This window comes from Malus sylvestris, chromosome 3 (genome assembly GCF_916048215.2).
Source record: "Malus sylvestris chromosome 3, drMalSylv7.2, whole genome shotgun sequence".
Classification (NCBI taxonomy): Eukaryota; Viridiplantae; Streptophyta; class Magnoliopsida; order Rosales; family Rosaceae; genus Malus; species Malus sylvestris.
In genome coordinates, this window is record NC_062262.1 from 8,454,298 (window position 1) to 8,526,386 (window position 72,089).

At 36.0% G+C, this 72,089-nt stretch overlaps 5 protein-coding genes, 1 long non-coding RNA gene and 2 pseudogenes across 11 annotated transcripts; 3 read left to right on the forward strand and 5 right to left on the reverse strand.

Annotated features, from left to right (window-relative positions):
- Positions 1-273, reverse strand: part of LOC126616931 (uncharacterized) — a 914-nt pseudogene extending 641 nt beyond the window's left edge.
- Positions 274-3,962: 3,689 nt separating this feature from the next.
- Positions 3,963-14,983, forward strand: LOC126616933 (heat shock cognate 70 kDa protein 2-like; annotated as a pseudogene).
- Positions 14,984-25,530: 10,547 nt separating this feature from the next.
- LOC126614685 (uncharacterized) lies at positions 25,531-27,542 on the reverse strand. Its single transcript, XM_050282331.1, has 3 exons — positions 27,375-27,542; positions 25,995-26,179; positions 25,531-25,878 (listed from the first exon to the last, which is right to left on the reverse strand). The coding sequence occupies exons 2-3, from the start codon at positions 26,163-26,165 to the stop codon at positions 25,807-25,809; spliced, it is 243 nt and encodes an 80-aa protein (XP_050138288.1). The 5' UTR covers positions 26,166-26,179; positions 27,375-27,542; the 3' UTR covers positions 25,531-25,806.
- Positions 27,543-37,439: 9,897 nt separating this feature from the next.
- Positions 37,440-39,036, reverse strand: LOC126614682 (uncharacterized). Its single transcript, XM_050282328.1, has 2 exons — positions 38,819-39,036; positions 37,440-38,570 (listed from the first exon to the last, which is right to left on the reverse strand). Exon 2 carries the CDS (start codon positions 38,512-38,514, stop codon positions 37,546-37,548), a length of 969 nt encoding a protein of 322 aa, XP_050138285.1. The 5' UTR covers positions 38,515-38,570; positions 38,819-39,036; the 3' UTR covers positions 37,440-37,545.
- Positions 39,037-46,248: 7,212 nt separating this feature from the next.
- Positions 46,249-48,225, forward strand: LOC126614681 (uncharacterized). The gene is made up of 2 exons (XM_050282327.1): positions 46,249-47,517; positions 47,677-48,225. The coding sequence occupies exons 1-2, from the start codon at positions 46,614-46,616 to the stop codon at positions 47,760-47,762; spliced, it is 990 nt and encodes a 329-aa protein (XP_050138284.1). The 5' UTR covers positions 46,249-46,613; the 3' UTR covers positions 47,763-48,225.
- Positions 48,226-48,664: 439 nt separating this feature from the next.
- Positions 48,665-49,467, reverse strand: LOC126614686 (uncharacterized). The gene is made up of 3 exons (XR_007620485.1): positions 49,245-49,467; positions 48,870-49,095; positions 48,665-48,749 (listed from the first exon to the last, which is right to left on the reverse strand). It is a non-coding gene; the product is annotated as an uncharacterized LOC126614686 (long non-coding RNA).
- Positions 49,468-52,311: 2,844 nt separating this feature from the next.
- LOC126614680 (inner membrane protein PPF-1, chloroplastic-like) lies at positions 52,312-58,538 on the forward strand. Of its 6 annotated transcripts, none has more exons than XR_007620483.1 (13): positions 52,312-52,732; positions 52,834-52,944; positions 53,060-53,134; positions 53,269-53,329; positions 53,693-53,766; positions 53,868-53,972; positions 54,426-54,533; positions 54,727-54,830; positions 55,433-55,582; positions 55,665-55,779; positions 56,703-56,844; positions 57,792-57,861; positions 57,946-58,538. XR_007620483.1 is itself a non-coding variant. In XM_050282326.1 (12 exons), the coding sequence occupies exons 1-11, from the start codon at positions 52,406-52,408 to the stop codon at positions 56,808-56,810; spliced, it is 1,338 nt and encodes a 445-aa protein (XP_050138283.1). In that variant the 5' UTR covers positions 52,312-52,405; the 3' UTR covers positions 56,811-56,844; positions 57,792-58,538. The 6 variants fall into 6 exon arrangements, 4 of the variants coding, with proteins under 4 accessions (XP_050138283.1, XP_050138281.1, XP_050138282.1 ...); XR_007620484.1 differs by having other exon boundaries at positions 58,172-58,538; XM_050282326.1 differs by having other exon boundaries at positions 57,792-58,538.
- LOC126614684 (uncharacterized) lies at positions 57,365-58,355 on the reverse strand. Its single transcript, XM_050282330.1, has 3 exons — positions 58,145-58,355; positions 57,727-57,809; positions 57,365-57,623 (listed from the first exon to the last, which is right to left on the reverse strand). Exons 1-3 carry the CDS (start codon positions 58,353-58,355, stop codon positions 57,546-57,548), a joined length of 372 nt encoding a protein of 123 aa, XP_050138287.1. The 3' UTR covers positions 57,365-57,545.
- Positions 58,539-72,089: the final 13,551 nt, after the last annotated feature.

The following is a 72,089-nucleotide window of genomic DNA, read 5'->3' on the forward strand; positions in this document are numbered from 1 at the left end:
TGATGAACCAGGGGTTGCCTTTAAGTATCTTTCTTGCCACAGCTTCATCCCCAACAGTGATGGCATACACATTTGCTTTGGCCCGTTGGACTCTGACCACTCCCATTTTGTTCCACGCTGAACGAAACACTTCTTCACCACCGTTTAGGATGATTCATTGTCAGCAATTAACCTTCCTACTAGGTGAATGTTGTTGTTAAATATTTCTTCCAAGTTGAGACTATCCTCAAATGTAATATTGAGATAGTCTAGCATCTCCTCCTCGTGATCCATTGGTATGGGTGATAAAAGAGGGTTTCACCTTAGCAAGAGAAAAGAGAAGCTCACAGCACTCGGTGCCAGAGCAGCAAGAGAACTCACAGCAGTGTTGTCGAAGCTAGTATTCTTAAGAGATGTGGGTTGTCTAATTTTGTTGAATGCCTTGCATATATGGACTTCTAAATCACCACTGTCTTACCACTCAGGACTACGATCTGGTGGTATTACTCTTCACCTCTTCACTTGGAAGTTAGAGGTCTTAGGTTTAAATCTCATGGATGACGAATTCAATACCAAATTAGGCTGCTCATTGTGTGGCTTAGCTGAACTCCCCCTCCCCTTAGTGTAAAAATATTGATGTACTAAAAAAAATCACCACTGTACTCTTTATCCCTTCTCCTCTCTCTGCCATGGCTGACACTGCAATTACCAAAATGGCCACCAAGTACCAGTCGAAGGGTAGTCAATGACAAATACGGATATGGACACGAAGCTAATATCCTTGCTGGAAAGGTCTAGGACGCTGCTTCGAACTCGATCTAAACACCATCGGGCGCCAACCTCGCAAAGGAGAACCTCAAAAGCCCTTTTTAGGCTATTGTCATGGGTTGTGCTAGTCGGCCCCGTAGTTATTGCTGATGTAGGAAAAAGACCAGTAAGACGAAATTGGAGGTGGAATTAGCAATCTCATGTTGACGAACGGACTGCTAGGCGTATGTTAGTGATGTCGTTAGTACACATGAGTCTCACCTAGTCTCATTTAAGTTAATCCTTAGTCATAAAAATAAGGGATTATAATCCTAGCAAGCTAATCTAATCCTAGCTAAAAGGTGAAACAAACGAGGCCTTGTTTTGGTTTAGGAAGTGGCATCATAGTAAGGCCCCGTTTGGTATTACTTTTTTTTTCACCAAAAGATCAGCAATAAAAAAGTATGGTAAAAATGACATATCATGTTTATTTACAAGCAATGACATCTAAACATCAACTTTTAAAAGCAGCTTGTATGTGCTTTTAAAAGTTGCTTTGATAAAAAGCAGAGTTAAGTCTTTAATGAATATTTTTAATTCTTGTAATACCCTCATTAGTTTTTAAAATGACATTATTTATCCTTCTAGACACATTTTATCCTTGAAGAACAAAGTAACCACCACCACGTATCACTACAAACCTTAATCTCTTGCACCATCATTGTTGTTACCACCACCATTGTTGCCACCACCACCACACCACAATCATGTCACCACCACTACCACTACAACCACCACCACCACAACCATACCCGCCACCACAACCACAACTACCACTACCATCGTTGTTGCCGCCATCACCACCACCATAAACACAACTACCACCACTATCACCACAAACACAACCACAACTACCACCATCGTTGTTGTTGCCGCCCCTACCATCATTGTTACCTATGCACCCATTTATTGGCTCCAACACCACCACCAACACAATCACTATCCTCGCCACCATTGTTTTCATATGTACAATTATATCACTTTTACATTAAAACTTACCAAACGCTTTTACACTGTTTTTCATACTCACAACACTTTTAAAAATACAGTTTATCAAGCTCAACTGCTTTATTTTCTGTTCAACTTTTGGTCTTTGATATGTTTGGTTCCTGTTAATATAATACTTTCCAAATAAACACATAATTTTGGTAATGTTTAGTTGAAATACAAATATACTTCATTGTAGTGAATAATGTAATTAAGTAAGAATTAATGAATATGCACCGCAAAGAATCATATGAGTTATAAGTGATAGACCTACACTAACAAGAAGAATTTTCCAACTCGCATGGTAGAGAAATCCCACATAAAGGGAAAGAAATTTTGCTGATTTTAAATTCTTATGATACAGTAAGTACGTATCGAAAAAATAAGGGTTGAAGGTGGATGTTATTTAATCTTGTGAACCATACGCTAACCTAGGTTATTATATGCTAAAGATACAGGACAAAAGGTGGGAATTCTATCCACTAATTGGGTTTTCCTTTTCTTGTGTAGCTTTGCTAAAAAATATAAACTATGGGTTCATAATTATTACGACGACATGGTAAATTACTGTGATAGGTAGGACTCTTTAAGTAGTCAATTACGGCAGATCAATAAAGAAAATATCTGTAACATGCCCCAAATTTTATCCACCTTTATGTCCCTTTTTAGCGTCACAAAATCTTCAACTTGTCTCCCAACTTTAGTGCCTAACTCATAATTCAAAAAACCAAGGAGAGAACATCAAAGTTGATATCATTAATTTGTCATTTATATATTATTTGAGCGAAGTAAGAACTAAGGATTAGCAAGCTAGAGTTTCGACCTTTATTTCTTTCTCCTGCTTCTCTTTTTCTGTTTAATCACCTTTTCTTTTTTCAGAAAGAGAGCCCATATGGTGTTGTAGGTCGAAAAATAGTATAGATTTTATCTTTTTCTGTGGGGCTGCACCACAATGGACGAGGGGACTCAGCATAAAAGCTTCAGCTTCGTCTATAAGGAATCTTCTTTACCGATCACAGGCGGTACGTAGTATATCTAAGTTTAATTCGAAAACCATACGCTGTTTAGGTAACATGGAAATAACGTACTCTCAATTTTCTACTGTCTGTATTTACGAATATGATCATGTAATAAGTATATCGTTAATCGTATATGGAAGTTTGCACTGTCAACGATATCAACTTTATTGACGAATATTGATAGCAAATATCCGTAAACTTTGGATACCCAATACCATATGGTCCATGTCCTGGTGTCTCTCTTTCCTCATTGTGATACAGCTTGCTGCCCTTTCCTTATGAAAGACATATTGCAACATACTTCAAACACATTTTTATAATGTTTTGTAAGGGATAATCCGCAAGTGAAAATTGAAAAGATGAATGTTTTCGATTATACAACTTATACAGTGAAAGTTTATTATTCGCAAGAATGAGTTTTGTGGTCTTCCACGAGAGATGCAAGTATTCTTCAAAGAGCAGAACGTCATACTAGCACCCACCTCCAAGTCCAACCTTACTCTTTTATTTTATTGTAAATATGTTATAACCAAGATGTTTTTAAATTTATTTAATATAAAAAAGTTACAAATTTAATATAAGAAAGTTTAACATTATTTGAAACGAACAATTATTTACAAAGAAGGATTGCAATGGCTGCATGCATAATAAAGTATGAAAAGATTGTAATTAAGTGATATTACGTCTATATAAGGATGAATTTCATTCAAGAGAAGATAGAGAGCTAATATCTGACTGAAGATGGTGAGAGAGCCAAAGTGATCCTTCCTCCATCGAAACCTCAATACTATACAACGCAATATGTAGTTAACTTATGGGGTACGTTATTACGAATTCTAGGAGCTAAATAAAATATAAAATAAATCAGACGCTAATTAATGCCTTCATATCATCAAGAATCCTCTGTGGCAAGAGGCCATGAAGTAGGAAATTGCTTCTTTACATGCTCAACATGCTTGGTTTTTAGTTCCTCTTCCATCACATAAGAATTTGATGGATCTGCTGTTAGGGATAAGGTAACATGAATGGTTAAGGGGTTTTCTCAAAGAAGCATGTAGTGACTACTCTGAGACTTTTAGTCCTCTTGTGAAATCTACAACTGCTTTAGATTGCCCATTATGGCTGGAAACTCCAACTCAAAAATGTCTTTTTACATGACATTAAGTGTACATGTCTCAACCACAAGGTATTATGCATAGTGCTCATCCAAATTTTGTTTGCAAATTGAATGAGTCTTAGAAACGATTCACAAATTTTTTGCCTCATTTAGGATTAAAATCATCCTATGCTGATTTTTCTCTGTTCGTGAAGTCTGATATAGATGGGTTTCTAGTTGTTCTGCTTCAGTATGTTGATGACATAATACTTAAAAGAGAATCATGAAAAATCAATTCAAGCTATTATGTCTCAACTTTCAACTGAATTTGATACGAAAGATTTAGGGTGTTGAGAGTGATGAATTCTATATTGGAGAAAGAAAGGATCTTGTATGTTCTTACAAGTGGTTGGGTTAAACTCCATATTGCCAATTGATTTTATGATGAAACATCAACTTTCTTCATGGCATCAGAGTAGGTTGTCCCATGTGTAAAGCCCAACGGTCACACGTGCTCCACGTCACCCGATTTGTGTTGTCAACGTATTAGGCTTGAAAATTCATCACACATGCGGTAGCGTGTTGAGATTGATTCCCACATCAAGAAAAGAAAGTTCCTTGCTATGCTTACAAATAGTTGGGCTACTCCCCCAAATACCAATTAGTTTTATTGTGGAACCTTAACTTTCTTCATAGGGGATCTGCACTATTTTTGGGGTCTTAAATTTGCCTATAGAAATCATGGTTATTTGCTCATCAATCTAAGTATGCTTTTGACATTCTTCATAAGGCTCAAATGTTTGATTATAAACCTTGTACTACTCCTTATCATCCTCATCAGAAACCCCTCAAGAATGGCAGTCCCTTATTCCCAGATCCTTCTTATTACTGAAGGATAGTGGGAGCTCTTCAATATTTGACTTTTACTCGACTTCACATAGCCTATTCAGTTAATCAAGTTTGTCAATTTATGAATGCTCCATTGGAATCACATTATCTTGCAGTTAAAAATATACATAGGGATCTTAAGGGCACTCTTGATTATGGTATCAGTTTTTACTCCTGGTACTTTAGATTTAAGAAATTTTTTAGATGCTGATTGGGTTGGGGATCCAAATGATACAAGACCAACTTTAGGTTGTGTTGTTTTGTTGGGTTCCAATCCTATCTCATGGAGCACAACGAAACAACATATTGTAGAAATTGTATGGATTACTCAATTGCTCATGACTTGCATATTTCATCACCTTATTCTCCTGTGTTACATTGTGGCAACGTCCTATGGCTTTGGAAACTAATCCAGTCTTGTATTCAAAGGCTAAACGCATTTAAATTGATTGTCACTTTGTGAGAGAATGTGCTCACAAGGTTCTTTATAGGTGCAGTTTGTTTCTTCTTCATATCAATATGTTGATATTCTTACAAAGGTCCCTGTTATCCTCAACTTTCTTTTCATTGTAACAATCTCATGTTTAGCTCATAAAATTGCTTAGTTCATAGATTGAAGATTGTTATCAGTTTTCATAACATTATAAAGTCAAAAGCAACTCTTTTGTTCTAGCTAGATTTTAATTAAATTTAGAATATTATTTATTATTTTAATTAGATACTAAGATATAAAGTATTTAGAAAACTAAAATAACTCCTATTTTGATTTTTCTTTATATACTGATTTTATGCGTTTTAAAGAAATGAACAATATATAGGCTATTCACCAAAGAATAGAATAGCTTTATCACCATAGGACTTATACGAGATTTTTTTTTTCTGAGCAAATCATTCTTCATTGCATAAGCCCATGACAAGTAATTTCCCGCTGGAAAGGTAGCTTTCATACCATAAAAGCCTGGAGGGAACCTAGCCACAAACAAGTTTTACAAACTCACTACTAAGATATATGTCGAACTTGCATCTATGCATTAAACCTTAAACATCTCATTGAACTTGCATCTATGCGTTAAATCTAGAACATGATCCAATCAAGTGTAAACAACTTTTACTCGATCAAAATTCTAGCCAAATAGGAGTTTACCTATAGGGTGGTGCTATCCATACACCAATTTTTACCTATCACACCTCTCTTAATTTCCGGCCGTCAGATCGAATGAATTAAAGAGAGGTCACACTTGGTGCGATGGCAAATGTCTTCGCCCATGAGCAGTAGGTCTCGGGTTCGAGACTTGGGAGCAACCTCTCCATAAATGGAGGTAAGGCTAGCCGACATTCACCTCTCCCAGATCTTGCGTAAAGCGGGAGCCTTGTGCACTGAGTACGACCTTTTAGATCGAATGAATTAAAGAAGATTAATAAACAAAAATTAACAAAAATGTGTGAGAAAAAAATTGGTGTGTGAATAACACTACCCACCTATATTGAACTTGCGTCCATGTGTTAAACTTACAACATGATCCAACCAAGTGAAAACAACCTCCACTTGATCAAAGTTCTAGCAGTGTACGGTTTCATTTGTCTATATATAATTTTGACCAAATCACAAAACAAATGAGAACTTTTTTTCAATGGAAAACCAATGCCATTGGGTTTTCCCAAGGGATACCAAAAGAGAAAAAAGGTTCAGATAAATGTTAAATCTTCAAAAGCATAGAAAATTTTAAGATGAGCCTCTCAAACTTGGTCCCATATGGCTCATAATAATGGACAAAAGTTGGGGAGTGGGGGGTTCTTCTTGTACATCTCCTGAAATTAAGAAAGCATGGGCTGGAAGCAACAGATAGGACGGTCGACGTCAATCTTTTTCAACAGATGCCTGTGGTCGGAAAGCCCTACTACCACCCCATCCACTGCTGGGTCCCAACTAGGAAAAACCGTCGTAACAATACCCTAGGGAATATATAGTTATATACGGACGGCGGAAGATATTAGTTCTTAACCTAACGCGTCTGAATATTCATTACGTGTTGCTTAAAAATTTATTTTATTCTTGTTTTTTATAGTTGTGTTAATGAACTTGATATACTGCATACCGATGTGATGTATCGAATATGCCTTGTGTATTTTGACTTCACCATTTAAGATTTAAGAGTATTTAGATGTTAAGCAGAGAATAACTTTCACATGGGAGAGGCATCTTTGAACCTTGCACTTTGATTCTTACACATGTATTATAATTAGATCTCACTTAGCAAGGACCATAAAATCAATGTCACTAATCATTTGAGTCAATGTTTAAAACATTCAAATTCCAATTAAAATTGATAATTGTTATTGACACTTCAAAAAAATCATCATATGTTCGTCTCTGGTGTGAGACCACTAACACCATTTTTATAATCATTCTTGACCATGTGATGAAAACTCAGCAATATATGTTTTCAACATCTTTCTTATTTCCCATCTTAATGTTTACAATAATTCTATTTGAACACATAAAATTGACAAATACATCTTTCTTATTTCCCATCTTAATGTTTACAATAATTCTATTTGAACACATAAAATTGACAAATTCGATGACACACTCTTAAATAAAGGTAGGTTCAACAATGATTATGTGTCTAAATAACAAAACTTGTTAGTTTATTCCTTGTATTTTTCCTTAACAAAGTTTTAATTTCAATTTTAATTACTTTAACTAACATTTATTAATTTGTACTTTATGCGAAGATCGACGTCTATGCATGGTTGGAGCTACCTCATAAATCATTTTGTTTGGACACCATTTAATAATATATGCAAATCATCGTGCTTCCTCCTGCTGATATTAATTTTTTAAATGATCAACGTGCAGGAAGATATTCTAGTTGTTTGTAAATCGATCCGAATCGAAAAGCCTGAAATATATATATGCATGGTTGGTTAGTGGTATTGGAATCTAATTCTCCATGCATTTTTCACAGAGTACGGCCTTTTCGCTCATTTCCATGGCAAAAGCTACAAACTCTACATGTGGAGAGATTATATTAGTTGGAAAAAGGAAGCAAAATTGCAGCCTTAACATATTCACTTGTCCATTTGATCACCCTCTATCATACAGACCCACAGGGGATAAGCTCTTTGCGCGTAAACAGATATGTGCGTGCCCCACAAGGACCAGTGCACTTTTGAGTTTGATATATGTAAATTATGAGTGAATGAGAAACGAATGGTTTCGTGGCTGGACCTAATTGCCAACTTTTTTGTTACAAACCCTGCATGGATCAAGCATTATAAGGGGGGGTCAACTACAAAAGCAAAGTTGTTCGAATCTCCATTCAATCTTAGCAAAACATGATATTCGTACCACTTCTCTATCAAGGCTATAGGGTGAAACAAGTGGTTGTGCATGCATTAATCATAGATGGCAACAAGGTGTCAAAAATAATAATTGCATAAGTTTGTAAAACAGGTGGAAAACATATAGGAGTAGGATTCTCTCCCCTCCTATTATTATCCCCTAGGAGGGGATGCAGTGGCGGATTCAGGAAATAATATTAGCGGGGTCAGTAAGAATAGCGCGTTTTTTTTTTACCAGAAATAGCATGCATATTTCCATTTCATCGAGTCTTGGTAGGCCTAAAGTCATTTGGAAAGACATATTGCACACCTGTTAATGTATGCAAGGGGCAGCAACCAAGGTATCCATGGACATTCACCGAAGTTCGGAGGGTCAGCACCCAAGGTATCTATGGACGTTCACCGAAGTTTGGGGGGTCAGCTGACCCCCCTACCCCTCAATGCATCCGCCACTAAGGGGATGGACGGGGAGAGAGATTAGGAGGTGAGAGAATCCTACTCCAAACATATATTTGTAAGGACAGTCATATAGCTCCTAGTAAAGTAATTGTTTATAGGGATATTTTGGATGTGGTCCCTAATCCTTAACATTCTTTGATTAAAACCTTAATAGTATTCAAAGTTTGATCAAGGTCCCTTGACTTTGTACACCTCATTATATTACTATTAATATTTATATTTTTATAGTTTTGACATTAATTGTTTAATATTTTATGAGATTTATAATCCCTCATTATAATACTATTAAAAATGGTTACAATAAAAATATTCAAACATTTTGATTGAATAAATGGATAAAAACTATGTAAAAATAAGAAATAAATAATGACAAAAGTGTTAAAAAAATTGGTACATTTCACATATAACAAAGTAGTACATTAATAAAGAAGAATGGGTACATTAAAATTAAATTAGGGTACAGATAAAAGATTAAAAATTATGAATACAAATGAATTTTTAAAAATATAGGCGCTAAAAGAAATTAATAAATGGGTACAAAATAAAACTAAAAAAGAAAATACTAAACAATTTTTAAAAAATGTTGCAAATTAAAAGTGGGTACAAACTAAAAATATAAATATATGATACAAAGTTTAGGCATAAAACATAAATATACCATATGTAATTTTTCTATCATTGATTAAATATACAATGTCACGTGATGGTATACAATATTCTATGGCATAACCAAAATTTTTAAATAATGGGATCATAAAATCAATTAAAAAGCTTTATTAGGCCACTTCGTCGAGTACCTAGTGAGTAGGCACCTGCCAATTCATGTCAACATATGTTGAAAGTTTATACCAACATATGTCAAAAACTACTAACACTTGTGGGCTTGTTAAGGGTGGATGCATGATACTGTGGAGTAATGTTGAAGACTGCCAAGGCTTTTCAACTAAAGTATTTCATACAAGAAGAGAGAGAAGGAAGACAAATATGATATAAGAAAATAGAAGAAGTAGGAAGATGAGGTTGTAATTTAGTTAACTTTAACTGTTTATAGGGGTCAAATACAATATACAAACAAATATGCATGGGGTTTTGAAGTTATTGGGGTTAAGGACAACAAATGACCCCATGCTAACTCCGCCACTATCGGTACTTTTTATTTGAATGATAATTATGTAGTACTACATTCACGCATAAGAACTTACCTTGAAGTGCAATAGGATGTCCATAACGCAAACACCCACTTTAATATGATTGTATGTTATTAACTATAACCTTACTATGAACTCACCCTTTTATGTAGCACTGCAAGAAAACATGCCTTAGGTGGCGACATACATTCTTCACATAAACATGTAAATTCGTCACATTTAATTATATGTGACAAAATTTTAGCGTCACCTATAGTCCATATGACGAATTTTACATTTGCCACATATTTTTAGTATATGTGGCGCCACTTGCGTCACTTACTACCAATATGTGTGACAGAGTATGAGTCACAACATATAACATTATGTGACCTATTTTTTCACCTCATATCAGATTTATAAGTGATGTTTTTGTCGTCACCCAATATGATCCCATAATGATGTTGTTGCACTTAGTCAACATGAAATTGTCACATATTCCTTTGATATGTGGCGCAACTTTACGTCACATATGTTTAAATCAAATACCTAGCTATTTAGGAATAATATTTTACGAATTAATTGTTTTTTCTTGTTTCACAGAGAAAATAATAATAATTGTTTTTTCTTGTTTCAAAGAAAAAAAAAAGAAAAAAAAAGCCAATTCATCACTGGCTCGTACCTTTGGCCTTGGGATCGATGGCAATCCATCTTTGTATCTTCCCTTTTTGTGCCTCCACCTTTTTCGCTATCTTCTAACTACCTTGGTCACTCTCACTTTGGTGAGGAGAATCTGCGCGGTTATGGTTACTCTCTTTGTCGAGACCTTTGTAGCATCTATGGCATACTGCTCAAACTTGAACCATTGAATGGCGACTGGCTGAGGTGGTGATTTTTGTGCTTCTTGTGGTTTTGTGTACATTGCAAAGGACTATGAAGAGGAATTAAACATTTTTTTAGGTAACTCATAGCAATACTTCTTTGTTGACGAATACAATATCATTAAAGGGTGGTGTGGTCTTTTCCTTGTGGTGCCTTTACGGTAGTTCTACAACTTGCAAGGTTGAATTAGTCTTCATGATTGTTAATATTCTTGTTGATTGTTTGTGGATCCTTTTGGCTAAGGAATTGTATCGTATTCTTGATGATTTTTAATTATGAAGTTGTGTTTCTTTTGTAGTATGTGACCTTTTGATTGACATATGGCATGTCTGCTCTATGTACGCTGTCGATCGTTCTTATTAAAATTTCACTTGATCTAAAAAAACAATAAATTTATCATTATTTTTATGTAACCTTGTATTTGTAAATTTTGACAATTATAATATAACCTTAATTACTTTTCGTTTTCCTATATTCGATCATGTCATTTTGTTGTACTAGATTTTGTGCGAAAAAATGATAAACTTTGTAGGTCATCAATATTATTCAAACTTAACCACATATTACTAGGTCTTAAGTTTTATTATAAAAGACCTTGGTGATATCAGGGGTAAAAACATTCCATATATTAATTGTATATATTATTTTATTTATGACCGATCCAATTTTGGAACATAAATATGGTTACTCCATAATTTATGCGAGTGTGAATATACAAATGTGACCGGAATAAAATTCTATTGACTAGGTCATATATATCTTAGTCCATCTTTAATGCACGATCAATACTCAAAATCTTACCTGCCATATAGTACTACGGTCTAGTGGTATTTCTCTTCACTTGTAAGTGAGAGATCTTAGGTTCAATTTTCGTCAAAGACAAATTTGGACCACATTATGGCTAGTCCATTGTGAGGCTTAACCTACTTCCCCACCTCTTAATGTAGAGAATAACGTTTGTTATATAAAAAAAAAAAAATTTAAAATAAAAAAAAAACTCAAAATCTGACCTTTATCTAAGATCCAAACATATACCCGCATGAGTTTGACTCAAAATTCAAATGGTGGACCTGCATGGAAGAAAGGAAAGAGAATCTACTTGAGTCCCACCATCCCTAAAATTTCTAAACATTTGAATCATGGCTTAGAGCAAAATTAAAAATAATTGCTACAAGTCTTATCCAGCATTATCTATAAACTCAAATTAAGAACTTGGAAATTAAAATTTAGGTTTAAGTTTAACACTGAAATATGCATGATGATTATATTCTTTGGAGATGATACAAGCCTGTAAACTATAACGAAGCCTTTTCATCACTACACATGCAGCTCTGACAGCAAATGGAGAGATGCGACTGCATAGTTAGCATCGTACCGATATTACTTAGCGGGTTTGCTTTATAGACTAGCTAGGAGCCTAGCTAGGAGGCGTGGCTATCCATACGAGAAAATAACTAGCACAAGCGCAAAGTTATAACTGAACTGACCGCTGCTGTGGGAGTGAGCAACTCTGCTACCAAAGATTAAAGCAGCTCTTTTTCGATCATGCATCAGCACAGCTTTAATCTGATCAAAAGAATGATCTGGACTGATCACCTACCACTGCTTCACAACACATGAGGATCGACCAAAAATATTCATCTCTAGATATAGATATACATATGTGTGTGTATCACTCTCTCTATCTCTCTCTCTATGCCGACAAAAAAAGTAATAAAATTTGAAACGAGGTTTAGTCTAGCCAAGACTGCATGCTGAGATTAGGATGAGAGAATTTAATTCACTTTAGTAACAGGCAGAAAACAACTACTGAACTGTTAAACCTGTAAAGAAATTTGTTCTAAAAGGAAAATGTACCGGTAGTTTTAAGCATTTACGTTTGTTTTTGCTTTACAATAAGCTTCTAACATTGGTTGCACCTCTGACGCGATTTTTTAACGGACAAGAATTCTAACTCTAGAGTTATTCAAACAACCAACAACCTTTTAGTGAAATTTTTCTTCATAAAATTAGCAAAAGTCCCGAATTTGAATCTACCATACTGCATAGTTAATGATCAAAATTAAGGGGTTAACAATTACTAGTGTGGTCGTGTGGTCGGTTCTTGGTAGGCTAAGATTGCAATGTTATAAGAATTGAACAACAAAGTTTAAGTGGTTCACTCCTCAAAACTGGGTTACGTCCACTGAGTCACTCATATTTTTTTACCGAAAACTTACCGATAGCGTTCGGCATAGACCAGTCTCCTTTTTCTATTTTTTTCTGACCCTTCTAAGGAGTACTCCTCCTCCTTATATAGGCCCTCAATGAGCCCCAAGTCCTTGGGCTAGAGTCTTCCACCACCTTTGCATGTAATGTGATGAATACGTAGACTTGACCTGCTAGCTTCCCCTTCGTCCTTTAGTCCACACATGGCGATGAAGTGACATTAGCTCAGGTCCACTTGCATGTTTTCTGAGGACAACGTGTACTGAGTGCCTTGCTCGGTCTTAGAATTTATGGGAAATCCACACATGAGTGCTTAATATATGTCAGCCCTTATGTCCCTTCATAAGCTCATGTTCTCTCTAGTGGCCACCACATGGCGTAAAGTTGGGGTCCAAGTAGGCATGTCCCGGTGTCCCTGGGACTTAGTGCTATAAAGTTGTCAGGATGTCAACTTGCTGTTAGCAGTCGAAAATTACTTTATGAGGAACACTCGACTTTATTGCTGCAAGAAAAACCAGACCGCATAGCGGTCGTTTATAGCGCTCAGGATCATCCTTTCAATTCCATTGGGTCTTGGTCTTCCCTTCTTCCCTTGGGCCTTTCTTCCTTCCTTCTTTTGGGCCTTTGTTTCTATGGCGCGGCCGTGCAAGCTGCCATTTTGAGCGGTGAGGGAAATGGGAAGGTGCAAGACTTGCTGTTGTTGGATGTCGCCCCACTTTCGCTTGGACTGGAGACTGCTGGTGGAGTTATAACTGTTCTCATTCCGTGAAACACTACTATTCCAACCAAGAAACAGCAGGTTTTCACAACCTATTCGAATTGTTGGAAATTTTGAGTAGAAATTTCATTGTCCCACATTGGCCATTCCCAAAAGGTTTTCTCACTTTATAAGGATTTGTCCCTTATAAATAGTGATTAGAGTGATAGACTATGGAGAATGAAATTGGGCTCAACCTTGGGATTGGGCTTTGGGGTATACTAATTAATTAATAATTAATATATAATTAATTAACAAAAGATGAGCATTGGCGCGGCCGTGCAAACATCCGTAGAACTACATGCACTAAGTAAGGACAAAATATCTACTTCAAGGACATTGCGGTACGCAAGCCTCGATCTTTAATTTGTCTGTTCAATATTATTGCGCATTGTACATACTTTGTTAAAATATTTATTCACATTTATTATTTATTAGCATATATAAGTTTATCACAGATTGTTAACTTATCTCCAACAATCTTGGAACAGATAGATAGATCAACAATCTGTGACTGTGAATGACGATGTGCCAAAATACTTTGTTAATATATTTATTAGCATTTATTATTTATTAGCATATATAAGTTTATCACAAATTGTTGACATATCTCCAACACGGATAACCAACCCGGGGTGTTGATCAAGTATATGAGGGACAAAGAACAAGAACCAGAGACAATAGCTTGTTGCGCAAGTTTGAGCTCTCTCAGGCATTCCTCCTGCTCCAAGAGGCGTGCCTCAGATCATCATTTGCTTTGATGTTGATGCGAATGTTATCTTAAATGTCGCTGCTGAGGACAAAACCACCGGGCATAAGAATAAAATCACTATCACCAACAACAAAGGTAGACTGTCAAAGGATCAAGAACATGGTTTAAGAGGCCGAGAAGTACAAGGCAGAGGACGCGGATCACAAGAAGAAAGTGGAGGCCAAGAATGCACTCGAAAACTATGCATACAACATGAGGAACACGATTAGGGATGAAAAATTGGTTCGAAGCTCAATCCGACAGACAAGAAGAGATCGAGGATGCTGTTGAATAGGCCATTCAGTGGCTTGATGGGAACCAGCTTGCAATATGACGAGTTTTAGGACAAGGTGAACTTGAGAACCTCTACAATGTTAAAGTCCCACATCGGTGGTAGGAAAGGAAACCAAGGGGTTTAAATATGATTACCCCACTCTAACTAATACCGGGTGGTAAAGGTGAGGATAGTATCAATGTCGTTAGAGTGAGGCGGGCCCGGCGATCCAAAAATTCCAACATGCAATCCCATCATTGCCAAGATGTATTAGGGTACGGGTGCTGATGCTGATATGGGTGGCAGAGCTCCTGATAGCTCCTCTAACGGCTTCAGGTAGCGCTGGCCGGACCGAATATCAAGGAAGTTGATTAAGATCAATTTCTTTAGTTCCATGAACTACTCTTTTTGGTTTAGTCACTGTATGTAGCTAGATATCTACCTTGGGAGTGTAGTTTTAGGAGAAATTAAGTTCACATCCTTCCTTTTGCTACTCCATTGATTAAAACCTTATTCTTTTTCAATTTTTGATCAAGATCCTTGGTATTAATAACATCATTAATTATTTCAATAATAAAATATTATTATTTCTAAATATATTCATTTAATGTTTGTTTATACCATATTTAGGGCCTCGTATTTAGATCTCGTACAAATACTCGAGGGACTTAAATGTAATTATGTGATAAAGGAAGCGGCAAATATGTAATAAGTGAGAAGTCCTTATTCTATAAAAGGACCCTTCACCCTCATAATTAGAGGAGGCCATTTCTGGAGCCTTCTCACCCCTCTCACAAACCCTCTCATTACAAAGGTTCTCTCCCTCACCTCTCAGATAAATACAATACAATCAGTGTGGACGTAGCCCAAACCTTGGGGTGAACCACGATACATCTTGTGTTATTTACATTATATGCAGATTCATGATTGGATTTACGTTGTTCCAAGACCTCCGGTTTTATGCATCGACATTTGGCGCCGTCTATAGGAATCGATACGAAAAGCTATGTCGGTTCTCTCTCAATTTTTCACCTCCGCCGTGAATCTGCACAACCCAGAAACCCAAGAACCAGGAAAACCTTCGCAGACTTTGTAGTTTTAAGAAACCATCCAAAAACCCATTTTCCATCTCTCTCAACAACACAGCTACCACCGCGTCTTTTCATGTCTCGGATAGTGGGAGACACATAAAGAGAGAGTGTGAGAGAGATGGAAATGGATGATCAAGTACTCCCAATTCTTGATTTTTCAGATGGTCTAGTGTTTAAGCAAGGGAGCGAATAGTGGAAAGCTGTGAGGATTATGGTTGCTTTCTTTGCTAGTGAGGGATGAGATCCTCATGAAGTTGCGTGAAGAAATGGTGACGGCCATGAAAGCTTTGTTTGATCTGCCTGAAGAGACCAAGCATAAGCACAAGATTTTCAAGCCTTATCAGAGCTACGAAGGCAGGAGCCCGGTCATTCCCTTGAACGAAAGCTTCGGCATCGATGACGCTTGCCGCCTCGATGCAGCTCAGGCCTTCACCAACCTCATGTGACCTCAAGGAAACCCTGCTTTTTGGTGAGCTACTGTAGTGTCGAAAACAACGGCGGAGGCGAAGACATTGCCAGAAGCCGAGAAGAAGAAAGAGCAGAAACTACCGTACTCAGTGAGTGAAAACGAGCTCTCTTCGATTCGAATCAAGTTCAATGATCCTCGCAGGGAAGAAGGAGCGAGGCCTAAATTTATGGGAGTTGCCGCCGGTGCTTACCACAGTTTTGCTCGTGGCGACAACGACGTTTCCGATCTGCTGGGCTCCGAACCGTCCTGCGTGGCGACTCTCGAGCCGCTGCTCCTCCAAGACGCTCATTTCCTCCTCTGCTGGACACGACGATGCTCGTGAGACGGCCATAGTTGAAAAAGCAAGTAAAAGGCTCAAACTCTTCCCAGCTTGGCAGCTTATCCAGCGTCCCAGCTCAGTTCAACTCAGATCTCAAACTGTTCTACATGATAATGGTAACTGCAGTTGCATCACCTACCTATCCAGGAAATGAAAAGTTTCCATCTTCCGAGCGTGTCAAGTCTGGAGTTATAGTTTTGGATCTTTATGCAATGATTCACAAACCTTCTCATGATTTTGGCTTAAAACTCAGTTCTCGTTGTTGTTTACTCTGCAGACCTCAAGTCTGTCGGTGGTGAGTCGGGACTGCCCGGCCCTCCGTGTCTTCCCCAAAGTAAAAGCAAAAGACAATTCCAAATCGTAGGAAAAATCTCCTACGGTCTTTCTCTCAGCCTCCCAAGGTCGCCGCCAAAAATGGCGGCCGGAAAGCAAAAAGCTCCGGCGCCGCCGAAGCGCAAAGAAAATAAACTTAAGGGTCTGGTTCTACTCCCTTCTACTCACACTCCAGTACGGAGCTCAATCTCTCATCTCCAAACGCTTCACCAGTAGAGAAGTGATCGTGACGTCATCGATCCTGACGTGAGAGATAGCTAAGATTATCTGTGCCCTAATTTTCATGGCTAGAGACGGCAGCTTGAATAAGGTGTACAGAGAGTGGACGTTGGTTGGTGCACTGACCGCCTCGGGGCTTCCCGCCACCATTTACGCATTGTAGAATAGTTTGCTGCAGATTTCTTACGAAAACCTTGATTCGCTCACCACCCTTTCTCTCACCACCAGCGTGCTCCGAATGCCCCAACTCCAGGAGCACCATGTTTTCCAAGGCAACAGTTGGCTGCTTCGACGCAGATATGTCCCACTCCACCTGTTCCAGGCTTTCCACCACATGCCATGTACAAAGTTGAACCTGCAGGCATTGCTGCCCCCACTCCTCCACTGTTTTTGTCGACAAAAGCAGAAAGGGAAACACAGAACTTGAGTGTCATCTGCACTCTGCAAAGAAAAAGCAAAAGTGCAGCAAAAAAAATTTAAAAAAAAAAGTGAAGAAGATAAAGAAAAAGCAGACGGGGTAATGGCATAATTATGGGCGTGACCCATTGAGCAGATCCTGCCCCCGGCAATTGCCAGCGGCACATGCTATCCAACCATCTGCCATACCCACCTTCAGTAGCTTTATTTTTGAAATGATGTAATCTATTTTTCTTATCTTTCGGAGACATTTGTATAAACCCCATTAGAGGGTAATATGTATAAACACCATCAGAGGGTAATAATACCAAAAAAAAAAAAGCCCAAAATAAATAGGCTGGCATGTTGTGGAGGGCAAAGGCCTATAAGCCCAAAATTACCACCAACCAGGTAATCAAAAGTACGCCCAGTACCCCAAAATTATTCGCCAACCCGCTGCTATTACCACCAACCAGGTGATGAAGTGTACAACCCGTACTCTAAATATCATTTGGCAACTAGCCATTCATGCCACCAACCAGGTGATGCAATGTACAACCCATACTCTCCTTCATGCCACCAACCAGGTGATCAAAAGTACGCCTAGTACTTCAAAATTATATATGAGCATTACTCATGTCAATCATACATAAACATACATGAGCACTACTCATGTCAATCATACATAAACATTCATGAACATCACTCATATCATACATAAACATTCATGAGCATCACTCATGTCAACATTCATGAGCATCACTCATGTCAACATTCATGAGCATCACTCATGTCAACATACATGAGCATCACTCATGTCAATAAACACAAACATTCATGAGCATCACTCATATCAATCAGCTTCAAAAGCTTTATTTACAAGAGCTCTAGCTTCAAAAGCTTCATTTACAAAAGCTCTAACTTCAAAAGACGAGTGATGAAAGCAACTCACCATTCATTTCACCTACCAAAAGACGAGTGGTACAACTTGTACATGTGAACTCTTAGCATTCACAAATAATCAAAAATCCTCAAGCTTGACAACTCAACTAGGGGAGCACTTATGCCCAACAAGAGTTATAGTCACCAATAAAGTCTTATTGCAAGCCAACAGCAACTTTAGTGCATGGCATATGAAGATCAAGTTATTCAGCTCTCTTGCATCTGCTTCAAACATTTCCCCTCTGTAACAATGCAAACACTACAACTCGTAGAAATCTTCACACACTCTTAATCAAGACAGTGTGAAGCAAAAGCAATTTGTAGTGCCAACAAGAGCTTCATCAAAGGAGTTCAACCACAATTCTCAAAAACTTCACACACTCTTGATTAAGACAGTGTGAAGCAAAACCAATTTATGGTGCCAACAAAAGCTTCATCAATGGAGGGCAACCACAATTCTCAAAGGCTGAACACGCTCTTGATCAAGACAGTGTGAAGCAAAACCAATTTATGGTGCCAACAAGAACTTCATCAAAGGAGTTCAACCACAATTCTCAAAAGATTCACACACTCTTGATCAAGACAGTGTGAAGCAAAACCAATTTATGGTGCCAACAAGAGCTTCATCAATGGAGGGCAACCACAATTCTCAAAAGCTTCACACATTCTTGATCAAGACAGTGTGAAGCAAAACCAATTTATGGTGCCAACAAGAGCTTCATCAAAGGAGTTCAACCACAATTCTCAAAAGCTTCACACACTCTTGATCAAGACAGTGTGAAGCAAAACCAATTTATGGTGCCAACAAGAGCTTCATCAATGGAGGGCAACCACAATTCTCAAAGGCTTCACACACTCTTGATCAAGATAGTGTGAAGCAAAATCAATTCATGGTGCCCAACAAAGCTTCAACCTCAAAGCTTCAACACCAAAGCTTCATCTACAAAGCTTTAAAATATATATATATATATTTATTTATTTTTTCGGAATTTCGAAAATTCAAAAATTCGAAAAATTGAAAAATCGAAAAACAAATTTTCAAAAAAAAAATAAAAAAAAATATTTGCCTAGGCCTCCGCTTCTTTGGGCCTAACAACTTTCATAACAAATATATATGAAAAATGAGTTTTGGGCTACCACTTAGAAAGGAAATGCCTCATTTGTCAACTCCTTCGACCGGAGACTTGGGGGACTCTTACCATATGCTACTGCACCTTGATACTCAGAAGTCTCACGACCACTCAGTGACTTGGATTTTTCAAGTCTCCAAACGAGAAGTTTTCCTCACTCGAGAAATTAAGGGAACACTACCTCAACCTACATGCTTCACTCACAAAGCTTCAACATACAAGCTTCAACAAAAGGAAAAATTCAAAGAATTTAGTGAAGAAAGCTTTGGTGTATTTAACACAATACGTTGAAATGAAGGAAAGCTTGTTTATTGATATCTCCGATAAGTTACAAATATGTACATATACATGAATCGAAATAAACAAACACAAGGGAGCCTTCACAAAGGTTGCTCAAGAGAAGTATTAGCAGTCGGCAGAGCCCCAGAAAGATGAGGCACCAGAGGGTGATTATTCGGAGCCTTAGTACTAGACAAAACCCCAGAATGAGGAGGCACCGAAGGTTGATCATTTGAAGCTTTATTACACAGTACAGCCCCAGAAGACGAAGGCAATAAATGCCTTTGGAACAAACCCACAAACCTCTGATGATCAAGTAAAATCTAACCATCAGATTCCTGCAACTAATCGAGCTTCCTCTTCATGTTTGTAGCATAGTCATGTGCGAGCCTGTGCAACTGTTTATTCTCATGCTTGAGCCCTCTGATCTCCTATTTGAGACTTATCACTTCAGTCGCCAATGATTCAACTTGGCGGGTTCGAGCAAATAGGCGTTATGCCATATTAGACACAGAACCTGCGCACTGAACACTGAGAGCCAGAGAATCCTTAACAGCCAACTCATCAGACCGTTTGGAAAGTGGTTTGTTATCTTTGGGAGTGAGAAGGTTTATGGCCACCACTGCAGCGGTCATATCATTCTTCATCACAGAGTTCCCAACGGTAAGAGGACCAGTAGAGGATAAGAAGGATGGGCGTCATATGTTGTCTTGAGAAGGCATGGCTGCCTCTGCACCAAAGTTCAAGTCAAAATGACGGTCGGATAGGCCAGACATTCTAAAAAATGATGAAGGAGAAATGAGGTGCAATAAATCTCTGAAGTAAGGGGAAAATTCCTACAAGCAATAACTATCTGAATGTACTCCTTGCACACAATTGGTGCCCTTATAAAAGAAAGGGCAACAGAGTCGTTGGTTCAAAAATTGAATAGGCATCACTCTCCGGATTTCGAAGAGGCACCACTTTCCACACGCAACATCAACTCCTCGGGTACCATAGATAACTTTGCCAAAGATCTCTGATAAAGTTTAGACACATAAATTTTGAAGGTCTAGCTACCCTACTATTACCTACAAGGATAAAGAAACAGCACCACTGCTTGATAACTAGAAAGTCCCAATGTGTGTCAACCTCCGTGCTCCGTGGCAAGGTAGACTGGAAAAAATGCCCAACCTTTACTCACATTCGAGAAAACACTCCCAACAAGATTGCTTGCTCAAAAATCGAAGAGGAACCACTTTTCAAATCTCGAAAGCCAGACTCCCAACAGGATTACTTTCTCAAAAATCGAAGAGACACTGCTCTCCAAATCTCAAAAGTCAAACTCCCAACAGGATTGCTTTCTCAAAAATCGAAAATGCACCGTTCTCTGAATCTCGAGAGCCATATCCCCGACAGGATTGCTTGTTCGAAAACCGAAGAGGCATCGCTCTCCGAACTTCGAGAGCCAGATTTCCTTGGATAAAGCTTGTCTGCAATCTTCACACGCAACATTAGCTTTCCATATACCACAGACCACTTTTTCAAAACGCTCTGACAAAGTTAAAACATGTGAAGCTTGCAGCTCCCACTACATTGTTATGACCAAGAAGTGTAAAGGAATAGCATTATTACTTGCTAAAAAATCGAAGAGGCACCGCCCTTGAATCTCAAGAGCCAGACTCCCAACAGGATAACTTTCTAAAAAATCGAAGAGACATCGCTCTCTGAATTTCAAGAGCCAGACTCCCAACAGGCTTTCTCAAAAATCGAAGAGGAACCGCTCTCCGAATCTCGAGAGCCAGGTCCCCGACAAGATTGCTTGTTCGAAAACCGAAGAGGCATCGCTCTCCGAACTTCGAGAGCCAGATTTCCTTGGATAAAGCTTGTCTGCAATCTTCACACGCAACATCAGCTTTCCAGATACCACATAACACTTTTTCAAAGTGCTTTGACAAAGTTAAAACGCATGAAGCTTGCAGCTCCCACTACATTGCTATGACCAAGAAGGGTAAAGGAATAATATTACTACTTGTTGTTAGGGAGACTCCTATATATGTCGACCTCCATCCTCCATGGACAGGCAGACCTGCAAAAATGCTCAACCCTTCCTCATATCTGATAGGGCACTCCCAACAAAGCCTCTCGAAATACTCAACTTTCTTCCCCCCTAATAATACTTATGCAAACCAGCCACATTAGAGCAAGAGTATCTCATATCATCAGGGTCAAAAGCAAGAGTATCCCATATCATGCTTTTTCCCTGTCTTTTCCTTTGGCATTGTTCTTACCTGCAAAACAAGGAGAAAGAGAGCAATCAGTCAACACTTGGAATCAAGCTTCCAGTCAGGAACTGACTACCTGGAACCCCTTGCCCGATTACTTACCTGGCATTGCTCTCGAGTACTCATCTTCAACATCTTATGCTTCCAGAAAAGATACCATATCTGCTTGAGGAACAGATAGAGCAAGTGAGAAGGATACAAGAAAGCATGTGGAGACAAGCGCAACAGAACACATGCCGATTCATCTATTACTTCATCAACAGCAAAAGTATCTCATATCATCAAGGTTGAACGCACTCTTGATTTGATGGACTTGTTTTGACCCTCAAATTCTTAAGTCGGCTTTATACTCTGGAGGAAACCAGAAAACCCTTCAGCCCAGTTCAAGAATAAGCCTGTGGAAAGTTACTTCTTCAAAAGCAAAAGTATCTCATATCATCTCTTCTCCATTTGCTTCTCCTTATCCTTGTTGCTGTTTACGACACAAGGAGAAGGAGAACAATCAATCGGAAGCCGAAGTCGAACCTCCGATCCAGGTTGCTTGCTTGGAAGTCTGATTGTTTACCATGTCTGTTACCTCTTTCGGCAAATCTCCTAGCTCGGCGACTTGGGAGACTCCTACTATAGGGTTTTGTATCGCACTTGACCAAGCCCGAAACTACAAGTAAGTTTCAAGTGAAATTGATACATTACCTTGTGCATCTTCATCGGTTAAAGATACCACCCTTGGATGGAGGAAAAGTACTTCCAGAGAAGATGCCACATCTACGTATGAGACAGATAAGGCAAATGGAAATGATACTACACTTCAGTACTTAGAAGTTTCGTGATTACTCAATGGCTTGGATCTTGCAAGTCCCCAACTGAGGAGTTTCCCTTACTCGAGAACTTAGGGAAGCACTGTTTGTACCATACTTGACCAATCCCGAAACTACTGAGCACCGGTCAACGTTATACCTTCAAGGACCCAGAAGAGTTTCCATACAACCAGGAGGTCAATCACAGCGTGACACATGTCAACATTAGAAGCTAATCATAGCGCGACACATGTTAACATCAGAAGCCAATCACAACACGACACGTGTTAATGTCAGAATGAAACTAGAAACTCTCTTCTATAAATAGAGATCATTCTCTCACAATATTTCCTAATGTCATTTGTACTAAATCATTCACTAGTACTCACTAAAGGAGAGCTTGAACCTATGTACTTGTGTAAACCCTTCACAATTAATGAGAACTCCTCGACTCCGTGGACGTAGCCAATCTGGGTGAACCACGTACATCTTGTGTTTGCTTCCCTGTCCCTATCCATTTACATACTTATCCACACTAGTGACCGAAGCAATCTAGCGAAGGTCACAAACTTAACATTTTCTATTGTACCAAAGTCCTCACTGATTTTGTGCATCAACAATGTTAAAAATGTTACAATTAGTATATTTATATTTATGGCTAAATTTTTTATCATATATTTTTATTTTTAGTTTGAACCCATTTTTAATTTGCAACTTTTTTTTTTAATTTGTACCAATTTTCTTTTCAATTTTAATTTGTACCAATTTTCTTTTCAGTTTTAATTTGTACCCATATATTAATTTCTTTTTGTGCCCATATTTTATAAAGTTTTATTTGTATTTGTACCCATATTTTTTTATTTATATGTACCCATTTTTAATTTTGCTAAATGTACCCATGCTAATTATATGAACCATTCATGTAATTTTTTTTCAAATTTTTAATCTTAAAATGTACTCATTCTTAAATATACCAATTTGTTATATGTAAAATGTACCCTTTTTTTTATTTAAAATCTATTCAATTTTTTTTTTCTAATCCATTTTTAAACTAATATGGGTACATTCCTTTGTCTTTGATTTGAGAATGTACCCATATTTTGATACAATAATTTTTTGGTTAATTTTGATGAATGTACCCATGTTTATACACACACACACACACACACACACAATAGTATATTTATATTTTAATATTTTTAATCCCACAAATTATGGTTTTTTATTTAAAATCTCATTCATATAAACAACTATAAATTTCAATTTTTAATTTAAAAAATATAGTAATGTACATAGAAATAAACTATCACATTAATTTCAGGGACTTGGATCGAAAATTGAAAACCAATAAGGTTTCAGTTTTAATCTTAAAATGTACTCATTCTTAAATATATCAATTTGTTATATGTAAAATGTACCAATTTTTTTATATAAAATCTATTCAATTTTTTTTTCTAATCCATTTTTAAACTTATATGGGTACATTCTTTTTTCTTTGATTTGAGAATGTATTCATGTTAAGTTTAATCGAAGAAATTTACTAATTTTATTAAGCCTAATATCTTTTTCTTTATTTTTGTGATTTTGAAGAATGTACCCATGTTTTGATACAATAATTTTTTGGTTAATTTTGATGACTGTATCCATGTTTATACACACACACACACACACAATCGTATATTTATATTTTAATATTTTTAAAATCTCACAAATTATGGTTTTTTATTTAAAATCTCATTAATATAAACAACTATAAATTTCAATTTTTAATTTAAAAAATATAGTAACGTACATAAAAATAAATTATCACATTAATTTCAGGGACTTAGATCAGAAATTGAAAACCAACAAGATTTCAGTCAAAGAATATTCATAGCTAGAGACCGCCACATCCAAAATCTCCTTTTTTTTTTTTTTTTAATTTGTGCTTTTGATTTTCGGTACATACGTTTCATTTCCCTTCCTACTTTTTGTGACCTTTGATAAATAATCTTTTCAATTATATGTCCTAAAATTTGCTTTTGCTACCAATCTTGCTTTATTCTTTTAATATAGGTGGGTACAACTTTGGCTAAGGAAACTCATGTCCGCCATTAGTTGTTTCCAACACAAAATGGTATTGTTTCGTTTGGAACTTTGGATTATGTCATCGTTCTCACCAAACTATTAGGTCTGCAGTGGTACGTTGTTCATCTAAATTTACTTTAGCGTGACTGATTGATTTTGAGTTCGATACTCACAGCTAACACTTCAATATCAGATTGGGAGGATGGCCCCTAGGGGTGAGACGTGATCTTCTCGGACACGAATAAAAGCTTGAACGTTAAGAGAAACACTTCAGTTTGGATGTTACGTCAATAGGAATAAAAAATGTAGTTTGAGTGCCTCGAGTAAAGCTTCAAGTGTTCAAGCTTTGATTTAGAGAGAGTGCTCTCGAGTTTTGACAATTTCGCTAAAGCATAGTGATTAAGCCAAAATGAACCACTTTTAACCCATATCTAAACTACCGTCACACCGGAAAATTACTCATCTCGCTCTCTCATCCGGCAACCAATTCCATTACCAATTCTCTCTGTTTCTGATAACTAGAAGAACACACAACAAGAACAGAAGAAAACATCACACCACAGCAGGAACACAACCACGTACCAAATTGGCTCAGGTGGGTGTTCACAATGCACCCATGAGACTGTTGAGCCAATTCAGCTCATGTTGGTAAGAGCATTTATTAAAAATTAAAAAACAAAGATAAATTAAGCCTTCGTTCTACCGACGGAAAGACTTAGGTTTACAGATTAATGGAAATTTTCCTTTAAACCGAATTAAGCTGCAACAGGAATTTTCAAAAATAATATGTCCAGAACTTCACATACCTGTTGAATCAAGCAGGGAAATTATACGTGAACATTCTCTCCAAGCTAAGCCTCTGTTACTGATGACTCCAAATAATCATACATCAATTTAAACGACGTTTCCTACAAAACCAAACTACTTCCTTCCCCTGCTCAGCCTCTGCAAGTGATAATTGATGCTTCCCATTGACTTTCTGTTTTTGTTGCTCTGTTACGAGAGAGTCAGGTGAGTTAGGATAGACTTCGAGCAATGAAAGAATAGATGCAAAAGACGGAAAACAAAATGAAGATGCATAATCCAAAGGAGAACAACTGAAGACCTACCTGAGCCTCCATACAAGTACCCAAAAGTTCCTTCTGCTTTACACACTTATCATCACAGAGCTGGTTTGGAGCCATGCAGTTGAGAAATGCTATCATTTCCTTCATGCAAGGTTTGTGAAAAGTGCCAAATTTCTTTGGATTTATATACACCGTACCAACTTTCCGACCCATTCTATAACTAACACCTGTCCAAGCAAGAAACTGTTAGGTTCGCCCAAATCTTGGAAGAAGAATCAGAAAATTCCAGTAGCAACAAAATCGAATAAATCATGAGGAAAGCTGCCGTGAACATGACCAGAACCATTGCTTTTATTTAAGTTACACGACTACTTTCACCTAGGTGGAAGGCACATGTAAGGTCTTATCCAAGAGAAAACCTGAAAATCTGGGTTCACAAACTTACATAAAACATTTTACATAAAGTGGCAAATGCTGCAACCTTTTGCCGTTCAACTACTCACCCAAAAATGCCCCATAAACCCCAATTTGTTGCTCAGAATTCCAGTCTGCAGTTCAAACAACAGTCTCATCCAAAGACAGTTGTTGTAATCGGATTCGGGGCCCTGTGACCTAGCTGTTTTAGTTCTATAGGTAAAGACTAAGGACCAAATAATGATGGTCCTGAAGGTCCTTTTAGAATTACTTACTGGTTTACAAGTAAGCACATTCATCATATGCTTTTTCCCACTGCACCTTACGAAAGATTCGAATTAAAAATAGTAAAATAAAATTAAAACAGCGAAGCCCCGAAAGAACTCGTATTCAATGAATGAAACACACCCATCATTGTAAAATTCTTTCGGCGTCCACAAACTTTGACAGAGCAAAATTATAAAGCTTGAAACCAATAATATACACTCTCTCTCAAACTATCAAAACAATTGCAATTCAATGTTACAAAGCTCAAAAATCAAGAGCGCGGCACAATCAAATCTTCTTTCGATCGTCAGCAAGCCCAAAAATGGTATAGGATTCAAAACAGTAATGAACAAAAACCCAGTTCGCACAGTAAATGAGCAAGAACATATTAACCCAATTGCAGCATAAATCAGCGAGGGTAAACTAACCCACTTGCAGCGTAAACCAGCTAATAACAAATTATCCCAGCAAGAACAAATTAATCTAGTCCAAGTGTTAATCAGCATCACAAAATTGACCCAGTTGCAGTGTAAACAAAAGAATGAGCACTCGATGCAAAATGCTAATTACATTCAATTAAATTAACAAACTTTACATTTTCCCCCAATTTTCACGACCTAGAACACTCTTTGGATCAAAATCAAGTAAAAAGTAAATAACAAACCCAATTCTACAAACACAGAAATGAAAGCATGACAAGTAGAGAAGAAGAAGAAATGCAGGAAGGAAAAAGTAAATTACCGAATTGGTGGCTTTAACCGCTGAGAATGGCCACTCTAGGGCTTGCTGTTTCTTCGAATTTTTCTTTAATTTTCTCCTGGTGATTGATTTCCAGAGAGAACGCCGAAGTTGTTCGCAAATGGGACGGAGAGCAAAAGGTCCTACATTGATTTGGGCCAGGCTTAATAACAATCTCAAGATTGTGGACTGACTCAAATTGACTAGCCGGCTTTGGGCTGGCCTTATTAAAATAGACAGATGAAATTAACAAAAATATATATGAATATATTTATATAGATAGATATATATATATATAAGGAAAATTGGATTTCTATGAGTCTCGTTCTCTCGGTCTCCAAACAAAAATTTTATTGTCACCCGGTATAGGTCTGTTGCCTCAATTGTCTTTGTGGCAGATATGTACTCGTGTGGTGCTTGTGTCAGTCGTGGTCGTGGAAGGGTTTTACTCTATGTTTGTTTGTGCAAATTCTCTCCATACCAATGTATTAGTCACTGGAGAATACGTATCCATGTGAAAACTAATGTAACTGGTAATGCTCATCAATTGCTATAACTTCTTGTAAAATAACCATTTTAATCTCAATCCTTTATATCAAATCTAAGAGTGAGTGATCATGTTTTACCTGATCACTTGGTGCATGAGACCATTCTCATCTTCTCACTTTCATTTGAACCATTTTCATTAGGTAGAAAATAAAACGGATTTTAACAAAAGTTCTTTGGAGAAGTAATAGTTCGTGTAGCCGTTGAACGTAATATGTGAATAACGGACTTTAATACTATGTTATAATTGAGTTTAAAGGCTCTTCGTACATCCACCACAATTAATTATGCCCATCTAAAATTGACAACCAAGAAACAATAAGAACATTACGTGTGGACATGCGATGATTTTTTAATTTCTCCGATAAAACTCTTGAAGTGTTTTCTTTTTATAAAAAAATTATAGTTGTGGACTTTTTTTTGAATTTCCTATTAAACTTTTTTATGTGTATTCTCAGTACACCACACGCAAGAGTTCCTCTAAGAGCTGCTGCATGTGTTCTGAAAAGTCAAAAGGGGAGAATTGAAATCCTCTCCATTGTATGGAACAAAGGCAACAACTTACCGTTAGCAATCAAAGCCAACATTGCAAAAGCGAAGGAAGCTAAAAATCATGTCAGACACTAAAAATCAATGTCCTTCTACTATTACTGCGGGCAGTGCACAGTGCATACGCAATTAGGCACACGAAAATTCCTAGGATCCGTTGCAGTGGCGGAGCCAATGTGGTGTCATGATCGTCGATGACCTTAATAATTTTAAAAAATTTATTTATATTTATACGTATATTGTATTTGATCCTATAAACAGTTAGGGTAAACTAAATTACAATCTTCTCTCATCTTGTATGAAACTCTATTGTGCGCGCACCAAATGCTCGATGAATTCCTAAGTTGACTAGTCTTGACAATTTTCAATATTACACCATAGTTTCCTATAGACATCCTCTACAAGCCTATACCGATCATTAGTATTGGCAAGAATCGTTAAGTTCCTACCAGGTGCTCGATGAAATGGTCCAATAATTTTTTTTTTTTTGGTCAAAATTATGACCCCATTAGTTGAAAACCCTTGATACTTTTTTTTTAATTCCTAAGTATTCAACACTCAATCAAGTTGATGGATGATGAGTGAGGGAAACAAAAAAGAAAAGTTGGTGGGTATATGGACCCTTCTCGATATCCAAAGTTCCAACAGCACTCCACTAATTTGCACCAAACAAGCAAGTAATCAAGTTGTTTTCTTCATCCCTCTTGATTGCCAATTGTCCATAATTAAAATTGCTTTAGCTTGAAGGCGTCTCATGGTTAGAAATCAGTCATTTCATCAGCAATTATTGATTATCTAATCTCTCAAGGTATCTCCAATGTTGTCCTTAAAATTATTCCTACCACCGTATAAACCCTACATATACGTTCAGGCATCCTCCAATGGGTCAAAAATGGAGTCCCTATAGCATAGGGACTCGCCAAAGTACTAAAAAAAATCTCAAGTATAGGGGTGTTGTAGGAAGGATTTGGATCCTCTTCGGATCCCCTCCTTGGGGATCCTAGGGATCAACCCATGTGGACTGTTAATCAAAAATCGTGCGGCCTCAATTAAATATTTTTTTATATTATTAAAGTAAAGCAACCTCATTTTGCTTGAAAAATATAAAAAAAAAAAAATTATGATCACACGATTTTTTATCAACAATATGTGTTCGTTGATCCTTAGGATCCCCAGGAAGGGAATCCGGCGAGGATCCAAATCCTTGTAGGAACTCTCAATGGGGAGGGGTCCATAATCCTTTTGAGTTGGGTGATGTCCCACCACGTGAATAAGGTGTGAAGCTGTTGTGCAACTACAAGGAACGCACCCAACACGCGCGAATAATACTTACTCGCATGAGTTAGGGGCGGGCCTCGCTGCTTTGTTCTTTTGCTTATTGATATGAAGTCAACGGTCATGATAGGTGTTTAGATCAACGAATGCGAAATCAACAATGGTTTTTATTTTTTAAGTCCCTACATTTAAGAATTCTACTATAACAACCTCTTATTGGAAACAATATTCCTCTAAGCACCTAAGGCCATCTCCAATCGAAGGGTCCAGAGGGCCGAAAATAGCCCTAAAATCGTCTCCAACCGAGGGCTAGGCCAGAGGGCTCGGGAATCTGGGAGGGCCCCACGGAATTCAAAGGGCCATAGGGCCAAAAGGCTGGCTATTTTTTTTTTTTTATAGTTTTCCTATTGTTGTCGATTATAACCGACAGCATTAAAGAATGATTTTTTAATATTGTCGGGTATAACCAACAGTAATAGGTAACCATAGGCAAAAAAAAAATTATTCACTATTAGTGTCAGTTATAACCGACACTAATAGTTTGAAATTGTTTTTAATATAACGGCTAGCTGAGTCAGCTAGCCGTTGGGTTTTTTTTTTTTTTTAATTTAAACATTTCTTTTCTTCTATAAATATGGTGAAGTTCTTTCAATTCTTCACTTCATTTGCAATATTTCCTTCTTCAATATTTTTCAATATTTCCTTCATCTATAATATTTGTTTCAATTTTTCAATAATTTCCTTCAATATTTTTTCAATAATTTCCTCAATAATTTCCTTCATTTTTTTCCTATAACTTATATTTCACAAAATTTGTTTCATATTTTTTTTAAATTCCATTTTTTTCCTATAACTTCTATTTCACAAAATTTGTTTCATATTTTTTTTAAATTCCATTTTTTTCTATAACTTCTATTTCACAAAATTTGTTTCATATTTTTTTTAAATTCTTTTTTTTTCCTATAACTTCCTAAGCCATTATACAACATTAAATTAAATTAAGTAACATGAAACAACATTGAACAATATGAAACAACATTAAATAACATTAACCAACATAAAAATTAGACAACATGAATTCAAAGTTGTGTGAATTATATCCCAATATCCACCCTATTTATAGCAAAAAAAAATTCAAATCCAACGGCTAGCTGAAGTCAGCATGATGTCAGCTACCAACGGCTAGCTAACGTCACTTAGCCGTTGGATTTGAATTTAAGTTGTAGTTTTTAAATAATAAATTATGTTTGGCCCTCGATTGGAGACGGTTTTTTGTGAAAGGGCTAAAACGAGCCCTTTGGCCCTTTGGCCCTTGGTTGGAGACAGAGGCAAATATGGTCATGTACTGTTCATTAAAATATTAATATCTTGGAGAATCTTAGAGGGCCAGATGGCTAAAACGAGTCATCTGGCCAGCCATCGGTTAGAGAGAGTCCTCAAGAGTGGTGGTAGAGACCCTAAATTAGGGTCTACCATTGGAGATACTCTTAAGGATTGGGGGTTGAAAGAATTAGAATATCTAATTTAAAATCAACTGGCAATGCTCAAAATGTTATAAAAAAAAGTTTATTTTTATGCATTACTATGTTTTCGACGTGATATCCTCTCACTACATGTAATTTTTTGATAATATGTTTACTTACAATAAACGAGAATTGAAATCCTATTGAATCATTTGTGTTTACTTAAATGATGAGTGCTAGAGAAAGTGTGAGTTTCTCCGTAAAATCCCCAATCCAATACTTGAATATCATGAACCAAATCAACTAGGGCGTACAGTTGATTTGATTCATTTTCCTTGATGTCCTACCGCATGTTATCGGATTCCTTACTTCTCCAATTCCTTTATATATTAAGTAAACAATCCTTAACATTAAGTCATCTCATCATTCAACTTATTGACATATCTCAAAGTAAATCCATATTCACATGTAACAGGTATAATCGTTTAACCATTGCATGTCTCTTCTATAGTATTCGTCAAGTGAGTAACACAAGATCTACTGTGAGAGGATTAGTGCATGCACTCGTTACGTGTAAGTTTTTCTGTTGTATCGTATGTACAATGTGATAGTAATCTCATTCTCAAACATGCTTTGTTTCAAGCCAAGTAACTCCAATCATCTTACCAAATAATTATGTCTTCAGATTTTTGCACTGCTGAAACGACTTCAGAAATTACAGCATGCATGTGTGAGTGATAAAAGAAAATTCGCAGCAACTGATCTCCATATATTTGCTTGTCATGGGCCATGGCTGGTGTGTCACATCCAGAACAAAACTACAAAGTAGGTATAATATTATTCTAAATTTCATTTATGTATGCAAAACCAACAGCTTTTGAATATTTCGTGGAACAATTCGATCTGCTTTTGTTTGTCTCTTTATATATCCAGCAGGGCGCCATGACAGCCAAACCTTCGATCTATAGAACCCTAGAAGGAGGATAGGCCAAGAAATTCTGGCCAAGCTCAAAACTGAGGCCCCACCTTATTTTCTGCAAAATTCTTTTGATTAAATTATGATTATTTGCTTCTAATAAGATAGATAATGTTGGATTTTGGGATTCTCTTGATGATATATTTCAACTTTCAAGAGTAATGTTTAAGATATGTATATTTCAAAGAGTAATGTTGAAGAAACTTTTTTTTTTTTTTTGTTAATACTACGATATATTTGTATTAAGAGGCGAATAGGCTATATGTAAGTCGTAACATGTTAGCGCGCATACTCTTTCTCTATCTATAGGCAAGATTCTATCCAAATTTATGAATCTTCCCAGCATCAAATTTTGAGATAAACCCCATAATGGGACAATCATTACAATTTAGTATATGAAGCTTGTAATTTTTATGAGTCGAACTTAAGACTTTTACGTACAAGTATAGAAACTAGCTTTTGATATATGTATTAATACAAGCATGTTTAATTCATCTTTAGTAGCAGCTCACTTTGGAATTTTTTTTTTTTTTGGGGAAAATTAGGTTCACATCCTTCTTTTTGTTACTCCATTGATTAAAATCCTATTCATTTTCAATTTTTTATCAAGGTCCTTGGGTATTAATAACATCATTAATTATTTGAATAATAAAATATTTTTTTTTAAATATATTCATTTAGTGTTAAAAATGTTACAATTAGTATATTTATATTTATGGCTAAATTTTTTATCATATATTTTTATCTTTAGTTTGTACCTATTTTTAATTTGCAAATATTTTTTTATTTGTACCAATTTTCTTTTCATTTTTAATTTGTACCCATATATTAGTTTCTTTTTGTGCCCAATTTTTTAAAGTTTTATTTGTGTTTGTACCCATGTGTATACCGTTACGTGACATTGTATATTTAATCAATGATAGAAAAATTACATATTTATATTTTTAGTTTGTACCCACTTTTAATTTGCAACATTTTTTTGTTATAATGTACCCATTCTTCTTTATTAATTTTCTTTTTAGTTTTATAATGTACCCATTCCTCTTTATTTATGTACCACTTTGTTATATGTGAAATGTACCTATTTTTTTGTAAAATGTACCAATTTTTTTAACACTATGGATACATTCTTTTGCCATTTATTATTTCTTATTTTTACATAGTTTTTATCCATTTATTAAATCAAAATGTTTGAATTTTTTTATTGTAACTATTTCTAATAGTATTATAATGAGGGATTTTAAATTTATAGGATTATAAAGCTCATAAAATATCAAACAATTAATGTCAAAACTATAAAAATATTAATATTAATAATAATATAATGAGGTGTACAAAGTCTTAGTCAATGGACTTTGATCAAATTTTGAATACTATATTAAGGTTTTAATCAAAGAATGTTAAGTATTAGGGATTGTATCCAAAGTATCCCAAGATAAATTAGGTTCATATCCTTCATTTTGCTACTCCATTGATTAAAATCCTATTCATTTCAATTTTTGATCATGGTCCTTGGATATTAATAACATCATTAATTATTTGAATAATAAAATATTTTTATTTTTAAATATATTCCTTTAGTGTTAAAAATGTTACAATTAGTATATTTATATTTATGGCTAAATTTTTTATCATATATTTTTATTTTTAGTTTGTACCTATTTTTAATTTGTACCAATATTTTTTTTCATTTTTAATTTGTCCACATATATTAGTTTCTTTTTGTGCCCATATTTTTTAAAGTTTGATTTGTGTTTGTACTCATATGTATACCGTCACGTGACATTGTATATTTAATCAATGATAGAAAAATTACATATGGTATATTTATGTTTTATACCTAAACTTTGTATCATATATTTATATTTTTAGTTTGTACCCACTTTTAATTTGCAACATTTTTTTAAATTTGTAGTATTTTCTTTTTAGTTTTATTTTGTACCCATGAATTAATTTCTTTTAGTGCCTATATATTTTTTTTAAATTCATTTGTACTCATAATTTTTTAATCTTTTATTTGTATCCTAATTTATTTATAATGTACCAATTCTTCTTTATTAATGTACCACTTTGTTATATGTGAAATGTACCAATTTTTTTAACACTATGGATACATTCTTTTGCCATTTATTATTTCTCATTTTTACATAGTTTTTATCCATTTATTCAATCCAAATGTTTGAATTTTTTTATTGTAACTGTTTCTAATAGTATTATAATGAGGGATTTTAAATTTATAGGATTATAAATCTCATAAAATATCAAACAATTAATGTCAAAATTATAAAAACTATAAATATAAATTATAATATAATGAGGTGTACAAAGTCAAGGGACTTTGATCAAACTTTGAATGACATTAAGGTTTTAGTCAAAGAATGTTAAGGATTAGGGACCGCATCTAAAGTATCATTTTTTTTTACTAACATAAAACATAAGGGGTAATTTACATGAGGTTACAAAATATTTACATTAAGATTATTGGATCAATCAACATTTTATGCGTTTAAGGAGATGTCAATGAAGAGAAAGTTCAATAAGTGATATTGATCTTAGTTTGGATGAAAAATTGTTTATACTAGCTTTAGTTGAAGGGCAAAATTGTTTCTGTTGACCTACGTTAGGAAATAAAATGTCTATCAACCGATGCCAAAATATGAAATACCTACTAATTATACATGTTTGGACGAGAAACTTTCAAAACACCAAAAAACTTTTAACTCAATTGCTAGAAATGCACTACAAGGCCAATGAACAAAGAACTTTCGAGGTATCAACGAACTATTCAAGAACTAGAAACCTATTACTAAAACACTACAAATGCACCACAAAGATAACGGACTTCCAATTCATTTAGTCATTTTTCAAGTCCTATTTAATTTGTGTAGCGCAATCCTAACACATTTGACCTAAATTTCATGAAGCCTTAAAGTCCAGGAAAACTAAATGACTATATCAGTTCGTATTAGATCCTAATGTAATGAGTTGGTGTCTCTGGCATGCTGATATTTCAATCAAAATTTTAGGCTTAAACTTGAAATTTTAGGATTAAACTTGAAATTTTAGGATTAAACTTGAATACAAATTAAGTGTAACGGAACGAGGATATTGTCATGACTAATTGACTTATTGTATGTTTGTTGCTTAGTAATATGGAAATAAAGTGTCTAATAAGATTTTTGAAGTGTTAATAACAGTTCCCTTGAATAAATAAATAGAAGTTGAAAAGTATTAAAATTTAGTTGGGCCCACCGACCCAAGGTTTTAATGGGATGGGGCCATGAAATTGACAGCAGCTTTGGGATTTTTTGGACCACAACCCACATGGAATGGACTATGTTTGTTTCCCAGCTCTAAAATATTATCATTTGGATAAACTGACGATTGACTCTCGAAATTATTATCCTTAGTTGAAAATTGAACCGTTGAATTATTTTTTTGTTACATTAACTCTTAGAATTATTGATATCAGCTAATTAATCTCTTACCATCAGATTTAATGAAATTTTATCAATTTTATCATTAAATATTGGCACAACTTTACCCTCAAAAGTGAACCATATACTAGTCAGGTACCAGTATTTGACGATAAAATTGAAAAAATTACCAAAAAAAAAGGTTTAAGTCAATTTCAATTAGAATAATAATTCAGGGGCTCAAACGACAACTTACTCCTTTTTTGTGCATTAGCCAAACACACAACAATGCTTTCTTAATTCAAAACTTCATGAGGAAGGATGTTATCGTTTTCCAAGTTTCCAAGTAGTAGTGTGTCTTTAGGAATTCAAATTTTGAAAATTTGTATTATTGCAGATTAGAATGGAGGAATTGATACTTGAAGAATGGGCAACTTTTGGCCAAGTCGCGTGATAACAGCGACATTACTTCTTGTTCAGGTAAAAAGTCTAACCTCTCACAAGCAGCACAATTTCGGCCGAGTCGAGTACAAAGTCTTCCTCTAAAGGCAAACCAATCATGACACCTGTCCTTTTGAGCTTTAGATTGGTCACTTCAAAGATTTTATGTTCGAGCTTGAAATGAGAAGACAAATATCACGAGATCAAGAACTAGTTAGTCTCTGTATCAAGATTCAATAATGCGGATATACTTGATGAGATGATTGCGAAAGGATAGCGTATATGAAACCTGATGTGCTCAAAATCCTTAACTAGTTAGTCTCTGTATCAAGATTCAATATTGCGGATGTACTTGATGGAATGATTGCGAGAGGAAAGCATATATGAAACTTGATGTGCCCAAAATCTTCTACTAGTTAGTCTCTGTATCAAGCTTCAATAATGCAAATACACTTGATGGGATGATTGCGAGATGAGAGCGTATATGAAACCTAATGGGCCCAAAATCCTTTTCGGGAAAATGGAATTTATTGTTGAACGGAGTTTGTTTTGTTAATAAATGTGACATTTGAAAGAGAAAATATGTTATGCACGATTGCAGGGCAAATTCACTCCCTTCCTTTGAAGACGAAAAATAGAATAAGTCCATAAAGTTAGCTCAAGCGGTGAGAGATAATAAAGTAATGTGTTAGAATAAGCATCGCTAATCACCTCCAATAAGACCCCAAAAATTGTTAAATAAGACCCACAAAGCAGATTACCTGTGGATCATTTTTTATTAATTGCATTAGCTGAACAAATTTCAACAAAATGCAGTACCCACTTCTGCCCAACATGGCTTAAGATGAATACGACTGCACTATGTGGAAGCCACCTAAGAACATTAAGAAATCTACGTGCATCGGTAATGTTACTACGGCGGGATTCCAAGTCAATCACACACTAACACGTTACAGTATGTGACTGATAAGAATATCCTTACAGTGGCATTTCCGTTGTAGTTCTTCTCGAACCGAGTCTTCAGACAAAGGATTCTAAAACCCTTTTCTAGCAAACATGACTTAAATTGGTAATTATACCAATATAAAGGTGAAGAAAAACAATGGTAAAGAAAGAACAAGATTAACCTAACCACATGATAGTGAATGATTACTGGTCAAAGAGAAAAATGATTGGACCGCAAGTTCCCCACTGGAACTAACCAACACCTTAATCACTCCGCACAATTTGCCAATTCTGTCTGGTATCCTTCATGAAGGCTCAGACAAAAATGTTGCAGACCATTCATGGTTTTTTTACCCTACCTCCCCCAAAAGCCCGAGAAAACAGTATCTCAAACTAATAAAGCATGCACCTCTAAACAAACCCGCAAGCTAAAAAAATATAAGTAATGGCAGTGTAATGAAGAAGATAAAAAACCCTTTCAACCTCTAAGATTAATACAGAAGTAAAATCCTCTTTCAAAACTAATTAACAGAAGAAAAGAATTAACAGATATCTCTTGGTAATTAACAGAGATCTAATTGCCCCATCTTGTCAAGTTGGGTTGAACATGCAGGAGAAGAAACCAGTGGAAGTACCTTGGAAGAGCTTGGAGGATTCTGATGATTCTCCTTGTTGTTGCCAACAATGAGTCTTATAAAAGACCCCTCTCTCTCTTCTGCTGTCATTGTTGAATTTGTTGAAGCTTTAGCCCCACAATCTTGAGCTGCAGAAGCTCCAGTACCGCCATTTTTAGCTGCCCTTTTCTCAGCTTCCTCCATCAATCTCCTCAGCAGCTTCTCCTCTGCATCTCTCAAGAACTTGAACTTTGGAGGGGGTGAAGATTTCAGCCTGTTCATCTCAGCCTCCGTGGAGGATTCAAAGAGGGGGTTGAATCCATGGTGTTTGTAGGCCTCCAAATTGCTCAAAGGTGAAGGTTTTACTGATGGGGAGGGCATAGGGGAGAGAAAAGGTGTGTCCACAGCCAAAATTATATCACTCAAGCTTCTAGTTCTTGACCCTTTTCTGCTACTTTTAGATTTCCCATCTTCTGATTCCAAATCCTCCTTTTCTTCCTCCTTGATTGTGAACAAAAACCTTGGTGGGCCAGCCAGATTGTGCAGCCTCATCAGCTCTGAGATTTCCACATTTTCTTCCCCATTGAGCTTCAACAGCAAATCCTTTCTAGAACCCTGTTCCAAATCCGGCTCGCTACTTCCATTGACATTCACATCTGGCTCTCTCAAATTCTCATGGGAATTTGAATTTCGATTGCTGCTGGTGTGAAGAGAATTGGGTTTTTTGAAGCAATTAAATTGGAAGATTTCCTTTGCATGGTTGCTGCTGATGTAGTCATCATCTTCTTCCTCCTCAATCTCTCTGTTGGTGACTCTCTTCTTCCACCATAGCAGGTAGTAAAGCTCTGCAACAAGTGCCAACAGCAGGCACCCAAAAACCACGCTCAACCCAATTCCCAATCCACTCAAAGACGTCATATTTCTCTCTGGAATTTCATAGCCTCGTAGCTTCCAAAATCTCTCAGTTTTCTCCACTATATACAAAACCCACAAGCAAAAAATAAGAACCCAGAAATTTAAGCCACTGAATAACAGAATAAGTACAAATTCTCTAAAAAGCTAAGAACCCACAAAGTACACTTTTGAAACTTCTGAATTTTTCACACGAATTTTACATACTATAAAAATTTCCACGCAAGTTGCCTCGGACGCACGCAACGAAGAAAAAGAAATCAGGGACTGTGAAATTCGGCGGAAAAGGAAAAGCAAAATATGAACTTACCTTTAAAGTCCAAGATTCAACCACCCAGAAGGGCCACAGCCACCACCACAATTTGTGTAGAAGTAGAAGAACCAACGGAGGGTAAAAGCTCAAAGCTTTGTTTGCAACAGAAAGTCAAATGAAATTTTTATTTTTTGCGAAGCATTCAGTGAAAGTATGAGGCTTTTTTTCTTTTGAAATTTTTTTTCGACTTTGGTGGTTTTGGTTTTGATAATTGGAAAGCAACCCACATGGAATTGGAAAAGCGTGTATGCCAATTTAATCATTTTTAAAAAAGGAAGTTAAAAAAATGGAAAGGAAGACTTGACAGTTTCTTGTAATATTATCTAAATTAAATACCTCCGTAATAAAGATGTGTTAATCGCACTCTAATGTCTTATCTTTCAACTTAAATAATCGATAAGGATCTTAAAAGATACATAATGATAATAGGTTCGGCGCTAAAAGGTAACAACAGTTCTAGACTTACATTGAATTGTGGAAGGAATGAATAAGTTGAATTCGCAAAAAAAAAAAAAAAAAAAAAAAACATCAAGGATGATGATATAAGGAATTCTGGAACGAAAAAGTTTAGATAAGCTTTCTACTTAAAGGGTAAGAAGCTAGCAACTAATGATGACTGAATATTCATGGTAGTTATTGGAGTGCATAATCACACAGCAGCAGAGCATTTAGATGATCATTTATTTGTTGATAGATTATCGTTAGGGGAGACTTAGTTGTTAAAGAAATATCGTTTCTGTTTTTTTGAAATATCGGTGGGAAAATAGCATATTAAAAGTTATTGTAGGAATCATAGTGGATTTTAATTTTTTTTAGCTTTTAAATTGAGTGAAATTATAATGTAGTTAAGAAAATAACACACTAAGGTGGATCTAGCAACTCTCCTGCAATACTATTGTTGAAACAAATAACTTCTCTTGTTCAATATATTTCATACATGTAGTATGTAGTTATTAGTTATATGATGAAGAAGAAAAATCACGTGTGGAGTGCATCTGACAAATTATTTATTCATTTTTCTAAACAAAACTTATTATTTTCTATTCATTGTTCCATATTTCATGCAATGTGGGAATTAATACCCTCGCACCAAGTATTGTATATCTATTTAATAAGGTACAGATCTTTAGCATTATTATTTTTTACTACACATCTTTTAACATATGTTTTTGTGAAGTTCACTTCATAATATATTTCAACAATTTAAGCTATTTATTTTTTAGATCTTCTTTCAAATATCATGTTTATCAAATTTGAAACCATATGACGATTAAATAGGTTTTAGAATTTTTCTGTAGAACTATATTCGTCAATTTTTTTTTCAGACAACTGTCTTAATGATTTTAAATTTGACTAATTTTTTACAAAAAATAATTTATGAATAATATTCTAAAAGATAAAGTTCAGAAAAAAAATTTTTTTATCAAAAAGTGTGTAAAAAGAGTAATGCCCGAACTCGTCCCTTATATTTTTTTGTTCAATGTTTTCAAAATTAATAATCAGATTAAACAAAGACTAGTGGTAGTGCATCAGCCAAGCTGGCCATCCACGTAATACAGCGTGATTTAGAGGGACACTGCCAAACAATACACTTGTCACCCATCATCATCGACCTGGCCTTATTTCCTGGTGACCTTCAACCTCCTGCAAAAGCTTCTTCGGCCAACAGATATAAAATCCTTACTTTCTGCAGACCCAAAAAAAAGCAGGAAAAAAGGTTTAGTTTCTTTTTGTTTTTTTTTTTCTGGTTTCTTGTTGTGGTTGGTTTCTTAGCTTTGGCACAATGAAAATACGTGCTCTGTTATGATTGATGTGATCAAAGGGTCATGATTTTGAGTCTCTATTTGCAAAGCAAAAGTAAGTACGATAGATGTTCTCTCGCTTCTCTCCAAGCGAAGAGTCTTGTTGACTTGACGTCGCTCCAGTGGTTGGTTTTTCTGGTTTCACACAACCTTCACTTATATGTCACTCTAAGGAAAAAGCTTAGAGAGGTGACCTTCCTTAATGCTAGCTCTGGTATCCTTACTAGTGGACAAAGAGAAAATTACAACAGAATCTTGAGCAAATGTATTTTGTTTTGTCTTTTAAGTTAAGTAATTAATTTACCTCTTTTCCACACATATTCCTCTTTTATCTTTTGTTTCCTTGCAACTTTTAAAGACATTCAGACCTACAATTACAAACCACTAAACTCCAATGGGGAGATAATATGTTGGTGGGAAAAACTATATTTCATACAAGTTAAACAAAACCATGTGAGTATGTTTTCTTGTTCAACACTTTAACTTTGGGTTAACGAGAAAGATTATAATAACTGAGGCAATCTGCCATTTTGTTCAACAGTGTTATTTATAAGGGAGACTTTAGATGTGATCCTTAGTCATGAATATTCTTTGATTGAAACCTTGTTAGTTTTTAATTTTTGATTGAGATCCCTGAAATTAATGTGATCATTTATTTCTATGTACGTTACTATTTTTTTTAAATTAAAAATTAGAAATTTTAGTTGTTTATATAAATGAGATTTTAAATAAAAAACCATAATTTGTGGGATTAAAAATATTAAAATATAATATACTATTGTGTGTGTGTGTGTGTGTGTAAACATGGGTACATTCTTCAAAATCACAAAAAAAAAAAAAAGATATTAGGCTTAATAACATTAGTAAATTTCTTCGGTTAAACTTGACATAGATACATTTTAAAATCAAAGAAAAAAGAATGTACCCATATAAGTTTAAAAATGGATTAGAAAAAAATTGAATAGATTTTATATTAAAAAAATGGTACATTTTACATATAACAATTTTGTATATTTAAGAATGAGTACATTTTAAGATTAAAAAGTTTTACATGAATGGGTACATATAATTAGCATGGGTACATTTAGCAAAATAAAAAAAAATATGGGTACAAATACAAATAAACTTTAAAAAATATGGGCACAAAAAGAAATTAATATATGGGTACAAATTAAAATTGAAAAGAAAATTGGTACAAATTAAAAAAAATTACATATAAAAAATGGATACAAACTAAAACTAAAAATATATGATAAAAAATTTAGTCATAAATATAAATATACTAATTGTAACATTTTTAACATTAAATGAATATATTTAGAAATAAAAAATATTTAATTATTGAAATAATTAATTATTTAATAATACCAAGGACCTTGATCAAAAATTAAAAATGAATAAGATTTTAATCAATAGAGTAGTAAAAGGAAGGATGAGAACCTAATTTTTCATATTTATAAATACTGTTTCAAGTAGCGCTTTTTTTTCTTCTTCATAAAATACTCCTAACAAAAACACTTATGAATCTTAAATCATTTTAGATCGACATTCTAATTTATAAATCTTCGTCTCATCTCTCCTATGAGTTTGGTAAAAAGTATGTGACCGTATTTTTTGAATTCCTAATATTTCAAATAGTTATTATGTGATTTTTTTTTCTTAATGAACTAAATAAAGGAGGCAAACACAGGGTGACCCAGTGGTTAGAGACGAATTCTAGGCTCGTATTCCACACAGTACGTCTTAGGTTCGATTTCTGATGCTGGTAAATTACACGATGGTGGTCAAAGAGAGGCTGAAATGCTTCTGTGCATCTTTCTAACCTTTGAAAAGTAGACTAACGAAACCATTAGCTAATCTCTTTAAAATAAAAAATAAAAATAAAAACTAAATAAAGGTGACAAGATTTAGGTTTTTGTATATTTATATTGGCAAGAATAAATAAACTCCTCTAAGCCAAATTAACCCTTGGGCTTTTGTCACGTATCGTTGAGACGTTATTTCAAAACATCTGCATGGCAGGTCAATTAAAGCTTGGGCTGGCGGATGGAATTCAATTCACTGAAAATTGGTGGAGGCCCGAATCAGTACGGGCTTGTGCAAGGCATGTGCCCCTCTAGTTGTCAAATTGGACCTAGGGTGTGCCCATTTTTTGAGTCATTGATGATCAATGAGATGTCAAATCGGAAATATTTGTGATTTGCCCCATCATCAAATCAAAAGTTGATTATTGTAAGACCATGATTTTCCAAGACCGGAGTAAAGAGGATCGGAATACACGTACTTTAGAAGTTTGTCATGAACTCGACAGCCTTATTATAGAGCTGACTAAGCAGATTAGCAATCCTGCCATCATCCTATTCCAAAATTAGTGGGGCGAAGTCCACCGACTTCGCTGAGATAGAACATGCTTGTTTCGCAATATTCGGGAACCTAATCCAACAAGGAATCAACAAGCTTTCTATAATCTTAGAGTCTTTATAATTGGCATGCGCAGCAAGTAATCACACTCTTAAGAGAATACAATATCTACTTCCTAGATATCTTGTGAGATTTCTTGGTTTAATAAGGATTTTACTATCCTAGAAAGCCATCTCCTCGAATGGTGTAAATACACCTTTTTAGGATTCATCTATGGTAGTTCAATCTTTGCATACTTATTTCTTGCCTACTGCTTGAGTCTTAATATTACTTACTAACTTGACCGTCGAAGGGCATTTGACCGACACACCCCGATCCTTGGCTGTTTGTTCTTTTACAGGTTAACAAGTTTGGGCATCTCCACCACACACAGCGGTGCACAAATTTATATCCAAACATCTATCATTTTTATCCAAATCTGAACCGATCCACATTAGCCATCTAGGCAATTTTGGAGACAATGATATTTAGGCGTGTTTGCTAACACATTTTAATACAGATGAGTCTTACATACATTAGTAGATTTTACTTTTATTAAAAAACATATTAATAAATGTGTCAATTTTATATGTACAAATCTTATTATTGAGTGTTGGGATGTCTTTTAAATATAGGAGCCTTCATCGTATGGTTCGTGAGCAAGGGGGATTGGAGTGGATTTTCCTTTCCACTACTATCCCGACCTTTTTATGATAAACCAAAAAACACCCTTTTGAAAAGCTGTATCACAAAACTCTACCTACACACTTTTGAATAAGGACATTTTAGTAATCAACATGAGTGTCTCACTTCCACTCAAGCATACTCCTCTCGTTACTAAACAGCTGAGTAGGAATTGCATCACTCCCACCCCTGCTCACTCACTCAAAGTACGTAAACATGCGTCAAAGTTATTGGCTAAACATTTGTTACTACTACTCCATACGTGCAAATTAAAGTGTTAAGGACTCTGTTAAAAATGGTCATAGCCACATAAAACTATTAATAAACGAGAATAAAAGTTATATCTTATATAACCGTATCTACAAAAATAGTTAATTTATGTGAGTTCAAACTATAAATCATAAAACCTATACAACACGACACAAAACGACATCTATTCTGATTCGAATGGAATGAGCCTCAATCCTCAATCCTCATCAACATCAACTCTAACACGTACGTAGTCTGTGGGTGGACACGTGATACAAACCCCTTGGACTAGAGAAAAGGTGACGGATCAAAGGAACGATATAAATCATAGGTCGGTGGGTGAACGACTGTTGTATCATATATATTATTAATTTACTAGTACAAGTCTTCCTGGAGAAGATATCAAGATATCATTTAATTACCATTATAATTATTAATTAATGTTAACCCCAGGTTGGGGTTGGCTGCTTGAAGAAATCATAAATTAATTAATTAATGTTAATGAGGAGGAAAAGTGTGGTCAGCGTGATGGTGAAATGGTTGGGACTAATCTTTGACCGTTTAAGGTGAGTGGTGTGTTGTGTTGGGGTTCGGAGGCACTGCCACCTGTTTGGGATGGATTTTATTTTTTAAAACAATAACGCGGACAGCTGGCTCGTCCTTCTTAAAAACGCGGTTTACATTTTATTTTATTTATAAAAAAATGATATTATTTGCTCCTTAATATTAAGTATTCTTTTTTTATTTGTAAGAAATATATGTTATGTTTGATTTTCGTCAAATACAAATTTGAATTATATTATTGCTAGTCTATTATAAGACTTAGCTTACTCTCGACCTCCAATTAATATAAATAATATATCACGTATCACGTGTATATATCGGTATTGGAGGCTTTTGCGGGATGATATTTCCATTTTTTAAAAATGGGAATTAGTTGTAAGGTTCACACATCGAATTTCAACGATCTGAACCGTCTATTTTTTAAGTTGCACTTCATAGATTATCATCCCAAAATAGTAGCAAACAAATATTAGCCAAATCGGAAATATTTGAGACATCTGATTTAGTTCAAAGCAATTGACGAACGCTTTGTTCTATAAGAAACAATAAAATTTCATCGTGATAATTAAATAAGCAAATAGTTTTGAATTGAATTGAATTGTTTCAAAGGTGATTTATGAATTGAGACTTACAAAAAAGACGGTTCAGATCATTAGAGTTCGATTTAGAGTAGGTCCCAAAACCAAGCCCCATTTTAAAAAAAATGTGAATCTTTTCTCTCTTAAAGCCTTTATTTGTACTAATGTTTGAGAGAGGATCCTAATGTGAAGATCCCGGGGGTCCTCAAATCACATTCGTTCATCGTGCATCGTGCGGTCATAAATCATTGTAATTTTTTTATATTTAAAATTGAATATAAACAGTATCTGACGAAAACTAGCCGCACAATGCACAATAAAGATGTGATTAGAGGATCCCCTCTCTTAATGTTTAATCAACAATTCTGGCATGCACGGTGAGCATAGATTGGTCTCTCTCAATCTTGTTTTGCCTCCATATTTGCTCCTTGTCCTCATCAACATGTATAATATAAGAGTAATGCTAAGTAAACTAAATTTATAGATTAAATTTGCAAACTAAATGATGTGTCACCAATAAGAACAAACATGTTAATCAACACATAAGTAATAATTCAATCATCAATTTTCATGTAATTTAGTTTATAGAATTTAGTTTACAACATTTAGTCTACACATTTAGTCTCTCTAGTATTACCCATAATATAATATAGAAAATATTAGAGAGGCCAAATTTTAAAACCAAATAATGTATCACCAATAGAAAATAAATATGTTAATCAATACTTAAATAACAATCCAATAATTAATATCCATATCATTTAGTTTACAAAATTTAGTTTAAAATTTTGATTTCCTTAGCATTACTTATATAATATATAAAAATACTAAGGGGAATCTATCACTTGTAAACTTTATGTCACTTCATATTTTTTATAATATTTTATAATATTAGCATAAAAATTAAGTTAAACTGTGAGGTAACAAATTATTCATAAAAAGTCTCAGGAGAATTCCTTATCATTTCCTTTATAATATTACCACAACCCTACCCCACCCCCCACACCAACCCAAACCGTGTGCAAAACTCGTACATCCAACGGTCCACAGAGTAGAATCCGGATGGCACGCATTATTATATATATTACCATGACTTTTCTTTTACTTACTCTACTTATATATCTATTTTCACTGTGAAGTGTTGAACCTGCGAGGAAATACAAAAAGCAGGAGGCCGGAGGGTATTTGAGGAAGAACGGCATGAAATTGCGTCATATACATACATACATACATACATATACATATACATATACATATATATATATATATATGAGTCCTATCCATAAATGTCATCACTAACTTTACCTTATCATCAACTGAGCAAACGAATGATTCTCAAAAGCCCAAACGCCACACTCATCTTAATTAGCACTTCCGCTTCCCCTTCCACTTGGATCGTTGCTTAAGTAACAGGCACAGCCGCAGAGGCACCCCAATTGACTTGGGCAGTGTGTGGCAGCGGGACTAGGAGGAGCCCCACTGAGTAGTGTACACAGAGCTTATTGTACGACAGTCATGGCGTCAGACGATAGTATGACCATCCGGTCTTGTATCTCCATGCAGGAAGACGAGTACTATGAGGATACCGATGATTGGTTTGATCAACTGCCCCATCCCCATAACTTGTCTAGGCTATCCATGTGTTCCGTATGTGGTACCGATCGTGAGGATGTTATGGATTATGATAGTAATCATCATGATCATGGTAACTACTACTACCATGGCCAAGATAAATCCCCAGAAGACACTACCGCTGGCATGAATATGTTCATGTCACTCTTGTCCATGGAAAGCTTTGACCGGGACGTACTGGAAGTTGGGCTGTCATCCGACTCCGACAAGGAACCCAGCTCTTACTCACTTCCGGCAACGCCCCCAAGACGAAGGGCTCCAGGTGGAATGTCCCATTACAAGCATCCCAATTCCATGCTGCTTAAAGAGTACGCCAGCGAGAATGAAGCTCAAACAGTCATGGGCAACATTTCCAGGAAGAGCAGGAGGAGAACAAGAAGGACGCGAATCATCAACAATCGACACTCATGGCTATCGGCATCACCAGACAGAAGAAACATAGCTAAAAAGAAAGATGATGATGATGATGATGACACGAAGGACGCCAATAATACGATGATGGCGCGGACGGATAGTAGTCAGCTTGGCCATTGCCATAGCTTTAGCGGGGAGAGTGAGGGTGGGAGTGTGGTAGTGATAACGAGGCCCAAGGGAGGGAGGAGGTCCTTGTGCATGGACATGGAGGAAGTCAAGGCTTGCAGAGATCTTGGGTTTGAGTTGGAGCACCAGCATATGCTGCACGAGATGCCCCATCATCTTTCTCGCTCTGCCTCCACCCTTGACACCAACACTACCTGCAGTAGCGGCGGCAATTCCCCCATCGCCAACTGGCGCATCTCCAGCCCCGGTACATATGCCTATGCCTGCCTAGCTTCCATCTTATATATGCCTTTGCTTTTATTCCTTCTCAATTCTCAAACTGACCAGCCAAAGGTCATTTTTCATTGCATTGATCTCACAATTACCGGCATCATCTAAATTCGGGTCTAAATTATCTCTACTCCAGGTGACGACCCACGGGAAGTGAAGGCTCGAATCAAGGTCTGGGCGCAGGCTGTGGCATTGGCATCCACATCACGACAAGGCATCTGAGCTCACTAATCCACAAAAATGATCGCTTATTCTCCCAGCATGTGGTTTTTCAGTTTACCTATTTTGCTTCCTACACTTATGTTTGGGTAGTCCGTCACTCAGCACATTTTTTGTTCTTCTGGGTTTTGGATAGATTGCATCGTTTCAGTTTCCCTAGAAGGATTGAGGTTTCTGGTTGACGTTCCTTGATCTTCATCTGAGTTCACCGTATTTCAGCGCTACCTCTGCAGCGCAGCTGCTCCACATTGTAAATATAGTAGTATGCTGTAACTGATCATTCTTTTTCGTGATGACAGATTACAGACATACTTGATTATGTTCATTGTGTGTAAAGATTTTCAAGATTCAGTTTCATGTATCCATTTTGTGTGGCGTTTCCCATTGGATATTGGCATTGGGAACGATCGATATTGATATTGTATTGGTTATGAAACATATATACAAAAGTTCATGTTCCTACATAGTCCTAATGTTATCCGATATCCGCTGCCAAAAATCATCGGAATATCGCTAACAAAATACTAAAGCAGAGACAAAGGAAGAAACAATGCCATGTTTTACTTGGACGAAACTCAGTGCAGGAGCCAAGTCACTGGCCGCTTTTAACCCTAATTCGCCTCTCAAAAGTAAACTGTGTTAACGATGATGGAGAAAAGTTAGCAAGTCTATATGTTGTGGACACAAAAGTCAGGAAACAAGATCCAACAAAATAAGGCCTTTGATCACAAAGTCAAGAGGTCTATTGTATAGACACTTAGCGTTGTATAGGCTAGCTTTTATTGCATATGGTTGAGTGTAGTTGGGGCAGCTGCTGCCTTTATTGTTTAGAACTCCAGCACTGTTATATATGGAGGCGACAAATTCCAAAATCTCTGCAAAACTCACTGAACAGATTAAAACCACATGCAATGGACAACAACAAGGCACTTAGCAGATCGATTTAGCATGGCAAAAGACTGGGAATAAGTCATGGGAGATATATCCTCACTGCAGATAGAAGATTCATTTTAGTCCCTCGCAATTGAAATGGAGAGAAGAAATTGGGAAAGGGTATCGAAAGCTGAGAAAAACAAAGGCATCTTCTAATAATTTGAATGCTCAACTTACTCATTGGTTGCTAACAAGTTGAAAACTTGTGATTGAATCAACACACCAAGGAACCTTATTCAAACCAACAATTCTCCCAAGCCAACGATGGACACCCAAGTTTCACGAGTGACACCGGAGGCTCAACTAGCATGCTAAAAATGAAATTACCTTGGAGAAACTGGATGAGGGAATTCATTCCTATACCATTAGGATTGGCAGATGGAGGGTCTAAACTTGCTTGGAGCTGACGAAAACAACTACAAAAGTCAAAATCCTTGACAAACTGATAAACAGTGAGTACCGTTTCTGTCATGCCTTACAGGTTTTAATCATCTAGGTTTGAAATAATCGAGGAAAACAATAGAGTTAGGATGGGTATTGAACATGACTTACCTGATTGCAAACAAACCAGCATCTCGGATACTGCTTCTATTTATGTTCCAGCTGCAAGTGTAACTGGTCAAGGAAGAAAAAGCTTGCAGTTTTATGAGCTGTTTCAAATGGAAAATTGGGATGGACAAGATTCTCTGTCACCTTCAGAGCTTGATAAGAATACAAATGCTTTGGATACACAAGATAAAAATCCCAAGGGAGATGCCTGTGGCCTTCGGGGTGAAGACCCTGTTTGCACTCAAAATATACCCATTTTTACTTATTTGGGCAATTTGGGTAAAATATGGCATTTGGAGGATTAATATGCAAGAAAGCTAACTTGGAAGGATATTTAGATGCAAGTGGAAGGGTTGGACATTATAATATTGTTTCTCCAATTCGTTTGGGTGGTGGAGATGTGTATGCCTTCAAGTAGATTGGAAAAGCATTCAGACATTCTTGCAGGAGGCATGTGAAGAAGACAGCTTGCTTCTTTTTATTATTAATTTATTACAAGTGGTGGAGATATGTGGTGGAAATTCAAACTTGCTTATTCTAAACATTTCACAATACAAGCTGCCCAAGCTTCTTTCGGGCAAGTACAAAACCTCAGCAGGAGGTTTCCTCCAGACCTCTATAAAAAGGAGCAGATGCACAAGGATTATGGACACTCAAACAAACAAACAAAAGCCAAAACTCTGCTCAAGCCAGATTTGCCTTCAACGAAGCTGTAGTCAGCACAAGCCTTCATCCCATTCGGGATAAACCTTCTCAAACCCCTGTATTAGCTCTGCTGCTCACTTGCGGTATCGATCTCATTTGTAGCTTTTTTGTACTCATTTCCAGCCATATAAATTACAAGCAATCTGCAATTTTAGTCACTTTCCTCTGTCATTTATATTTCCAAGCAACCTTGTCATTTACATATTGTTCTATCTCTCCATATAAGTAAAGTCCTTATTTTTAAGGCAAACAAAGAACCTTAATTTGAGCAACTCCCACTCAAATGGCACAATCTCTTGATTTGAAGTCAAAAGGCGCAACCTCAATCATTCAAATCCCGTCTACTAGCGGCATCTAGTAGTGGCACGCCCGCACCCACCAATCTCGTATGTGAAGTAAATCCCCAGCTTGCCCGCAAGGCGCCATGGCGGATTTAGGGAGCGAACAGACCCCACTACTTCAGGAGAATGGGGTGGAGGTGCTGGTATTGAATTCAGTCATCAAGATGGTATTGATGTGGTTTCCGTTTCAGGACAGAAGCAGGGTATACGAAAGATTTCAACGAGCTCAAAGATTAGAAAACTGTACAGAAAACAGAAACCATTGCGTAAAAAACTATTTCCTTGGAACTATGATTGGTATAGAGAAAAGGCTTGCATCGATGAGAAAATGGGCGAGTATGTGGGAACTATTAGGAAGTGCAAATTAGGAATTGTGGATCATGCATCAGTTTTAAGAACATCCTCAGGACAGTCAAGTCATATTAAACGATCGTGTAAAGGGGCAATTAAAGGTCACCAGAGCATTTGGTGCTGGGTTCTTGAAGAAGGTCAGTTCAGCTGGTAACTTTTACCGAAAATAAATTAGGAATTGGAGAGAAGGGTTTAGGGGTGCAACTCGGGCGGTTGGTGGGTTAGAAGGTCAACCAACTCTAAACCAACCGTTTCAATTTCGGTTCAAGTTCAGGCTTGGGTTATGATGGATCGAAGATAAATGAATCTAATCCAACCCGTGATCGGGTTCGAGTTAATGCAGGTTGGTAAAGAACTATAAGGTTATTCAGTTTATTCTTGAGCATACCCATCCAACATTTAAGTCCTAGTAAGACTCAATTTTTAAGTCTCATAGGAACATGTCTCTTGCACAAAAAGATGAAGCAGATATGGTAGATAGTTTAGAAATTGCTTCAAGAGAAACTGTGGAAATTATGAGTAGACAAGCTTGTGGTCGTCAATATCTTAGATTCATTCATGATGATTATAAGAACTATTTACGTTCCAAATGAACAAGAGAGAGGAAGTTAGGTGATACGGACATAATGTTAGAATATTTACAAAAAAATTGCAGTTGAATGATCCTCATTTCTTCTATTTTATAAAAGTGGATGAAAATGATTTGATTACTCATATCTTTTGGGTCAATTCAAAGACAATGGTGAATTATAATTATTTTGGTGATGTGGTATGTTTTGATCCTTTTGCGATGTTTGTTGGTGTCAACAATCGTAAACAAACGGTTGTATTTGGTGTTGCATTATTGTATGCTGAGATGGTTTCCACACTCAGTTTATTTTCGATACTTTTGTCAAGTCAATGCCTAGAATGAAAAAAAACTACTCTAACAGATCAAGATGCAAAAATGGCCAAAGCATTGTTTGAGAAACAACTACAAATATGTCATCGTTTATGCATCTGGCAGATATACTAAAACGCAGCCAAGCAACTTAAAAGTGTTTTTGAAAACTTTGATGATTTTGCCAGAGTTTAGTAGTTGCATATACGACTACAAGGATGAAGATGATTTTCTAGATGGAGCAACATGATGCAGGATTATAATCTTACATACGATGATTGGTTGAACTGATTGTTTGTTGTAAAAGAGAAATGGACATTAGTTTATAGGCGGCAAACTTTTTGTGCTAATATTACTACTACTATTTAGCAAAGTGAAAGTATGAATAGTGCTATCGTTAAGTATGCCAATTACAAATAATTTGCTACAATTTTTAAAACATTTTGAAAAGTTGTTGATGATCGTTAATATCAAAAGTTTGTCAAATTATCAAAAAGATAAACTCAATACCTGCCTTCAACAACATTGATGTTGTCTTCAATTGTTTATTATTAAATGCACAATCTGACATATGTGCGGTTTCTTCGCAATTAATTAAAATGAAATTAAGATATTTAAATTCTTTTTTTTTTTTCCGTCTCTGTCCCATGTGACACGAGGGGTGATAAACTACGCAATTCAATATGTCAAATGACAAAACGATCCTTCTCACCCTGACGTGGTCTCTTCCCATTGGTTCCCACAATAACCACTCATAAATCGCCGCGCCAAAATCAACGACTCGGAAAAAGAAGGAAAGAAAAGAATATCTCATCCTCATCTCTCCTCTTCCTGTACTCGACCATGAACCACTGACAGAGCCTGGGACCCACTCTCAAATTCCTTTCATGGCGAAGACTCTCATCTCATCCACACCGTTCGTCGGCACATCTCTGCCGTCTGTCTCCCTCCGTGGGTCCTACACTCTCCCCTACCGCAGCAACGGACTCGCCACCACCAGAATCAGGTTCAGCCTCCACGACTCCGTTCCTCCGATTAATCCCTTCGACCACTCCCCCGTCGACGTCGCCTCGCTTTTGAGCCGCGCCGAGGGGCTTCTTTACACGATTGCCGACGCCGCCGTCGCCGTCGACCCGAGCTCCGCCGATGCTGCAGCTCAGAAGAATGGCGGGTGGTTCGGCTTCATCTCCGACGCCATGGAGTTCGTGCTCAAGGTAGTTTGAGTTTCATAAATTTATTTAAGTTTCTGGGAAAAAGAATGAAATTTGGGATATTATTTGCTGATATTTTACTGCTGGAAATTGAATTTTGATAGATTTTGAAAGGCGGGCTCGATGCCGTGCACGTTCCGTATTCATACGGTTTTGCAATTATACTGCTTACGGTTATCGTTAAACTTGCCACACTGCCTCTCACAAAGCAACAGGTTTGGTGTTTGGTGTTTGTTAGTTGATAATTCGTTTTTTTTTTCTTTTCAAAAAACCCATTTGTTTTGTTTTTCAAAAATTTGAATTTTTGGGTGTAATATTTGTAATATGCAGGTGGAATCGACGTTAGCGATGCAAAACCTTCAACCAAAACTTAAAGCCATACAAAAAAGATATGAGGGCAATACGGTGAGGCTTTACCTTTGTTGAAATGGGTTTCCTTTAACTGTTGAGTCGGAGTAATTGCCGAAATGTGGTTAAGTGTTTTCCTGCCTCTGTTTTCTTGTGGTAACTAATTCGTAACTATGGTTTTCGCTATGTAGGAAAGAATACAACTTGAGACATCACGGCTGTATCGGCAGGCAGGGATTAATCCATTGGCAGGTAAGAAGTTTAATTAATCACTATTATATTATGTTCATGTATGTATGCGTGCGTGCTGGATTGATCATTTATCGCGTTACTTGAATGTGAAACACCTTCAATATGAGTTCTAATCGGACTTAATTTGCATATTCTTACATGAACTTTAAACACAATTGTTCGCTGTGTTGGTTCATCGTGAGATATTTAAGTTTTACTAATGGAACCAATTTCTGTTTATGTTTAACTTTTAAAACTAAAGATCTTGATGTTTTGCAATGCCATGTTGAGCTGGTGTGTTGAATTTAATTTGATTTCTTGATCGTATTCTGGTGTGTCACCTTGAGCCAAACTACGAGGCACTTATTCAATTTTTTAATGTAGGGTGTTTACCAACTTTGGCCACAATACCGGTTTGGATAGGTCTATATCAAGCTCTTTCAAATGTGGCAAATGAGGTAATTAGTAGGTTGCCACTAAATTTTCAGTTGTGAGATGACTATTTTCCTTAAAATAAAAACAGTAGTGCTGATATTTGCAAATTTTTGTTTACTCAAAGGGATTGTTGACAGAAGGTTTCTTTTGGATCCCCTCTTTGGGTGGCCCAACATCAATTGCTGCTCGACAAAGTGGTTCTGGCATTTCGTGGCTGTTTCCATTTGTGGTAAGATATTTTGTGATTTCATGAATTATGAAGCTAACGTTTGTTATACAGCTAAGCTTAGTCGACCTTAGTTCTGGAAGCAGTCTACCAATTGTTAGCTAGCATTGCCTGTCTAACAATTGGTAAAGTGTATGGATAAATATGTTGAAGTTTGAATTGTACATATGAAAGTGAATTTTAACAACTCTAACTTAGATTTTTTAATAATTTGATCGGTCTTTCATTCAGTTTGTGTTCTACTAATTTACTTGCATTCTTAGTTGTGGATCTTTAATATGGATGATAAATATATTAGAAAGGTGAACGAGTTATCAATGAACCTTGAAGCACTTTACTACAGCAATTTAGGCATGGTACCTGATCTAAGCGAGTAGCTGTATCATATTACTACTGAGGCCAAGTTACTTTCATGTGAATTCAACTGTTTATTACAAAGTATAATTTATGACGCAGGATGGACATCCACCATTGGGCTGGTCTGACACTGCAGCATACCTTGTTTTGCCTGTCCTCCTTGTTGCTTCTCAGTATGTTTCAATGGAGATCATGAAGCCTCCACAGGTAAAGAATTGTGTGTCTGCATTTACATTGGTTTCTTCATTTTCGTTTTTGATTCCTGTTTCATTTTGCTACCAAAAAAAAAAAAAAAACTTTATGGTTGCGGGGATTGAATTATGGACCATTCAGGTGTGTGGTTATCTAGACTAACAGGTTTTTATTTTACTGTTTGTAACCTTAACTCTTCCTTTGGCAGACTGATGATCCAGCTCAAAAAAACACACTTCTTGTATTCAAGTTTCTTCCCCTCATGATTGGTTACTTCTCCTTGTCTGTTCCTTCAGGATTGTCAATTTACTGGTTAGTTTTTCATTAACGAAAATTTACTATGTATATCATCTTTCATGTATTGTATGCTAATACACAAATTACTGCCTGGATTTTGCTTGGAACTTCCTTAAAGGCACCTGTTAAGGAACGTGACAAGGGCTTTAAGATTATTCTGACAAGGGCTTTAAGATGTTTCTTATTTTCCTTTTAATGTCTTAGAACTCTTATTCTTTCTGACAAGGGATTTAAGATTATTCTGATTTGGCCTTAGATGTCTTAAGGTATTTCTTTATTTTATTTTATTTAAGGTCCATGGTTTTTGCAGTTTTGGTTAAAAGGGACAGCTTACTATTAATGATTTTTCTAGAGTCACTGTCAAATTTTGTTGGTACAGAAAGTACCGCTTTCATATCATACTGTAAAAACTTATCGTTCCACTTCATTTTAATTTTTCATTTTTAATTATTGTTCTCTCAATGTTTGCCACCATTTTCATGTAATGCAATCTATCTAGGAATAAATAAAATATGTTTTCTTTCATTTGCAAGCTGTATCTGGTGTAATTCTGAAAAATGATTCAAAGTGACCTTGTTTACGCTCATTCTTTATCAGTTGTATAATTTGTTTTTCAGGTTCATAAACAATATCCTCAGCACAGCACAACAAGTATGGCTGCGCAGATTAGGAGGTGCAAAGCCTGCTGTGAATGAGAATGCAAGTGGAATCATTACAGCAGGACGTGCAAAGCGATCAGATTCTCAGCCAGTAGAGGCTGGCAGTAGGTTGGTGTTATACTTTTGGAGAATTGTATAAAATCTTTCATAAAGTTCTGTTCCTGACCAAATGAAAAATGGTGATCAACAGATTTAGGAAGTTAAGAGAAGAAGAGAAAAAGAAACAATTGAGCAAGGCGTTAACAAATGAAGAGGTTCAGACTTCTGATTCTGAAGTTGGTCCAAATGAAGAAAGCAATGACAAGGTAAAATTCAAAAATTTAGTGTTAGGATTAGATTTAACCTGTTAAGTAGTCTTCTAAAGAAGAAACCTAAGCATTATATCTCAACTATATGAAAAGATGACATTCTTTTATGCATAGTTTTAATGATTATTGAAGAAGATAGTAGTTGTGTGTTTAGACTCACCTTGCTAATCCATTTTTCAAAGTGGAAGTTTTTATTGGATGGTCAAAACATTCCTTGTTTGTTGTATTTGAACAGTCCCGGCTATAGTACCTAATAATCATCCATGCTTTCTTTGAATGAAACTCATGACTTTAAACAAGTGTTTTGGACACTAGAAGTTAGTCACTTATACAGTGTGGTAAACTAGGGTAATCATAAGCCATAACTTATCTACTTTGTCTTTTTGTAGTAGTTTGTGGGTTCCACTACTTGTGTGTCAATTGAATTAATGTTGCAAGAACTTGTACAAAGTAGCCATTGAATTATAATGAAATAGTCATGAAGTGCGGAGGTCTTTTATTCCTGCACCGACATGCATGATCAGGTGCGTGTCTGCAATGCATTTCTTCTTTGGTACTAGATGCAAGGCAGCTCACTTAATTTGATTCCCCACGTAACCATCTAGAAATGGGAAGTTATTTGTCTTCCACCTTGCTAATAGAAGAAAGACAAACTAACTGATAAATGTAAAAGGGGTATTTCATGAAACGCAAATGGCACTTGCTCTAATTTGTTATACTTAGAAAGAAATGAAATGATAATCATATCCATTAATTAAATCTACTGTTAGAATGGTTCATTCTTTGTTGTTGTATTGAACATTATACATTATGAACAAGTACCAAACATGAATGTGACAGTTAGTGAACATTAGGTTGTTTAGTTGTATTTAAATATTGTTTAAGTTTTGCATTTGGAACTGATTTAGAGGTTATATCAGGGTGAGGAGGTTCTAGAAGAGGTGTATGGTTCTGGTGTTGGAAAGGAGCTTCCAAATGATCCTCGACCAAGGAGAAGCAAGCGATCTAAAAGGAAGCGTGCTGTATAAAATGACCGTATACTGATTAAGTTTATAGTTCACGGTGAGTCCTGTATATCTCAGCCAAGTGTATTGTAGTTAATATATCATCGGCTTTATGCTGGCTCATTATTTTTGAGGTATAATGAAAATCATGCTAATTACTTCTCATCTACTTAGTCTCTTCATTCCACAGGGTGCTAAAATTGTACTTTATTGTCAGATTTGTTGCATGGACTACCAAGTAGATAATTAATGCCTTAGAAAAATGGAAAACAGTACGCATGAAGATTTAACATGCTATTAAGGTTTTGCATTATTGCACTTTTCATTTTTGGAAAACGAAGCAAAGTTGTAAGTTTGTGTATCAATGCAACTGGTTTTTCCAATTTAGAAGCTTTAGGATGACAAGTTATATTTTGAATGTCTGTCCTTTGAACATTGAGAGGATTGATTGGGTAACTGATATATGTGAACATATTTCTTGCCTTTCAGTAATGCCAGGATTAATATTTATGTTAACAGTTCTACTGTAGATTTATATTATGGAACTCCTACACTTAACATTTTTGCTCATGCACAAATGCCACAAAAGCTTCTAGAATTCAGATGTTCTAAATCCAATTTTGCACAAGCACATGCCTCGATGAGAGGTTTTTTGACCTACATGAAAAGTTGAAAACCACTGATCTCCTTCAGGCCTCTAACAAATACAATAATCTAATTAGTTCTACTTGCTAAGTTAACTACGATTGCGTCAAATGTTCATTGCTTCGATGGTGGGCGATGATTCCCTACTGGGTTTGGTCCTGATGGAGTTTTGTGGATGTTCCTTCCACCGACCTGTTTTTTAACGTTGAACAAAGATGCAAGGAGTCAAGGTAAAGTTGTTTGGCATTGAGCAAATGAAAGCTAATTGATAAATTCTATTATATTATATACACACCTTAGTAGGCAGAACATATCTGGTTCTTGACCCCAACGACCCTGAACCTGAGGCGGGCTGTGCAGTATTGAGCTTGAACTGAACTGTGGCCAGCAACAAAGAAAGCTAAATGCATTAAATCTTGAAGGAAACAAGGTACAATCTGTTCAGTTGTATTTCATTTTCTTTATACTGATGAATCATGTTCAAATGTTTGTTACATTTTCTCACATTATTTAGAAAGAAAGAAGATAGGCCACCTTTCGTGCCGAGAATTGGTTTATATTGGATAACTCACTAAATTCAAGTAACGTTGTTGGAAGAAACCGAGGCCAACTTCCATACATTGTCTACATAATGGTAACAACGTACCTTGAATCTAGTGCGTTATCTTAGTCCAATCCAATCGTAAGCACCAAACGTAGCCAAAGTGTCTTACCTGATTCAATATCTTGAACATAAGTAGTGTGGTGGTGGTATTGAGAAGCTGCAAGCAGGAGCCAAACCAAGAGAAGATGAGTGGGAATTTGTCGTCTCATGTTGAGCATGCTAACAGTGAATAGGAATGTTTTAGGATGTCTGGTGTGGCAGGGCTTCTTATAAGCAGGAAGAAGTAATTTTATATGCCACGTAGGCATTGCCCTAATCATATCCAAACTTGAAAAACTTGTGGGAATGTTTTGTTAGAAGGTTGGATGGGAATCCTATGCCATTTTAGACACAGTGAATACACATGTAGAAATCTAGGTTGCTTGCTCCTCATTATTTGTTGACTTCTTTGTACTTATGATTGCATCCATGATAACCATGCTGTCGGCAATTCCAACTGGGAAGTCCTGAATCATTGTTCTTCTCTCTTTTCCAAGACAAACTTTACATTTTCTTTTTGTCGGGCTTCTCTGTGTGCGGTTGAAGACGATGTTTGATAACCATTTTGTTCTGTAGTTTTTAGTTTTGATTTTTTTTGGTAGAGACGAAGTAAGGGTTGGAGAAAAGTGGTATGAGGGATACGGAAAGAATGTACATGAAATAGTAAGAACCTTGAAATCCTTCCTCTACCCTTCTTCATCTCTCCTTCCTCCCACGTATTTCTCATTTGTCTCTAACAAGAAATGAAAAACCAAAAACTAATAATGAACCGAACTGGGAGCTTTTGTAGTCCAAATCCCGCCTGGAGTAAACCTCGTGGATTACAAATGGGTATTCACAAGAAAGCGCAATGAGAAAACAAGATTGCAAGATATAAAGTACGACTCGTTGCATAAGGTTTTTCACGAAGATCTAGAATTGATTAAGAGGAGACATACTCTCCTATAATTAATGCAATTACGTTCCGTTACTCAATAAATTTGGTGGTTTCAGAAAAACTTGATATTTGTAACCCATTTGCAATCTCGTTTTAATCTTTAGTGGCTGCTTGTTGTGATGATGATGTTCTCCACACATGGCTATGCCTACAAATGCAAATAAGCATGCGTTTTCGTTTTCTTGTCTGCTCTGATCCGGGAGCTTCCGTAGAGAATGTGCTTTCTACTGGAGTCACTTTTACTCATTTTCATTAAGATCTCTACACTCTACCTAGAAAATGTTTGCAAGAGCAGAAGTACCTGAGAGAAAAAAGCACTTTTCATGATGGTGCTTCTGCTGGAAGCCACATAACTCCTAATAATTTATTTCCAAATGAAGATAGGGGAACTTATTAAGGCCCCGTTTGGGATTGAGGTGATTTTAAAAAAAGCCACTATGAAAAAAAGCTGAGGGTCATTTTTGTGTTTGGTAAACTGAAAAAAAAAGGCTTATTTTGAAAGCTGCTGTGAGAATAAGCTGAAAATCAAAGGAAAAGCTGAAGCTGCTATTTGCTGCTTTGAAAAAAAGTCAGTTTTTTCAAAGCACACGGAGCTACAGTGCTCCTTTAATGAAAAGACACACTATCATCCTGCTTTTTTTTCCAAAAGCACTTTCACAAAAAAGTTTACCAAACACTCTACTGGCTTTATTTCACAGCCGCTTATTCTCACAGCACAGCCGCTTATTCTCACAACAGCTTTTTTTCAAAGCACAGCAATACCAAACCAGCCCTAAATGTGTCTGGATTCCCAGAACCTAACTACTGATCTTGGGCTCACCTAACTCCTCCCATATGGATTTAACCGTGAAAAGAGCTGCTTAAGGTTTTTATAGTGTCTGAAAAGTTGGAAGGTATTGTAAAAAGGATAGTGTTATTCATACACTCGTTTTTACCTCAGACACACCTTTGTTAATATTGTTAAAAGGAGTGTATGAGATGTAAATATGGGTGTGTGGATAGCATTACCCTTGTAAAAATCTGTTGCCAAGAGGTGGAACGCGACACATACATCTTCAACAATACTAGCTAAATTTTTGTTATTGTAGCTACCCAAATGATCCAAATATTAATTTGGCTAGCCACCACTTTCAATAATACTAGCTATTTTAGTTTTTAAGTTAAAATATTTTTATATTATTTTTTTCCTAGACTTAACAACCCAAACTCATTTTCTTTTCGTGAAGCCCAATATTTTATAGTTTTAGTGTTTAGCAAAAATTTAACTTTCTCTCCCCTCCAAGCTTAATTTAGTTAGTTACTATTCACAAAGTTACGATAGCTAGTCATTTAACTAGCATGTTAGAATTTGATTTTTCTGTATTTTTTGTTAAAGTAGCCAAAATGCCTTATTTAGCTAGGTTGTTGACGATGCTATCACCACTAACTTGAAAGAGGGATGACAAAACTAACTTCTTGTTCAAGATGTAGTAGTCTGACTTTGGAACCCTAATTGAATCGAATATAGTTTATATTGAATAGTTTCACTACTAAATGTGATGTGTTGATGTCTTTTACATAAAACCGTGCACTTGCTAGTACATGCAAGTGAAATACTTAACCTCTCTAAAGCTATGGCGGACTGGGCCTTAGGAAGGTGGGTACGTTGGAATGGGTTACAATGGAAGAGTTTCTAAAACTTTGGGGTCTCAAATGTTTTAGAAAATTGAGAGAAACAAAAAAAAACAAAAAAAAAAAAAAAAAACCTTAAGGACACTACCGTTCTTGTGTACTTATAAGTAGAAAGTCTTCGATACAACTCTTACAAACGAGTTCATTATTAATGCCCAAATGTGTGGTGCAGCTCTCCATTCCGTACAATAAGGTGCCTACAGACGATACTAACATATACAAATAATTAGTGTCTCATAAGTCGATGGCCTAATTTAAGAAGAGTAGTGCTACTCTTATCATTTTGTTATACCATTATTTGTATCATCTATCTAATAGAGGTAAGGCACACCAACACATGTGAGTTTCATCTCTATTTAAAAGATGATACAAATAGATGATAAGAATAACATTTTTTTATTATTTAAAAATCATCTAATTTCGCCTCCTCAAGCTAACGGATGAAGAAATCCAAACATGATCATGAGCAGCTTTCTTTGTGGTTATCGAAAATATTATACATCCAGTATAATTTATATAGGATGATGCTATCCATACTCTCATTTTTACCTCTCACCAACCCAAATAATAAATATTATATATAGTCTAATTTACATAGGGTGGTGCTATCCACGGAGGAGGATTCTTTCCCCTCCTATTTGAACGGTTATAGTTTAGTCACGTCAATATTTTATATTGATTTTTTTTACAGAGACAGTAAGACAAAAAAATAATATGTGAGGAGGGGAAGGAAGGGGATGGGAATAGAGGAGGAGAGAGAATCCTACTCCGTTTTCCACACCCAAATTTTACCTCACACACACCCCTTTCAATTTCCGAGTGTCGGATTGAATGAATTGAAAAATATCAATGGACAAAAATTAACACCGAACTCATTACCTTGAGATTTACTAAAGTTGCATTTTGTGGGAAATTTCAAAAGTTTTGAATCAAAACCAATGAGAATTCAATGGTGCTTCTAAGAGATATAAAAAAATCAACCACCATCATCAATGTATCTATTATATTATAATGATGAAATTAATATCTATTATATTAAAATGTGTCTATTGAACGAATATATATTTTTGGTATTGGCGAAGATAAATATAACCGTTAACCGTTGAGAAATCCATTACCTGTTAGGTATTGTTATAGATAATCCCCGATGATTAATTTGCAATTATGGATATGGTTAATTTTTGTGGGGCTAAATAGCCAAAATGGTCCCTGAGATTTGCATAACTCATCACTTTGGTCCCTAACATTTCAAATCGATAAAAGTGGTCCCTGAGATTGTCCACCATCCATCATTTTGGTCATTCCATTAAAAACTCTGTTAAGTGTCCCGGAGCTCTTGGCCGGAAGTTTAAACAATTTTCAAAGCTTCGTAACTCAATCGTTTCTTACCCAAATTCAACCCATAATATATCAAAATAAATATAGGAAAGTGTAGAATAAGATTACACCTATTTGGAAGCCCAATGGCTGCCGGAGATAGTAAAAAAACAGCCTCAAAGTTGACTGGTCCGAAAGAAAACTGGAAAACTCGCCGGAAACTGGGTAAACTTTAAACATTCATAACTTTTTCAATACGCAACGAAATCAAATGATTCAAAAATAAAAATCATACTTCTCGATGAGATGAAGAGAATGGTACCTTTTTTTTATGGCTAAATCGCCATGGTTTGGCCGGAAAATGGCTCGAAAGTGGCTATCTTGATCTCAAGTTAGCCACTTTCGAGCTGTTTTTCGGCCAAACCATGGCGATTTAGCCATCGAAAAAGATACCATTATCTTAATCGCATCGAGAAGTATGATTTTAGTTTTTGAATCACTTGATTTAGTTGAGTATTGAAGAAGTTTTGAACGTTTAAAGTTTACCCAGTTTACGACGAGTTTTCCAGTTTTCCCTCGGACCAGTCAACTTTGAGGCTATTTTTCGGCCATCTCCAGCATCCATTGGGATTCCAAATAGGTATAATTTTATTCTACACTTTCCTATCTTCATTTTGATATATTATGGGTCGAATTTGGTTGAGAAACGATTGAGTTACGAAGCTTTAAAAATTGTCCAAACTTTTGGCCAAGAGCTCCGGGACACTTAACAGAGTTTTTAACAGAATAATCAAAATGATGGATGGTGGACAATCTCAGAGACCACTTTTATAGATTTGAAATGTTAGAGACCAAAGTGATGAGTTATGCAAATCTCAGGGATCATTTTGACTATTTAGCCATTTTTGTGGTATGAAGATAGATATAACATTTTCATCTCCAAACCAAACCATTGCCATCCCTATTTCTTTATCTTAGCATACATGTATTTTTGTGTTAAAGAAATTATTCTCTAAAACCTTGTTAAATTTTCAATTTATGTTTATATGCCATTGTTTGGGGGTTTTCGTGTTGATATTTTTGGACCTCAACAGCCATGCATATAAAAGGTTGCAAAAGTGAGTGTTTAAAATATTTATGCAATGGTTGGTATTTTCGTTGAAACATCCGAAAAATCAAGAATTGATATGAATATCAATGATAATTATGATTCACTACAGAAATTTACCGAAACTCTTTGTAGATTTCGAACTTTTGCATTTTTTTTTTTCGGGAGAATTTTTTTCTCCAATTTTAATTAAACCTGAATAATTAACATATGAATTCATTGCAAATTTTCATAATTTTCGTCATAAAAACCAAGATCAAAATTGATATACATTTATACCGTCATATATATGCTTATTGATATTTACACGCATATCGATATTCTTAACTGGCAAAAGCAGGAAACACATGAATTTTTCACTTAAAAAAGAACACAAAGGATCTTTTTTCCTTGCAGACGGTACGAAAAAAAAGACAAGCGGGCATTGTAGTCTTGTAAATGGTGTTTCTCGTGACCGTCTACCTCGAACTCTATGCATTCCTAAAACCCCACCGCTTCGTTGATTGATTCCAAGTTTCCAACCAAAGGATCATTACCAGTTTTGAATTTTCAAATCTTTTATTTTATTTTTTTTATGAAGCAAGATATTTTCATTACATTAAAACTAGTGCAACGTTTAAAAAAAAAAAAAACAAAGTAAACAACTACAGATAAGTAAAATACTAAAGCAAAATGAGAGTTGTAACTCAAAATATAACGGGAGGTCCATGCAAGTTTAGGCCCAAAAGTTGCAAAAACAAACAACAAAAAACGCTAATCTCCAGCAGCATAAACCACACCGCAGCTGTCATCACATCCTTCGAAGAAGCCAAACTCTGAATTGAGAGAGTAGACATCAGATCTAAGTCCTTTTCACAGACCCCTGCAAATATATACAACAAAGTATCTTATGGGTAGAGAGTGAGGTTAAAGGGTATGTTAAATACCCAACACTTGGCATTGATGGGAATCTGACATGCTAATTGGGGGGAAGTGAAGGAGGGAAGTGGATCTAATATCCAATTTTTTATCAGAACCCGCTGATCCGAACACATGGTGGGACGAAGATGAAGTATCACAGCTAGGGAGGAGGGGGAAGGAAAACTAGAAGACAGAAAGCAGTAAAAGTAGACGAAAAATGTCGGATAAGGGGCATGAATCCCAAATCTGAGACAAGCTCAGGGGATAGTTGAGGTGCAGCTCAGGGAAAAATGAGATAAAACGCAAGGGAGAATCGATAATGAAAATGAAGGAAAAAGACTAGAAAGGGGAAAGGAAGAAGAGGTGGATGCATAGAGGGAAAGCGAAAGGGGAGAGGAGATGAGAGGGGAGGAAAATGAGGAATAATGGCGACCGCCTATCCCGAGTAAGAGCAAGGAACGGCGACTGAAACTTGAAACTAGGGGTGCTTTTGGATCTGGGATTTGAAGTTAATAGAGAGATGAATTTTCAAATCTTTATTCTATTTTCAACCAAAAAATAATCTATTTAGATATGGTATGACTGTATAATGAAATCTAATATTTTTTCAATGGTAATGTTAGGGAGACTAAATTTGTAGACAAAATCTTGGAAACTACAGAACATGAAAGTTAAATGATTGGTTTATTACTTAAACGTTGATAAACGTGCTTATTCTTATTGGTGGATGCATCATTTAGTTTGCAACCATAGAAAACAATTTGACAACAAACTCTATTTTCCAAAGAAAAATCAATCAATTTATATATTAATTTTATATGATATAAGCATTATGCATCTCATATCAATTATGTAAACTACCCAATTATATTTTGGAAAATAATTTATAAACTTTGTAGGCTCATGGAGATCCACTCTAATATCATTAATGTAACAGCCCGTCCCAAATTTTACATTTTTAATAAGTTTAAAAGCATGAATTTACGAAAATGACCTAGATGTAAGGACTTTGACTTTCGTTGACCATTGGTTAGAGAGACATATGATTTATTCTTTTAGCATATCCTCGTAGTACTCGTCGCTATGGACGCGTGGGCGCAAACGGGATGTGATTTGGAGCTATAGCGAGGGAGATATCAACGTTTGAAGGTAGGGCATTTTAATAATTTGGTTATTATTAGAAAACTCTAAATTTTTTTAAATGAAAACTGGTGTGCCACGTGGGTGGCCCAGATTTAAAGACAAGGACATGGATGGTTGTGATTGAAAGGCAAGAAGAGAGATGAGACATAAGTGGAGCAATGAGGAGAAGAGAGAGAAGAGTGGACCAATGAGGGATGAGAGAAAGGAGAGAAAGGAGAGAAGAAGAAGATGAGGGAACCAACCGGGTTCACCATGACCCGTGACCCGACCCGGTTCCATCTCCTGATTCTGACCACCATAGACGGCGAGGTTGGTGTCAAAATGATTCTTAACTTGAGGCCATTCGATAATTCTTCCTATTTCACCCCAAAAATCAAGGGATTTGGCATTGATTTCACAAAACCCGCACGGTGGGGTGCGGCGGTTTTGGGTTCGAACCACAAAATTCCGAAGTTAACCACATCCATCACCACCACCCATAACATTCTCTTGAGGCCTAGAATAAAGCCCAAACAAGTTTGGGGGCGGCGGAGTTGTTTTGGAGTCGGATCGAACACACCCAAATTCAAGGGTTCAATACGGTTTTAGTGGAATTGAAGCTTTTTCAGGTCAAATTAGCCTTTTTCATAGGTATAGATCGATTCTTCTCGTCGATTAGATAAATTTTCATGTTTGGATCGTGTGATTTGGTTGAAAAATAAGAAAGTTATAACGATTTAAAGTTTGCCCAGTTTTCGGCAACCTCCGCCACTTTCGAGGCATTCTCCAGCCAAACCAAGGCGAGTTAGCCTTCGAGAAAGGTATCAATCTCTTCCTCTCGTCGAAAACTATGATTTCCATTTTTGAATCACTTGATTTCGTGGAGTATTGACAAAGTTATGGACGTTAAAAGGTTGCTTAGAAATTCCAGCGAGTTACTAGTTTTCCGCGGACAGCTGTCTTTCAGACCATTTTCCGGACACCTGCGGCCACCATTTGGACTCCAAGCTGGCGCCAATCATTTGGGACGCCTCGATGATCTTGGTAGAGAATCATAGCGTGGACTCCAGGTAAGTGGGTTTTTTCCTTTTATCATAGGCATATAATTGATAGTTCCGCAAACGATTCTAAAGTGATTTATACATGTTACCTACAATTAATTATTGTGAACCACGAATGGCTTGATCCCTGTTTAGGGTACGTAGGTAGTCTAATGAGAAGTTAGATGCATCCATATAAGAAATGAGATTAAATAATCGATACAATAGCCTTGTTTAAGGAATTGAGCAATGTGAGGGATATTAGTGAAAAATGTGCGTTTTAACTTTATGTTTTGGTGATTAATAGTTAGTACACGGTATTATATAATTGGAAATACTATTAAATGTTTTAATTTTAGATTTCATCATGGCATATCTATACGTATATTCCTTGCACATAATTATTGTGAACGTTTTGAAGTGCCAAGGTAAACGCAGGACACACAGGTAAGTTCAGGTAAGTTTAGGTAAGTTCAGGTAAGTATACATTATTAGTTGAATTGATGGGGTTATGGTATGACTACATTTATGTTTTAAGTAACTCCGACACTGTCGTACATGTTGCAATAGTAGGCAACTCCGGCACTATCGTACATGTTGCTTATGAGTCGTACATGTTGTATTAGATACAATTAAAGCTCATAAACCTGCACCCCAGTGTTAGTGCTCCCGCCCGTGGCCAGGGCACAGTCCTTCACATAATGTTCACCTTCCGCACCATACGCTCACCTTGAATTCAAGGTAGGTGCACATGTCTGTCGTACAGACCACTATAGGTGGTTCCGACTCGTAGGTGACTCTTCACGTGATCGTAGCACTTGAGTGTATTCATTTACACCCAGTCTTGTCGTACAGACCACTACTGTGGTTCCGACTCGTGTGCAGGCGTAGTGTCATATAGGTCACTAGAGGTGACTCTGGCTAGATTGATTGATGAGCTATGATTTCAGTCGTACAGGTCACTAGAGGTGACTTCGACTTATGTGCTAGCAGTGATTAATAAGATATGAGTATAGTTGTACAGGTTACTAGAGGTGACTCCGACTTATGTGCTAGCAAGGATTGATGAGATATGATTTCAGTCGTATAGGTCACTAAAGGTGACTCCGGCTTATGTGATAGCAATGATTAATAAGATATGAGTATAGTTGTACAGGTTACTAGAGGTGACTCCGACTTATGTGCTAGCAAGGATTGATGAGATATGATTTTAGTCGTATAGGTCACTAGAGGTGACTCTAGCTTATGTGATAGCAATGATTAATGAGATATGAGTACAGTCGTACAAGTTACTAGAGGTGACTCCGACTTATGTGCTAGCAATGATTGATGAGATATGATTTCAGTCGTATAGGTCACTAGAGGTGACTCCGGCTTATGTGCTAGCATTGATTGACGAGATATGGGTGCAATCGTACAGGTCACATTAGATGACTCCGGCTGATATATCATTTTGTATTGATTAAGTTCATTTGGCCTACTTGTTAATGCATGGTGAGTTGATGAACATGGCATACCCGCGGTTTTGGCCATTTTCGAGTATGGTTTGGATATATATATAGGTAGTATTGTCTTAGGAAAACGATATGGGTTTTACATTGAGGGGCATTACTTCTAAAAAGGTAATAACCTTGGGAAGCTTGGTTTTATTGCTCACTCACACTCTTTGTTTTGTGCCCTCCAGGTTTTAGCTGATGAGTTCGTATCGACAAGGATCTGTGGTGAATCTTAGTATTGATGGCGTACCTCTAAGGGTATGATTCATACCCACACTACTGTACTTTACTTATGCTCTAATATCGCGTGTGAAATGGGTTCGCTACCGCCCACAATGCACTCTGGTATTTAAACACTTTTAGGTTCAAATTTATTCACATTTTATGGCTTCGTCACCTTCCAAGTGTCGGCCAGCACAACTCGATTCAGAGTCCAAGTGAACTTTCTGGGTCGGGGTGCGTCAATTAATATTGTCTCAACTTAACCACCTTTTACTAAGTGTTAGATTTTATCGCAAAAAATATTAGGAGTAAAAACTTCTATATATTAATTGTATATTATTCTATCATATGACCGATGTACGATCATATTCACCAACAAAAATCTACTCATACTTATACACTAGTAAAAAAAATTCCTTGCACGTCGAAACACATATCGACGTGCAAAGTGACTTTGTGGGCGAAATTTTAGACTTTGTCGTATGTTTAAAAAAATAAAAATAAAATTTATTTTTCAAAAACTTTGCGTGACGAAATCCAAATATTTCGTCGCCTAAACCCAATTTATTTTCTTTTTTATTTAATTTTATATTTTAAATTGTAAAATAAATTATTTTTTGTAGTTTTTATTATTTTTTAAAAACTTTGTGCGACAAATATTAATATTTCGTCGCCTAAATCCTATGTATTTTATTTGTATTTAATTTATATTTTATATTGTTAACCTAAATTATTTTCTTTATTTTTTATTATTTTCTTTGTGCGACGAATCAACATTCATCGCCTAAACCCTATTTATTTCATTTTATGTAAGATCCCACATCGATCAACGGAGAGGGGGTGATATGCCTTATATGTACATGCTCCCCTCCCTGTAGCACAAAGCCTTTTGGGGACTCATTGGCTTCAGATTTCACGGAACTCCGAAGTTAAGTAAGTTCAGGCCAAAGCAATCCCATGATGGGTAACCCACTGGAAAGTTCTCATCTGAGTTCCCAGAAACAAAATCGTGAGGGCGTGGCCGAGGCTCAAAGCGGACAATATCATGCTACGGCGGAGCCGGTCTGGGATGTGACATTTTACATATATTTTAAATTGTAAAATAAAATTATTTTCTTTTTTATTATTTTTTAAAAACTTTGCGTGACGAATACTAATATTTCGTTGCATAAACCCTGTTTATTTTATTTTTGATTTAATTTTATATTTTAAATTGTATAATAAAATTTATTTCTATAAATTTTGCACGACGAACCAATATTTCATTGCAAAATAGTTAAATTTGGGCGGGTGCCGAAAATGGGACTCAGGAAATTTAATTTTTAAATTTTTTAAACTTTGCGCGACCAATATTTCATCGCGCAAAACCCTAAAAATTGGAGTGGGCGCCAAAAATGGGGCAAGGGAATTTTTAAAAAAAATTTAAGACTTTCCGCAACCAATCTTTCATCGCGCAAAGTGATACGGTTTTTAAAACCAAAATAACTCCTCCACAATTTTCTCAATCTATATCTCTAGTTCTCTTACCTCTCTTCTCTTTCCCTCTCCCCAAATCCGACTCCCTATCTCACACTCAATCTCTCCCCTCTCTAACTCTATCTCTCACTCTCACTATCTCTTCTCACTCTCTCACACTCTCTCCTCTTTCCCTATCTCTCACTTACTCCTCTCTCCCTATCTCTCACTCACTCTCAATCTTGCCAAAAGGTATTTTCTCTCTAAATTTTAATTTATTTTTCATTAATATGTGTTTTTGGAGTCAATTTTGGGTTTGGGTGAGGTTTGGGGTCGGGTATAGGGTGAGGGGTGGAGTTTGGGGTATGCCAATTTTAGGGGAGGTTATGCCCATTTTTTAGTATTATTTTATTTTATTTATTTTTTTATTTGACCATGTTTGTTTTTCTTTTTTTTGTAGGGAATCGTCAGGACTTTGACGGTGAATGTTAAGGAGTTGAGGATTATGATGCAATCAAACTACACTATATCCCCGCCACCCCCACCACAATAGACTTCTATTAGGATTTTATTATTGTAATTTGTTAATTTATGTACATTTTTAATGAAATGTATATTATGGATAATTTGATCACTATTTTTCATATGTAATTTTATTTTGAATATGTCAATTGAAATTAAAGCAATTAAAAAAATAAAGCCATCCAATTAAATTAAATTTAAAAAGTAAAAATTCAAAAAAATTTTTGCTACCAAATATTTCGTCGTGCAAAAAATTACTATAATTAAATTAAATAATAAAAATAATAAAACAAAACTTCAATTTAATTAAATAAAAAAAAAAAACTTTCGTCACGCAAAATCTTACGCTACCAAATATTTCGTCGCGCAAAATCCTAAATTAAATAAAAAAATCAAAAATAAAAACTTTGCGTGACGAAATATTTTGTTGCACAAAGTACCTTCGCGCGACAAAGATTAATTTTCATCGCGCAAACCCTATCACCACGAGTTTTGCACGACGAACCATGCGCACCAAAAAATTCGTCGCGCAAGGTCTTGAGTGATGAAATCTTATTGCGCAACAAATCTTATTTCGTCGCGCAAAGTGTTTTTTTGTAGTAGTGATAACACATAGACAGTCACACCACCTAACGAGGTAACACCACACTAGCTTCCTATATCCTTTGTTTCTAGTTATTTACTTACAATTAGTTATGATTTGTAAACGACGCGTTATAAAAGGTTTTATTTTTATCAATCTAAAGTTCGTGCCAATAGTTTTTTGCATCTGCGGACGGCTTGGTGAGTCGTAGCTAAACATGGCATCCGTTCTTTTGAAGTATGCATTGCAGTGGATTAAATCCATCAAATTGAAAAATGACAAGTCTTTTAAACTTGAATTTCTATTTCTTTGTTAAATAATTCAAAATAGTTTTCATTTCTTTTTACTCGGAAAATTTAAGGAGAGATGAATAACCTAGGGATGTCGACATGTTCGACAATTGGCAAGTTCCAGTTCATCCTCAACCCATAAAAATTCAAACTTAGTTTCAAGGTCAATGGTGGTCTTCCATTAGTTTCAAGGTCAATGGTGGTCCTCCATCTCCCTTAAGCTTATAGAGATATCTGTGGTTTCTGACCATTACAGACTCCTGAATTATTTAAAATAACTGATGGAAGGAATTATATTTACCATATAAATTGACCTAGCTAATGGTAATTTTCTTTTGTTCAAATTTTTAAAATTATTTTTAGGGTTTTAGATTTTTTATGTTGTATTTTGACTTGTTGGTTCCAGTTTGAGCCGTTATTTCTATTGGTTTTCGAGTTTGTAAATTATATTAGGACTATGATTTTTAAGCCAAGTTCTGATTTTGTTTAACTTTCATCTATCTTATGGCATTCATTGAGCTCGTATAATAATTTGTTGCGTGGTATCAGGATTAATGGGCTGGTGAGGTAATGGCTTCATATGTTTGGGGTTTTTCAAGATTTGATTTAAGTTTCTTAATTTCTCTTGTTTAGTTACGCAGGATGCATCTTATTCAATCTCCTTGTACTATTTTCTGATTTAACGGTGCACTTTTCTGGACTTGGATTCTCTGCCCTCCCATTTCGATGCCCTTCCCGTGCCCTCCTATTTTGTGTGGTCACGGTTAATCCATGCTAACATTTTATATTGTTTTTTATAAAAATAATAAGACAAAAAAAAATAGTAATATAAAATATTGACGTGGCTTAACCATGACCACACAAACAGGAGGGCACGGAGAGGGCACCGAATTGGGAGGGCAAAGAATCCAAGTCCCACTTTTCTTGATGATACTCATTGCTAATATGTTTGGTGAATTGCCATCACTTTCTGTATTTCACGGATTGAATAACTTACGCTGATATGTCACCGTAATGATATCCCAAGTCATTTACAGTCGAGCATTTTAATTTTTTTTATGCAATAATATGTGACTCGGTCATCACTTTCTGCATTTTCTGCAGACTCCGTAAAAATTCTGGTCAGAAGTAGTAATGTTTTAAGCCAACAGAAGTAGAGAAAAAAACCGATGCTTTTACTAAAGAGGGACATCAAAGTTTTTGTAAATTGTGATGCCGTAAGTCTCTTTAGCTACAGAGAATAACCGATGCCTTTTCTATGCGATATATATATATATATATATATTATGTAGCATCACCTCCAACCGGTAGAGATACAAGAAAGGCAATACAATTTCATTAATTGTTGCTAA

What these genes read in the sequence shown, in the direction of transcription:
- LOC126614684 (XM_050282330.1), bottom strand. Translation starts at nt 58,355, where the DNA reads ATGATTAGGGCAATGCCTACGTGGCATATAAAATTACTTCTTCCTGCT. An exon ending in TGTTCAAGATATTGAATCAG is followed by an intron (nt 57,810 to 58,144) that starts GTAAGACACTTT and finishes TGCTGGCCACAG; the next exon opens with TTCAGTTCAAGCTCAATACT. An exon ending in GATATGTTCTGCCTACTAAG is followed by an intron (nt 57,624 to 57,726) that starts GTGTGTATATAA and finishes GTTAAAAAACAG; the next exon opens with GTCGGTGGAAGGAACATCCA.
- LOC126614682 (XM_050282328.1), bottom strand. Translation starts at nt 38,514, where the DNA reads ATGACGTCTTTGAGTGGATTGGGAATTGGGTTGAGCGTGGTTTTTGGG.
- LOC126614681 (XM_050282327.1), top strand. Translation starts at nt 46,614, where the DNA reads ATGGCGTCAGACGATAGTATGACCATCCGGTCTTGTATCTCCATGCAG. An exon ending in CTGGCGCATCTCCAGCCCCG is followed by an intron (nt 47,518 to 47,676) that starts GTACATATGCCT and finishes TCTCTACTCCAG; the next exon opens with GTGACGACCCACGGGAAGTG.
- LOC126614680 (XM_050282326.1), top strand. Translation starts at nt 52,406, where the DNA reads ATGGCGAAGACTCTCATCTCATCCACACCGTTCGTCGGCACATCTCTG. An exon ending in TGCCTCTCACAAAGCAACAG is followed by an intron (nt 52,945 to 53,059) that starts GTTTGGTGTTTG and finishes TGTAATATGCAG; the next exon opens with GTGGAATCGACGTTAGCGAT. An exon ending in CCAGTAGAGGCTGGCAGTAG is followed by an intron (nt 55,583 to 55,664) that starts GTTGGTGTTATA and finishes GGTGATCAACAG; the next exon opens with ATTTAGGAAGTTAAGAGAAG.
- LOC126614685 (XM_050282331.1), bottom strand. Translation starts at nt 26,165, where the DNA reads ATGGGTCGGAAAGTTGGTACGGTGTATATAAATCCAAAGAAATTTGGC. An exon ending in GTACTTGTATGGAGGCTCAG is followed by an intron (nt 25,879 to 25,994) that starts GTAGGTCTTCAG and finishes CTCTCGTAACAG; the next exon opens with AGCAACAAAAACAGAAAGTC.